Genomic DNA, 72,089 nt, shown 5'->3' on the forward strand with positions numbered 1-72,089 from the left:
CACACACACACACACACACACACACACACACACACACACACACACACACACACACACACACACACACACACACACACACACACACACACACACACACACACACACACACCACGGTTGTTTGACTTAATCACACACATGCAGTCGTTATGTTTTAGCCTGTGTCTCTCTCTTTGTTTCTCTCTTCTAACCTTTAATTTAGCTCTCTGTGTTTCTCGCTCTCTGGTTTTCCCTCTGTCTCCGTGTCTTTGTCTCTCCTCTCTGTCTCGCTCCCACACTCTCGACGCACACAACAAACACACCACCAGCCTCTTAACTTCTGCCCAGCTCGTAATGCCGTGCCTCATAAGAAGTATGCATCAATAACCACAACAGTACTAACTCACTCACACACCACCGCACTCACGCAAACATACACAGGGAGCAACCCGCTGTCGCCTAAACAATATGCTCCCAAATACTCATGAGAAACGCTAAAACGCAAAGCAAGTATGTGCGGTGAACACCAGGCATTACATCTGGGGTCTGGACTCATGGAAGGGATGTCACAACTTTGATTTTCATGGAGCCTCATCCTATCAAGTGACTTTAATTATTTCTCTCTGTCTTGCTTTGTTTTTTACTGTAGTCTCTCATTAAATCCCACTGAATGCATCCAATATCTCTCCACTGAAGCTGATCACCATGCAAGCCTGAGGCTACAGTTGATATTAATGCAGATTTCCAGATTCTTTCACATTCAGCGACAGCTCAGTGCCCTGGCTGCCAACAAAGCCTTTCCTGTGCCTGTGAAACTCCAGCCTCTGTCTATTTCCATCTGCAGGGATAACAAACACGGCGTAAAGTGCCCGATACAAACATAAACATGGGGAATAATCCTGAGTTCGCTGCGTGTTTTCACATGGCACGTCCAAAATATCATGAGGCCCTCAACAAATAACTAAAATAGCACAGTTTGTGCAATCAAAACATCTCCAGAAGAGAAACCTACACTCTTTAAAGGGATGTGACCATTTACAGAACAAATCTGTTTTTCTTGTTAGGACAACACTCACTGATGCTGCCATTTCACACGTCTTTACATCTGTTACGAAATGAAATGTGTTAAATGGAAACATGCTTCTTAAGAGTATTACTACCCATGAGGTTCGGTTTCACCAAAAGTGGCGGCTCATTTCTTCCTGTTGAGACTGTGGTCCTGTTTCCTGTTAGCTATGAACAATTTCCTGGTGACAGAGTGGGCGAGAGGCCGCTGACATTTATTTATTATCAAGTGTTATTGAATCTTATGGTATTGCTGAGAAAGGCATTACAAGTCCAAACAGAGAACACTCAAACAGACAGTTCCTCATGACTAAACGACATATACCCAGTTGGTCACTGAGTATTTTTTAAATCGATATTATATATGCAAAAGGTTTTGATCACTTTAGATAAATGTAACTACTTAATTAGAGAATAAAAAAGGTAATGGATCAGATGAGAGAATGATTGCTTTCCTGGTTAATTGTGCAATGTGTGAATCCTGGCCACATGCTCCAGGCAAAAAGGATATCAGCAGGGCACACATACAGATATTCAATCAAACTGCTGAAACCACATGGTTAAAATAAAACTGGTTTCTTTTAATGTTTATGTGTGGCGTCGGCCACATGTTTACATTATAGCTTGCTTAGCTCAGTTTTAACAAGACCATATTAGCAAGAAAACAACCACATCAAAATCACATATCAATGAAATTCTTAAGGAATGTTTTACAGTACTGTCAGTGTGCGAAAAAGTACACGTCCCACCGTCAGGGACGTGTTATTTACAATATCGGACAAGTAGATCTTTCAATTGACTTGTCCGCCGGACAAGTGACGTTTTTCGCCCTGATTTATTGACAAATTATTGATAAATTCAGTTTACAAAAGGCAGAACTCATTCGCAAATTGTACGTGTCCGCCATTGTTCGTTTAGAAATGTAGTTTCGGTTCTGCTTGTCGATTCCTAAGGAAATGCATCTCGCCGCTTTCTGTACAGTTAACGGGGCGGGCGGAGCGGGAAGTGTAGCACAGTGCCCGAGTTGGGAAGCAAAACTCGGTTCCGAGTAGGAACAAATAACAATTGTCCTGTACCGGGATTCATAAGAGTTGTTAGGACAGGAGGCGAGGCCGAGCCCCGCGGACTGCAGCTCTCTCTATGCTCCGTATCAGCTGATCGCTGCACGGTGCAGCTCAGCGTCTCTCTCTCTCTCTCTCTTTCTACACACAGCGGATCCGCTGCCCGTTTAACAGCCGCATCTTTGTCAAACTTTCTTATGTTCTTTCTCTAACACGTAATGAAGGTTATTAAGCATTTTAGCTCACGTGTTTGTAAAAGTAAATAAATGCGTGCAAGCGTCTTGAGTTGTATAATGTATTATTATTATTATTATTATTATTATTATTATTATTATTATTAGGTTATGTATGTCCTATGTGTTGGAGATGTGTGGTTGGACTCTGTCTCACAGGCAGGTTGCAGTGTAACATCAGAGGACACTGGGCCAATTGTACATTCTCAAACTGCACCACTTAGAGCTAACTAAACAATGCAGAGATTATTTTTATATAATTGTATTCAATAACCGTAAGAAATTCAACAGTATGAAGTGATTTGTAAATAGGAATACAGATTTCACTTAATGTTTTCATAAATATATTTTTCTCCCAGTTTGTCATGGGACTTATTTTGACCCTCTCAAAGAACTGGAACTGAGAACCGAAAATAACCGGAATCGAAAAGCAGAACCGGAATCGTTAAATTCCAAACGATACCCAACCCTTTGTGTGATGCAGTAAAATCTTACCGCTCACTTACGTTAGCGGTATCATAAAAACCGTGGGAAAATGTAAAATACGATGACGAAGAAGAAGATTCCAGTGGCCCCAATTTTTGTCCATTCTGGACAAGTGAAAAATGTATTCGGACAAGTACATTGACAAACTCACTTGTCCATGGACAAGTACTCTCTAAAAACTTTTTCTCACACTGGACTGTTTGTGTTGCCATTAATTACACTAAATACACGTTTAACCCTAACCCTAACCCTAACAGCTGAAATGGTTGTTACCTACCAGTCAAATAGTTGGAAGATCAGCTTGAACCCTCCTCCCTTTACCTGCCAACAGTTGTCTCCAGTGGAAAGTTGCCTTTTTAAAGTACAACATGGTTGATGTTGATGTTTTAAACAAACTTCCAGGTTAGACAGAGTTATCTGAAAGACAAAGGTCAAGCCGACAGTAACATTAATGCAAGAAGTGTTTTCAGACCAATGAAAAACAAGACAAATATAACAAATAATATCAACAGTGCCCATCAAACTCTATGTTGGCAATAAGTTGCCAACATACGTACATTATACAGATTTCGTAGTGTTTCAAGATATCCCACCAATATGAAATAATGACCCAAACCTGAAAATAAATCCTAAAAGTACTTTTTAAAACTTTATTAAAACTTTATAAAACTTTGTTAAAAAAACAACTTTGCATGCTCATTCAGGAGCAGGTGGAGTACAACGTTGACCAGTTTTGTCAGTGCAAGATAATGTGTGTGTACATGTATGCATAACGTTGTACGTGTCGTTGTTGCTGTGTAAGTGTGTCTGTGTGTTTGTGTGTGTGTACGGTCGTGTGGAATCCTTTCCAGTAATTTCCCCTCCTTTTCCTTTCTCTCCGTCACAGGCCTGGGAAGCAGTCGTGGGGGGGATCTCTCACAGCCGCTCAGTGTGTGTGAGTGTGTCCTGCAGACAGCTGTGTGGACGGCCGGGAGCAGCCGTTACTGCAGACACACACACACACACACACCCACCCACAGCCATCCCATCTCCGCACCCGCTCCCCTCCTCCCCAAATACTCTCCTCAGCTAAGGGAGATGTCAGCTGTGTGTGTGTGTGTGTGTGTGTGTGTGTGTGTGTGTGTGTGTGTGTGTGTGTGTGTGTGTGTGTGTGTGTGTGTGTGTGTGTGTGTGTGTGTGTGTGTGTGTGTGTGTGTGTGTGTGTGTGTGTGTGTGTGTAACAGGGTCAGTAGTAGTGTTGGGTGAGGAGACAGCCTTGGTAGTCCAGTGCTGAGGACAGTACAGGTTATTATTATATCATTATATGTGAGTGTGTGTGGTGGGGGTCTGACCACCAGATGGTAAAGCGCCAAGCGGTGACCTCTTTACTGGTGTGTGTGTGTGTGTGTGTGTGTGTGTGTGTGTGTGTGTGTGTGTGTGTGTGTGTGTGTGTGTGTGTGTGTGTGTGTGTGTGTGTGTGTGTGTGTGTGTGTGTGTGTGTGTGTGTGTGTGTGTGTGTGTGTGTGTGTGTGTGTAGGCCAAGACAGGGTCACATTTCATGGTTGACTAAGTGTTCATGTACCATTTACCATCTTGAGCATGTCAGCATGTGTGTGTGTTTATCTTACATCAGTGTGTGCAAGGGCCGACAAGTCGTGTTGAGAGGGGTTCGATGGTCAATGCAACACTTGTAGACTGTAAAAAGAAATAGTTGAAGAACATTTTATTTATTTTCAAACCTGGTTAGTTGTTTTACTGTATAGGCAGTTTTTTGAAAGTGACTTTTTTAATCAACATCTTTTTTGTATCTTATCTTATTTATTTATTATCTTGCAATATTTTATCATCTAACTTATTATTTGAATACAGTCAATTAACATAGAGCTTGTTCCCAGTTTCTTTCTTCGATATAAAAACTGGTTTCAGTGTCAATCATTCACTGCACTTGACTAATATACAGCAATCCATTTATGTTAACCTTCATGTGCACAAATCAAATTGTAGTTGTGAAGGTTTTACACACAATCACCTAAGCAGCTTTACATTTCATCTCTGAAATTATTCAGTTTAAGGTTCTAATTGAAACAGATCTCTCTCAGTATTTTTTGGCTTTAATTAGGAAAATATCTTGTTGTAGTCATATTGATTTACTGTATGTTATTTCGAATCACAGACAGGAAGCTTGGTGTGGGGGTCTCGGGGTGCGGGGGACAGAGGGAAGAGCGGGACCCGAGTGTTAGTGTTGGTCCGGCCACAGGGACCCAATGAAAACAGAGCTGTCAGTAGCTCCTGACTGTTAGGCTCTGTGTCAACCCACAGACCAAATAAACAGCAATCAGCCCTGCGCTAACCACCCTGTGACAAAACACACACACACACACACACACACACACACACACACACACACACACACACACACACACACACACACACACACACACACACACACCACACACACACACACACACACACACACACACACACACACACACACACACACACACACACACACACACACACACACACACACACACACACACACACACACACACACACACACACACACACAAACAGCAAAGCCCAAACTTGGTGAGCGAACCCAAACTGAAATCCTAGCCACCACACACAAAGCACAGAGGAGCATGCACAAATACACACGTGCATGCATGCACACAAATGCTTACACACGTCACTCACAAGTCCAAAAGCAAACAAGCCGGGGAAGTCTGTCTAATTAATGTTTTGAGTTGGCCTCTGAGTGATGTAATGACAACACGTAAGCCCGGTGAGTGTGTGACTTCCCACAAACCTGGATTTGACTTGGTTGTGATGTCATCAGCAAATTAAACACTCTTTTCATCACATTTTTTATTATCATAAACTGTTTTGCATGTTGTGAGAATCATAATCTAGCAAAGCTTTTTTAGGTCAAGATATGTTTTTTTAATGACAGAAAAGTTAGGCTGTATATGATATCAATGAAACATGTATTTATTCATAAGATAATTGAAATGACAATGCTCCCATCAAAAACAACCAATTCTGATTACCTATAACTTTGAGAGATGAATGAACACAGAACATAACCATGGAAAATAACAATCAACGAATGAAATTGTATTTATTTAGCCGAATATCACAAATTACACATTTGTCTCAGGGGGCTATACAGACCGACAGATAGGGGTTGTGTGCACACATTTTAATATAATACATGTCATACTGTATACAGATAAAATGTTTGAAAGGATACTGTGTCTATACAAAAATACAATTAAACAACAATATTATGCTTTCAGTGATATGAAAAGCAGGGTAAAAGAACCATAAAAACTACAATTAAAGTTCATGCAATCTACACAAACGTATGATTATATTGTTGAATATGCTGTAATAAGAATAATATTCGAACAATAATGAATCAATTAAATAATATATATTTTATATTTGTAGCTTGTGATAAGCCCAGGCAGGGCATAACATGTTCAAATAGCACAACACATATAGGACCAGCCATACAAATGTTATGTTGCATTCTGAAATATGGCCATATAATACATTTCACACAATGCTATTTTAAAAAACATGTTTCTGTTAACATTCACCAAACACTCCACTGATGATGGATTAACATTTATATTGTTAATCATACTCGTAGGTGGTATACAGCACATTGCATCATAAAAGGAAAACACATGCCTGAATTTGTACTCTTTTCTCCTCCATTGCATTGTTTCTTTATAAAAGCAATGTGCACATATTTCTCGTTGGTCTGTTTGATGTGACACCTTCCATTACCATCACCACCCATCACTTAACAACACAGGGGACATAAATTCTGAGAGACATCCATGGCATTGCTTCAAAGCTGTGGTAAATTCTTGACACATTTTCTGTCTCTCTTTTTAGCAAACCTCAAGGAATTACTCGACGGGGTGCGCCGCATTTCCACGCCGGCCCCATGTGCAGCGGAGGGATCAGACATCAAAAGTCCCTACTAATAGATGTGATTGTTCCGAAATGTCTGTACAAAGCCTACGGGAGGGAGCAGACAGACAAAAAAAGAGCTCATAAGATCCCTCTGTGATTGAACAAGCACGAGAAGGGATTGGATTTGTAGCTGCCATAACCAGCCTGCAGATATGACTGAAGTGGTTGCATCTAACTATGCAGAGCAGACTGAGCTCTGTAAGAAGAATAGCAGATGCTGAAGATGAAAGAGCAGCCAGGCCTCCTTCACTAGAGGGGTCTGTCTCTGAGATACTGAGACACACACACACACACACACACACACACACACACACACACACACACACACACACACACACACACACACACACACACACACACACACACACACACACACACACACACACACACACACACACACACACACACACACACACACACACACACACACACACACACTCAGCCTTATATTTTCTCCGCCGCAGTTGCGTGGATCTCCACTCACAGTTCGTCCCACACTCACGTTTGTGTGCTCAGGCTGAGTTCAGGCTGAGTTTCGCCGTGTCTCGCTGTCTCACAGACCCCACGCCGCAACCAGGAAACATTAATGCAGCTCAAACTGTCAGCTCCTCGAGTCTCAAAGGGCGGAGCAGAGCAAAACAGTTTGTCATTACTGCTAACAAACGCCATTATAACACATAAACACACATCAGAGTGCAGTGGGCTCATAGGGAGGGGGAGCAGGAGCTCCAACAAGGCGTTTAGGACAGAGAGTGAATACACATACTACAGAGATGAGAAATGAGAAACCAATGTGATTTTGGAACATTGAACTATGTACATCTATTCTAGTAGACCTCAACAATGGAATTATGATCAGTAGAAATGGCCATGACATGGGACCTTTAAATCCCAACATGTCAACCTTCTCCTTGCTGGTTTGTAATTGCCATGTGCTGCCTTTTGTTGCCTTTTGCTATTTTGACAATGAGAAATGGCCATTCTGCGGTTGTATCTGCTTATTTGCCTCTGTCTCAGGAGACAATGAAGCGTGAAGTCGTCCCAACCTTTTCCCTCCCCTGCCTCGCATCGTTCCTGCTGCAGACAGGCATGCAGACAGGGCCGCCTGGTCACGGCAAGACGTTCCAACCACTGGGATCTACCATTTCCGCTGGTTTGTCTCCTGTCGCGGTCGCTCCCCTCCTAGACACACACACACACACACACACACACACACACACACACACACACACACACACACACACACACACACACACACACACACACACACACACACACACACACACACACACACACACACACACACACACACACACACACACACACCACACATACAAATACACACCACTGGTCCCCTCTGGAGAGATCAATTTCACGGGATCACACGGCGAGCTCTGGTTCCCAGGCGCTCCTCACGCGCTCTGCAGACGTAGACGGTTCCTTCACACAACCTGACTCCTGACCCTCCACCATTACCGGGGTCAGAGGAGCAGCAACCCCTCACTGCAGCAGGAGAGGCGTGGGGGGGGGGGGTGCTTTCTCCCAAGACTGCACAGATACTGAACGTGGCTCAATGTCTTTTATTTTTGTGAGGCCAAATGTCAAACGTTAAAACATGTTTTCACTGTTCATGCTCGTTAACGAATTAGTGAGTAAAGATGAGTGATTAGAAATGTGTGGGCTGTTAGAAGTCTGTGTGTGTGTGTGTGTGTGTGTGTGTGTGTGTGTGTGTGTGTGTGTGTGTGTGTGTGTGTGTGTGTGTGTGTGTGTGTGTGTGTGTGTGTGTGTGTGTGTGTGTGTGTGTGTGTGTCTGGCCTAGCATTACTATACTTGTGGGGACCTAAATCTGTTTACACAGTCACGTGTGGGGACTCGCCTCCCTTATGGGGACAAATTGGAGGTCCCCATGAGGGGACCCATTAGTTTTAAGGTGAAGACTTGATTAGGTTTAGGATTAGGGTTAGGGTTAGGGTTAGGCATGTGTTGGTTATGGTTAGGATAAGTCTCCAGGAAATACATGTAAGTCAATGTAATGTCCCCTGAAGTGATGTATACATGGTGTGTGTGTGTGTGTGTGTGTGTGTGTGTGTGTGTGTGTGTGTGTGTGTGTGTGTGTGTGTGTGTGTGTGTGTGTGTGTGTGTGTGTGTGTGTGTGTGTGTGTGTGTGTGTGTGTGTGTGTGTGTGTGTGTGTGTGTGTGTGTGTGGAGATCTGACAACCGAATGAGGCGAATGTTGTTTTCCACAGTTCCGACATACCTTCATGTCAGACTAAGAGATCACGCTGCAGCCATATCAAAGGATCAAATTTGGGGCAATCTGAGTCAGTCTTCAGACACAAACCATGAACATCTTGCTCTACTCGTGACTACGGTGGCATGGCAGCAGGTTATCCTTGTCCTACTCTTCGTATGAAGTGTCAAAACAGGACAAAGTTCCCAGTTCGCCAAGGGCACAAGGCCAGAATGAAAGTGTGATTGGGTCAAACTCGAAGCGAATAATCACCTCAAGCTGAGATGAAAGTTAAATAACTGCCTTTGTTCTCCACGACTTTCTCTCACTCTCTCATCACAGTGACCACCCACCAGGAGTTTCAGCGACTCCAGACATGAGTCACACCCAAACCCCCTCAAAACCCGCCACTTCACTTCCCACTTTAGCTCCAGATTAAAGTCAGACAGCTCTGATTGAGACATCCTGTGAATATTCAGCAGCAGGTTCTTGAGTTTTTTCTATTTGACTGGATCAAACACATGGGAGTCAAAGGTGCTGCCTCCCATCCACCTGTTGAATTTAGATATCAAATGTACCAGACTGAGGATTAGCGGACTATAAAGAAGATCAGAGGAAGCAGATGAAGAGAGGGCAGATGAAGGGGTGTGTTCAGGTCGTCTGTGTTTCCTGTAGCAAAAAAAAAATCACAGACATGATCCGTGCAACATATGTCAAATCTGCTGATGTGCTACACGTGCCTCACATCAACACCCAAGACCAGAGTGGAGTTGTTGCTATTCTAATGCATTGTTTATTCTGTATGTACTGTCCAGAGATATTGTTTTACTTTTTCAAAAAATATGAATGTGTTAAAGGAAATGGCTAGCAACATTTTTCTATGCCCAACAATGAATATAACCTCCTAACAGTCAGCAGGAACCAAAGCCAGATGCCTCGATTTCCTGCATTAGTTTAAAAAAATTATAAACAAAAAAACATAGGTGACATACAGTTTAATCCACAGCTGAAAATAGTTGACTGTTCCCAATACTTAATATCTTTTTTAGAGATTGGTATCTTCAGGAGGAACCAATGGGCTTGGGAGTGAGAGCAGGAAGTCAGAAAATATAGAGGTGAAATGACACGTTGTTAGTTTTGGTATTTGCATGAAATATTTGTACAACAAGGATAGATCTATAACGCCAGCCTTATCCTTTTAATTTAGATTATGCACCATTTCCTTCCTCAAAACAAATTATTCAGATTGCCTTACATTTAGTTTAACGTTGAGTAAAGTTTGGCTTTTAGAAAATAAATTCAGTGCAAAACGCAAAGAGATGTTTCTTTGCATCGTTTTCAAGACTTGAAATGCCAAGTTTTAAAGTATCCAACTTGAGTAAAACTAGATTCTCTAAAATAGTCATCGAGAGCTCAAAGGGAGAGAGAAATAATTTGTCTTGTGTCATCGAGTTGGTTTCTCTCTCTGTTTGTGTTTCTGTGTGTGTGTGACAGAGGGAGGCTCTTGAACACTTCCCATGGGAGAAAGAGACACAGATGAGTGTCAGTGGGTCAACTTTGACACGTCCTCCACTTCCTCAACACACACACACACACACACACACACACACACACACACACACACACACACACACACACACACACACACACACACACACACACACACACACACACACACACACACACACACACACACACACACACACACACACACACACACACACACACACACACAGAAATGTTCATTGTTGAATTAATTTCAAGGCAAGGACCCTGTTAACAAAACTCACAGGGAATGTTCAATGAGAGGCAGGAGCACAATGACATCTTCAAACCCAGCCTCCTGAAGGCCAATACTGAATTGTCACACTAAAGACCTACACACACACATTCTCAAACAATGTCTCTCTCTCCCTCACCCCCTCTCTCTCTAAGGCACAATGGTCGGGTGTCACACACGTCTGGAGCAGAATTAGCCATCGCTTCCTCTCCCTGTCAGGGGAAACAAAGTTAGCCTTCCTCCGTGGTGCACACAGCTCTATTTATAAACAATAACAAGGCTCGCCCTCCGCAGGGTTTCACCAGAGAGGGGATCGCAGTATTGTTTTGGAGCGGACAAACATCTGTCTGTGGCTAACCTGCAGACGCCGAGCTCGCAGTGTCTCACACCTTCAAAAGCTGATTTGTGTTTCCTAAGATATGCATATAACAACAATACTTAAAGTCTCCCTCAACCTAAAATGTGTTTTCTCAGTGTCACTTCCCTTGGGTGTGCAGAGTAATGTATGTGCATAATTTGATACACTTAATATGCTGAGAAAGGAAAGTTATTTGAGTTTAAGAAGTGTATGTATTAGCCTAACATCAAAACTTAAAGTCAACCGTGGTCCAATATACAACTTACAAAAAAACGTGACGTTTAAAAAAAAGTATATTTATCAGTTATGGGTTTTAAAAAGAGGGATAAAATATGGTTTTATTCATGTCTTTAAAATTCTCTGGTGGTAGCTTCATATTTGAAAAAGACAAAGCATAATTCTACAGTCTACTACAATTTACTTGAAATAATATGCGTTGCAATAACATTTTTATAGTTTATCTTTTTACTTATCACAATTAAAGACGAGTACTTTCTTCAAGGCAAGATGTGTTTAGCGACAGTTTTCCAGAAGATGTCAGTTTATTAATTATATCACATGGTGTGTATTAAGTTTTGTACAATAAAACTGAAACTATGACCTTGCCTTCTAGCTAAAGCTATTATTAACTCTTCAAGTGATTTTCATGTCCGGGAAACATGTGATGTACGAGGAAACATATATTTAATCTCCTCCTGAAATGTATTACTTACTTCTTTCCCATGGACTTCTTTCGTATTTGTTGCTGTTTTTTTGGTGCAAATTAAGGTCAGAAGAAAGAAACGTATTTGTATGTTGTAAACATTACAAGTTCTTAATTTTGTGGGGTTTATAATACAAACCTACAATTGTTTTGTTATCGTGTAAAGAAGTCGGAGAGGAGGTAAGAACATTTGGGATGATGTTAATGGGAAACACAAGCTTTATCCTTTAATATCAGTCATCAGCTGAGTCAACCAGGATCCGATTTGTTTGACCAAAGAGGAGGAAGTGGTGAGCAAGTTTAACTGATACTTTAATTTATTATTCAGAGCTGGTTCACATGCTCTGAAATTAATGTTTTCCCTCATTCTGACCCAATGGTTGTATAGCGTACATTGTATAATCAACTTTATTAATGAGTGTTTTTTTGTTTTGTGTCTGATAATATCAATTTTGTATAATGAAATCATGAGGCAGACACCCCTGAGAATACCACAAGCAGTTAACAGTAAGCATGCGATTGTTTGGTTTAGCAGAAACTCAGAGTTCCTGAATGTGATATCAACATCATTCATCATTGTCACTCCGTCAGCACTGCAGCACAGCTTCATTTACACTCACTGAAGTCATGTACATCCACACTAGCCCTTTGCAGGAAATCAAATCCAAACAAACATATACAGCTAAACACCTGATGACATGTGGACCATTGTGAACATATATACAGCATAAGGTATTACAGTTAATGCAGAAAATATGGACTGTGTACAGCAGTGAATTGAAATTATTGGTGGATACGCCTTAAAACTACTTCAAAGCCGGCATGCACACCAACCATTTCCTTTTGGTAAGACAGTCTAGACTCAATTGACATCTGATGACATGTTGTTGCTGAAAGATATGCGCTTGTGGCTTGATAATAAACTGAAAATCAAGTCATTTTTGATTGCAAAGTGCAAGAGGGCAACAGACATGAGCAGTATCATTTTCTGGCAAAAATATCACGATGATCCAACATTCAAAGAAATGTCTCTGTCTCCCCTTTGGACTTTTATTTGGGAGAATTTGCTTAAGACAGGGTTTGGAGAGACACCATTTGGGTTCAATCTCTTAAGCAACGAATGATTGAGAAGATTGGAAGAAAGATCAAGAAAGCAAGACAGAGGAAAATATATGAAAACAGGGAATTAGGAGAAAGTGGAGAGAGAGCAACAGAGGTGAACCGTCACAGCACCACTGATTACTTTGGCCTCCAGTTTTAGTCGGTTTGGTGGCCTGATTTGAAGCGGGAGAAGAGGGGAGGGTGGGAGGCGGAGGAGGGTGGGGATTTGATGATGTCGTGTAGCGGGCCCTCACCTTCAAAGGGCGGCCCCTGAAAGGCCCTACTAATCACAACATGTGATGAGACCGGTAGAACAAAGACAGCCGTGCAGAAAATAACAGCGTGGGAACTCTGGGTGAACTTGAAATACAACAAGAGGGCTCACTCCCACCTCCCCCTATCACTCCCCTTGCCACACACACACACACACACACACACACACACACACACACACACACACACACACACACACACACACACACACACACACACACACACACACACACACACACACACACACACACACACACACACACACACACACACACACACACACACACACACACACACACACACACACACACACAGTCAGAAACTAATAGTGAAGCACACCTGTGTTTATTATGACAAAGGCTTCAGGTTGCATGAACTTGGACGTATGTTAACACAACTCCCACTATCCCACTCCAACGACACACGCACGCACGCACACACACACACACACACACGCACGCACGCACGCACGCACGCACGCACACACACACACACACACACACACACACACACACACACACACACACACACACACACACACACACCAATAATCAGTTCGATGGATGTCTCAGTGCATCTGTGTGTCTGTCCTGTGCAACAACAATAAGATGAAAACAGCCCCTAAGTGCTTCCTCTCATTCAGATAAACCAAACAAGGCAGCCTCCTCTCTCTGTGATGACTATTGCACGCCTTGGGCTGCTTTTGGCTTCCACTGATAAGAATCACCATATCACTGTGTGTGTGTGTGTGTGTGTGTGTGTGTGTGTGTGTGTGTGTGTGTGTGTGTGTGTGTGTGTGTGTGTGTGTGTGTGTGTGTGTGTGTGTGTGTGTGTGTGTGTGTGTGTGTGTGTGTGTGTGTGTGTGTGTGTGTGTGTGTGTGTGTGTGTGTGTGTGTGATCCATAATTTACTGTTGCATTTTACAAGCATATGTTAATAAATCAGAAATTGTCCTGAGTGTGGTATGATCAATTGTGGTGTGTTTAATTAATATTGCAATATTATTTTCATACAGCGGTGCATATGTCGCTACCTCATTCATAGCCTTCGGTTTTGTTGCAAGGGGAGATATTTCACAGGAGATTTTCTTTTTGTGACCTTCACTGACATTTTAAAACAAAATGTTTTGTTTCAGACGGCTGGGCAGTTTGTATTTAATGTCAGTGTGCTCCTGGTATAAACTGGTTTCAATGTGGATTGCAAACAATATTAACAAGCCGATGTTTGTGAAACTGAGAAGGTGTCAGTTTTGGTCTTTTCAAAAGCTTTTAAAATCATGCGTTTCAAATAAAGTTTTAGCATGGAAAATTGCATAAATTAACTTATAATTAGTTTGTAGTTTGTAGTTTCTTTAAAGTCGTAGTTTGTAGTTTCTTTAGTTTCTTTAAAGTTTGTAGTTTCTTTACCCCTTTGGGAATTCATAATATTATTATGATCATTAATATGTCATTTTAATTGATTTTCTTAAATTAAGTTATAGCAGTAGTTCAGAGATGTTTTTGAAGAGCTTTTTGTCTGTCATGTGTAATTACTACATTTTGACTCCAGTCTGGTGGCTTTGAGTAAAGCATAGTAAATATATGTTTTATACTTTAACACATTACACTTATTTACATAAACATATTAAAATGTGCTTTTTAGAAACACTTTTCTTGTTGAGTTCATGTCAAGTGATGTTGGTTATGTAATGTTACATGATGTTATCCGGTTGTACTGAATGACAGTGTGTTATTTAAATATGCCACAACAGGCCCTGCAGGAGACCCTTCACTGAAGAGCTCCAGCTCCATATGCGGTAACATGAGCCCTCCATGTATACAAACACACCAGCAGCTCTGTCAAATTATTTGGGGAGTGTGACCATTATAAGGAGCCACAAGTCTTGTGGTGGTGATGATGTGGAGACTCCAGGGGAAAAGGGTCGAGGAGTGCTTTGAATGCATTACGCTCTTTTGTTGAAGGTCCTTGAAGTCCCCACATCGTCTTTACCGTGCATGAGGTCTCTCTGTGGGGTAAGATTAGACTTGGTGGCTTCCTCTGGTTGCGGCAGTGCTCCCAGTCTCTGCTCCCGGGCTGAGTTAGTATTGGATTACAGGTTCACACGCTCGCTCGCAGACCGCCCGTCGCCCCGACCAATTGCTCCATTCATTCCAGCGCCGGAGACGGCCGCCGGCCTCTGATTGGTTATCAGCGCCGGTTAGGGAACTTTCCCACGGCCAACGCGTGCTGACAGCCGGCCAGCCACTCCTCACCACCACCGGGACACACACGGGGGAGGAGGGGGTGGGTATGGGTGGGGGCAGTCACGGACCGAAAGTCCATTGGACCGCTGTCAAAGTTTCTCCAAAGATCTTCTACGACCAGAAAGATCACTCCAATGTCATATCTGTTGAGGTTTCTCAGAAAAGGGGCAAGGCTAAACTGGCACAATGCAGGAGGAAATGATATCGATTGAGAATGAAGCAAGATATCTCTCAACATGGGAATTAGAATATGTATTTATAATCTTACTAAATTGTAGTGTATATTCTATATATAAACTTTGCATACGTTTTCAAAAAGGTATGGATCATGGCAAGAACAGTTTCTAGGCCCATAGGGCACACGTTTTAAAAACTTCCATATATCCATTGAGTGAGATGTCTCCTTATTATTTTCCTCCTCTCTGACTTGTCAAAGCCTACTTGCATGTGTTTGGGCCAACTGCGCTGTCACTCAAACCCACGGCCGCTTTGTGATTGGCTGATTTGACCCGAGGCCCCGCCTCAATAGGTCGGCTCCAGCATTGAAATGACACCGTGGGAAAGCTGAGTGCTTCAAACAGAGGCTCTCCGGGTAAACGTGAACACTCGCACTACTGGAGGACAGAACAAGCATACACACTGTAGGACTATTGTGGACCGACAAAATGAAGAGGAATCACGATTTTAGTTCCTCGGACAGCGAGCTGGACGAGACTATTGAGGTGGAGAAGGAGAGTGGCGATGAGAATGGGTAAGTTTGCTTATTTTTTTAACGTGGTTCAGACCATTGGACAGACGAAATGGTTAAACAAAATAACAAAAATAAGTAGCTTCAATATGTGTAGTATAATGACAAAAAAGGTAGACTTTACGAGGTATTGACTGTTTCGTCTCTTTTTAGGAACATGAGCTCTCCCCTCGGGTCCATGTCGCCCTCAACTTCTACTCAAGTGCAGGCGAGGAAAAGGCGTCGAGGAGTAAGTACATTTATTTGTTGAGACAGGCCGTTTTTGCAGTTTAAAATATTGAGCATGTTGTCAAAATGCACGTATTCTGCAAAAAACTTATAATTGTATGTTTTGTCTCTCCTCAGATAATTGAGAAACGGCGCCGTGACAGGATCAACAACAGTCTCAGCGAGCTGCGCAGGCTCGTGCCCAGCGCCTTCGAAAAACAGGTAAGCATCAGGCAACACGACTTTACTTATTTTTTAGACCATATGCAAATAAACTTTATATTCCAAAAATATTGAACATAATTTATGCTCACGTAACATTATTAATATTATTTATATTATATCTAATTTGGCTCCTTTTTCTCTCCTGTGAAGGGCTCAGCCAAACTGGAGAAAGCAGAGATTCTGCAGATGACTGTTGACCATCTGAAAATGCTTCATGCTGCTGGAGGCAAAGGTATGTCTGGGATCCATTATTTTTACAGAAAAACACCTTCCACTTTTTGAAAATATTATTCATATGCTTAAGAGGGGAAAATGGACAACAATTACTTTATTCTCTTACTTAAAGAGAAGGAAAAAAGCACAACATGACATGTAGATGAATACAAGAAAATTGATAAGAACTGGTCCATCTTGTTTGGACTTATTATTTACTCTTTCACACTCTCAAAGCCAGAGGCATATTGATTCACGACTGACAAAGATCCCTCAGTTCAGGACAAACTTGTTTTGTCGCAGCTTAGGCGACTCTAAACTAATCTGCTGTGTTCTTCCTCTGTCCTCAGGTTATTTTGACGCTCATGCACTGGCGATGGACTACCGTGGTCTGGGTTTCAGGGAGTGCCTGGCTGAGACGGCCCGCTATCTGAGCATCATCGAGGGCTTGGACGGGGCAGACCCTCTGCGTATCCGCCTGATCTCCCACCTCAACAACTACGCCAGTCAGAGAGAGGCTCACTCCGGCCTGAGTCACCTGGCCTGGGGCTCTGCGTTCGGGTCCCCTCCTGCCCACCTCACGCACCCCCTCCTCCTCCAGCACCAGCAGGGGGCCACATTGGCACCTTTACCCCGCAGCGCCACCAGCAGCCCACAAACTCCTCTGTCATCTACATCTTCCTCCTCCTCCTCTTCTTCATCCTCGTCCAGTGCAGACTCTCACATCCCAGGCAGACGCAGTGGCACCCCTCACTCAGATCAGGGCCAGATCCGGGTCCCCCCTACCACTGGGGCTCCCAGCACCCTCACACACCCTGCCTTGGTCTCCTCATCAGTGTCCAAGCTCTCCAATCCTCTCCTCTCCACCCTCTCAGCGTTCCCCTTCCCCTTCAGTGCCTTCCCCATCATGTCCCCCTCCGCCCTCAGCGCCCCCATCCCAACATCCAGCGTGGGGAAACCCTACAGACCCTGGGGCATGGAGATAGGAGCCTTCTGACTGAGATGAAAAAGCTCCACTCGATCTACACACAGACTACTCACTACCCAGCTGAGCTGGACGTTCAAAGACAAGACTTTATATTTTTCAAATTTTAAGAAAGTAATATTTTTTTCTATGATGTTGACATCCTGCAGAGGATACTCCTAGCTGTAGAATTTTCTTGCTAATGTATTGAGTTTTGTATAGAAGAGAACAACAGTGAGGAGGGAGACCACGACTTAAAAGCATTCAGAGTGATTTATTGTGGTTGATCTCTGTTCCTGCACACCCCTTCAGAGGTTTCACCCACTGTTGTCAGCCTATCAGGAATGGCTTTTCCAGATGGTCAAGCAGTCGCCACCCGTCAAGTTCCAGGGTGAAACTGCCCCTCCCTTTTGTTTTCCCCCTGCGCTGAAAAACCCTGTGTTGGTGCCCTGGTTACATGCGGGGAGGGGAGGGGAGTGGAGGGAGGGCTCGAGGTGGTTGAGAGTCACCGCCTTTCTACAGCATTTTAATGGGGTGGAATAACAGAAACCAGGTGTTTGTTTTACTAAATACGGGAACAGAAGTTAGTTACCAGCTTGGTTCAAATAAACAAGATTTACCCACAACCCCCTGTTCATATGGGGCCTTATTGATTAAGCTGTCTTCCCTAAGTAATGTTTCCTCTCTACAGTAAATCCTGTTCTTAACAACTGAGACTTCACATATGTTCCACGAGTTTCTACCAGCTGTTCTGTTTTTGTAATTTCTCATGATGCTTGGGTGATTTTTATTACCTTGTCTACAAGTTGCTTTCCTGTTCAAAGTAGCAGCATTATCGACGGAGCTCATTTGTATCTGTCACAGTAGTTGCAAGGCAATAGACTTTAGCCTTACACCTGATGTTTTGGTTTCTCCTGTCACTGAGTTTGTTAATTTTATGGTTGTACAAAGCACAAGCAAGCACTGACGAATCAAATATTAGTTTTTGCTGGTGGTAATGACAACTTCCCTGTAATAAAAAAAGTTATGTTAAATCACCTGTGGCTTTATCAGCGTCCTTTTTTTTATCTGTTTGTTCAAGAGTGTGTGTGTGAATGTAGTTGTGTGTGCACGTGTTTATTAATGCCTGCAGTTGTGTGTGTGCCGTATACGTGGTGACGCCTGGTATCAGATACGGCTGCTTGTTTCTCTCAGTAGCCCTCCGTGTGTGCACAGGAAACCATTAACAAGGAGGGGATATCCTGGACAATAGCAGCCCGGCTGGCCCCATGTGCTGCGTGGGAACTAGAGGAGGAGGGAGGGAAGGTTGGAAGAGAATGAAGAAGGAAAGGAAGGAGGGATGGAGAATGGGATCAGGAGGGAAAGGGGGAAGAAAAAACGGGACAGAGGGATCAAAGAAGGGAGAGGACTGAAAAAAAGTGTGAGAAAGGAAGTGTGCAGACAGTTTTGTCCCTTTGCCATAATTTCAGCCAGCACCAGCTGCACCTTCTGTTCTCGGCTCCTTCATGCCGTCACCTCAAAAGTGTACTCACTCGCCAAAATATCCTTCGCTTTTTTCATCTATTCTTCCAAAGTGTACACTCTCTCTTTCCCCTTTCATCCCTCTCGTCATTCTACTTAACCTTTTTATTTAATTACTGAGGATGATGCAGTCAGAGCCAGGTGGTGATGTAAGCTTCACTGCAGCCAAAACCACAAGGTCAAGGAGATTTTAGGGTGAGATAGCTTGCTGTTTGTCTCCCCCTGCTGGTCATTACTGGGACGTTAACTGAAAAGGAAAAGGACACTTTTGGAAGATTAACGGCCAGTCTTTACTAAGTAGCAATAACACAATGTAAGAATATGTTACAGTAAAAAGCCTGGCATTAACCTCAAACGTTTTCAAAGTACTGAAAGTAAAACGATTAATTATTCAGAACAATGCCTTTAAACTAGAGCTGAAAAGATGAATGCATTAGTTGTAAAGTAATAAATTGATCTGCAACTATTGTTGTAATCATCGATTATTTGCTTTGAGTTATTTTAAAACTGACAGTCGAATTAATATCTTGGAGTTTGGACAAAACAAGACATTTGAAGACATCCTTGACTTTGGAAAAATATGATTCAATATTTTCAGATGTATTCACCAAACAACTAACCAATTAATGAAGAACAATTCCTGACAAACTTAGCATTTAAAATAATCAGAAGTTGCTGCACTACTTAAACAGTAGGCTGTTTCATATAATTATGTGTGTTTAATCACCATTCAGGCATTGACTTTGTTAACACACATTTGCCTCTGTAAAATAACCAATAACTACACCGGAAAACATCATGTAGTAAATTAGTGGAATTAACTTATTTGTAATCACTAACTTAATGTTAATATGCTTGAGTTAATTCCACTTCTAGTTTTAATTAGTCAGAATTTATGAATTTAACTGAATATGTAGCAGTCTTTTTCTTTTACTCTTTATTTATGTTTCTTGATACTTGCTTCTATTTCTTTTTTATATTTTCTCTTGCTATTTTCTTTTATGTTTATAAATTATAATGTAATGAAAACCAAGGCACAATCCTTTTAGGGTTAAACCAATACATTATAATTATGATCAATAAACCAAATGACTCTATCTGAATGCTAACCTTGAAACAGTAATTGACAGTAACTGAAAGAAGTCACACCCAAAGCCAGTTTCATTCACTGAACCCCAAATCTTTATTAACCACTGCTTGCTCACAAAGATATACGTGGAGAGGGGGGAAACACACAAATGGACAGAGGAGAGAAAGAGAGAGAGAGAGAGAGGCAGGTAGGATAGTCTCTGTCTGTGATGTTGTTGTTGTTACACACTGTTACGGTGTTGGTTTATACTTCACCGGGCACAAACAATCTGTTATCCACCCGCCCTTTCTGCATTACACACACACTCACACACATCTATGGGCCTACCGTGCGTGTGTGACCGTCATTCCAATACTTAGTAATACACTCATGTACACCTTTACAGATGGCAATACTGTGTTCATTTATCATAGTTGCAGCTGTACCTGTTATGGCTTTTATATCTTTCTTGTGCCGACCTTTCGGTGGCGTGTACAGTGTCTTGGAGTGATATGTAATGATTCCAGTATCGTGGATGATGTTGGCACTACTCTAGCCTCTATGAAAGGGAGAAAGGTGGAATTTATTTGTAATTTCTCCGATTTAAGATTCACAGTCTGGTGAAGGTTTTTTTTGCACTCCGGCTGTCTTTGAGTGCACTTTATCCTCAGTTGTGTTGTATAGTATAGTAACAAGTGATTGAAATGTGAATGCAAGCTTTTTTTCTGAGGAATATAAGAGGCCCGCCATTGGTCAGGGATGTTACGTGAGCTTTCCGGTGCCAGATGGACAGAATTTAGCAAGCTCCTCTTGAGCTCTGTGCTATGATTGGCTAAATGCCTGCCCATGTGGAGAGCGTGTGAGTGAGTGCTTCTACAGTATGTACTGTATGTGGAGAGATGAAGAGGTTGCAGACGGAGGGAAGGAGGATGGGCTCATTAAATGCTATAGTGTTCTCCTGTGGTACATCACCATCTACCTCACAGGAGTGGATGAGCAGCGACGGCTTGCAGTCCCCATAGAGAGCAAACTGTCTCCTTTCCTTCTGCCAACTTTCCCTGCACATGTCCCCTCACTAATTGGGACATTGGCTTAAACTTGATGGAAAATCACTCGGACCAAACAGATCCAATTTTGTTTCCAAATCTGCAGGGTCAAATGAGTAAGTGCCCATTTAGAAGGACGAGGAAACGGAGCCAGTATGCGGGCCTTGTGAGGATGCAACCAGTCACAGCAAACATCAGCTAGCTGGCAAACTCACAACAAACACCTACGCCTGAAATGATTTTCAGGCTGAAATGAAGAAAAAAACCAACATGTCAATGAACAAATGATTACATCCATATATAAGCAGGAAGAGGAAACTTATATAGAAAAAATGGCACACTGCAATCAATACTTTTGCTGCTTGTATCTTACTGTATATAACAAAAAAAGAAGTATTTACAAAAACCGATACCCACTGTCACTTGTCAATTAGATTATTTTTTTTCTCATTTCAAAATGGAGCAAAAACATTCTTTTTGGGAAGAGTGGGTTGGAGACACACATTTTTCTTGTTTTTCCGAAATTCTTTACGCTTTTTTTTTTTTTTTACCCCGGACCCCATTTCAACTTCCCACTGTCTCGGGTTGGCGTCTCAGGCGGTGGTAGTTTCATAATTTGTATGGGGGGGTATGGCAGAGGGGTGGAGTAGGTGGGAATATGTGGGACAAGGTTGGGAGAGGGGTGTTCCTCAGGATTGGGGGTGGTGGTGTTGGGGGCGGGTTTGGAGGTGGGACGTAGAACCTGGGGCTTTTCACGCTGTCACTTCTTCTCTCAACTCCTTGTTCCTGCGCACCTCCTGAGCATGCCTCTCCTAGAAAGAAAAACACAGATTGAAGGTGTCATGTTTTTTTCTGCCTCAGGGCCTTTCCTGACATGTTATTCCTGCACACTTCACCATTTCATTTCTTCAACCAAGGAAAAGAAAGAAGAAAGCAGGACAGGAGGCAGAATAAAGGAATACAATTTGTATTCCTTTATTCTGCCTCCTGTCCTGCTTTCTCCCGCTCATTTACTGTATGTTTTTATCTCCTACCTTCCGAGCATAGGACTCAATCATTGTCCAACCTAAGTCTTCCCTAAAAGATTCTCAATTTACTGAGGTCGTCTTGTCGTGTTGTTTTAATTCTCCTGTCAAGTTTGATAAATGTTCCTCCACTAGATGCTTCTTGCCTAGTTTACCCATTTGAATCCCCTTGGAACTGTCAACTATCTTTGTGCTAAAGTATAGCTTGTGATGCCACAGTGACTTTCGGGTGACTGCTTTTGATTAAACCTTTTTTTTGTTTTAAACTTGCAAGATCATTGTTGCTAGTCAAATATTAGTTGAAATCAGAATGAAGGAACTTATTATTAGCTTATGTTTGCTATTAATACAAGTGAAGTCACTGAAAAAAAGAGTATCATTGGACATTTAAATGAAGTCCAAAAATCCTAAATTCTTTCTTTATTGGTGTCTGGCCAGTTGCTTCTCTGGGGAAGAGGTGACTTGGTTTTATGGCCTCAGTATCTTTAAAATAGTGGCTGGTTAATGCTTCTCACCTTCTCCTGCAGGCGATCCATTATGGCAGCCATGTAAGCCTGCCGGTTCTCCTCGATTTGCTCCATCTTCACCTGGAGCTTCTCTTCGGCCATGCGGCTGAAGTTGCTGTTCTCCTCCATGGCCTTCATCAGCACGTCGCGCTCGTGTTCACGCTTCTCAGCCAAGGCCTGCAGGACCTGCGCCTCCTGGGACTGAAAGGAAAAATAAGCGAAGAGCAGCAAAATAAATTAGTCAGAGAGCAGGGGTTGATAGAAACAGTGATATACTGAAAACCACTTTTGTTAAAAGGTAAGCATGAGTCAGAGCTGCTGAAACTAATCAGACCCACACATTTATGCTAGGCATGAAAATGTCTAGAGGTAAGATAATGTATTTCTTTTTTCCTGTCGTCACTTTAAATAAAATAATATGCTGTTTGACCCACAGTATTGGACATCTGGTCTACATTTTTTCAAATTGTGTCATTGATTGGATGATTGATTTGTTTGTGGGTTGCTGGATTTGTCAGCTGCTTGTATTGACCGTATTGACATTCAAATCAATCAGATGCAGGAATTAGCCGGTGTCAGATTAGAGTTTTCATGTCAGTTTTGCAGCCGCAGTAGTCAATGTGACGCATTATTGACCAAACATCCATGCTGTACGTGACATTTGAAGACGAAGGAAGTCAAGTATTTCTTAATGACTAGCGGTGGTATTGTGGTTCAAAATCTTCCTTTTAATCTTCTTCCAGCTTTCTGTGGCTTTTATTAAAGCAGAGTGAAAGGTGGCAGCTGGGTACAAAAGATAATGATTGGAAACACTCTTACTTTCCTCCGATCCTCAGCTGCCTCCAGTTTCTTCTGGATGTCCTCCAGGGATATGTCCCTCTTTGGGGGTGTGGTGATGCAGTGGGCATTATCAGACACGGGGGAGGTCGGCTTCAAGATGATCTCAAAGGACTGGCCTGAGGCTCGCTTGTTAATGGGCTTGATGTCCAAGTCTGCATGTGTGTAACAAAAAAGAAAGACAGACGATTAAACGATAACACTTTAGAGCCTCTGCATGACTTGTTATTGAAGCATGTTGTATACAAATGAGATCAAATAAATTCACGTACCTTCAAAATCCCCCATGAGGTTTTTGCGAGTCTCGGGGTACAGACAGGAGCAGATGAGTGAGAAGACTGAGATCTCCTTCATCTTCTCTTTGTAAGCTGCGGAGGAACATATTTAAACATCACTGTGTGTATGTAAACTGAGCTCTCTGCAGAAAAACATGATCTAAATATCATTAACCTACTAACATACAAAAAGATGAAACATCATTAAACCACTTCTTCTCCACAGGAGGTTCCTCATGTAAATATCCAGATATTTGGAGGAATAAATATTCATCGAGTTCTCCAAAAAGGGAACCCCATCAAAGGGGGTCTTAAGGAGCTGAGCTGCTCTGGGTTTTGGGGCATTTTGGCCTTTGTTTTCACAGCAGGATGGATGTGTCCTCACTTGGCCTAATTTCCCCAACAGCCAAGATGCTGCTCTCCCCATAGGATTCTCCACACATCATTAGCTATGCATTTCATTTTGGTCTATTATTTATTAACATTGTCAGACCAACGCCCTATTTCCTCTCAGGCGTTCTGTCGCTACCACTAAAACATATTGTGCCTTTTGGGCTATTTACCAAGCAAAGAATCCAGGATTAAGGATAGATGTTAGGGTCGTCTTTTGGTTGTTTCTTGTCTACACTCTCTGTGGCTTTTCTTAGCAGCATACACAGCAATTTGACTCTCTATCCCTGATCCATTTATGGTCCAAAAAGTTAATAACACTGAGGCAAAGCTGGCATCAAATCAAATTGTTGTATTTGGCAACCTGCGCCCTTCTCAGTAGGAGGGGCAAAGTGCTCCGAAGGGCAGACGGTGAAAAAGCAGCGAAGAAAGGAACAACCAACCTTGTCTAACCTTGATTTTATTCCTGTATTTTTGGCATCTACTAATTTGTAATTTGAGCCCAGAGTTCAGCAGCAGTCCCTACAGGGAGAACGGCAAAAATATCTACGTCGCACTGCAGCTTGTGTAACATTCTGCTTTTGCACATGCTGTGTTCTGTAAAGGTACACTGCCTCATGGTGGTGATTTGCATGCAGACTGTCACATTATGGAATGATCCATCACCCAGAGCACGGCCTGCAGGGCTGAAGTGTGCCACAGTGATTTATGATCTTCAGTAGCAAAGACTTAAATGAGATCTACTGTAAAAGATATTCTCCATAGGGGGGGGGGGGGGTGTGGTGTACAGTCTGATTAATCCAAATCTCCTTCCTCACTCGTTCCCTGCTCTCCTCCTCTCCTCTCTGTGTCTCACTTTCTGCCCTGCAGACTGGCAGACGCCACAGTAATGTGATCAACTCTCAGATGTAGCTCTCACTACTCTCTGATGGCCTTGTTAACCCCTTCCCTGAGGAGGAAGTGCGGGAGGATGGGATGGGTTAAAACAAAACTGAGGAATAGTGGAAGGAAGAGAGGGGTTGAGTGGGAATGGAGATAAAAGTGGAGTTTGGTAAAAGAGAAACAGAAAATAGTAAGATTGCTGGCGGATAACGATGGAAACAAAATGTAGCTTTTGGGGTGGGGCTTCACCGTCAGTGAAACACATTTCTAATATAAACCAGAATCCCAGACAGGAGGATTAAAACCAGAAAGGAGGAAACTCCCAGTGGGATTTGCAGCCGCCTTCGAGTGCCCCCAGGACAGCCTGGCAGCCACCTCAGGTGGATGGCACTTAAATGTGTAATTAGTGGACCATACCATTTCTGCTGACAAAATGGGGGAACAGAGCTTTTGGAGGGTTGTCACAGGCTCATTAGTGTCGTGTATATCTCTAGACCCAGCAGCCATTTTCCTGCCACAAACATCCCCACCTGACAGCTGAAGAGTCAAACAGTTAACAATTCAGTGGAGCAGGTCATTTGGGTTGAGTGCTCATGGAGCAGAACAGCAGTGTTCAGCGGTTGCCAAGTTCTAGCAGAGGCTCAATTATGTTTTCATCTAGAATTAGATTTCTAGTCTAATTGATTAATCCGTTAATTCAGTCTTGATTAATTGGTTAATTGTTGAGTCGACAGTATTAGAACAAACAAGATCTCATATGAATGTCTGGTTTTGGAAACAGCAAATCTTCACATTTCAGGAACCAAAACCATTAAATGTTTACTTGACTAAGGATTTATATTTTTTCTAAATAGTTGGCAATTAATTTTCTGACAATCTACTGATCTGATTAATTGACATAGATTGCAACTGTATATATTATGTATATTGCTGGTGATTAAGCTTTTATGACTGTGTGAGAGCTAATTTTACTTCTTGGAAGATAAGCACGCACTGTAAAATAATACAGCTCTCTAACCCAGAGTGTGGAAGATTTCTTTTTATATCCCTAATCAAAAATATATGAGATCCTCTATTGTGCAAAAATATGAAATTGCCTCAGTATTTCTCCTGAGAGAAAAATGTATTTTCCTTCTATAACCGTTGGAGTAATAAGCTCATTCCCAGCGGATCAGGTACAAATTACAAATGATCCTAAATGACAATCCACAGCAGGAAGTGAGCAAACACCGGTGTCTTTTCAAACATACCGACTGATTACGGACATGCTGGGTCAGAAATGTCAATCTGAGATGTGACCAAATAATTCAGACCACCATGACACCGCTTAATGCTTCTCCTCCACTACAGACATGTGCTTTTAACTAGTCAGCTCTGCACATCCTTTCAAAGAGGTCCTCTTGTCCCGACCACAGACACGCAGCCAGCAAACGCACTTCCTCTTCCAATCCATCAGCCAAAGAGCGCAGGTCATCAATATCTAACTCTACCTCCTCCCCCGCAAACATCCCTCTTCCCCAGCACCTTCTGCATCCCCAAGCCTCCCTTTCCTCTGTCGCTGATGTATTCTCCCTCTCAAACCCAATTTCCCCTTTCTTACTCTCTCTTTGCCTCCACTCCGCACATCTCCTGGGAGCTTCAAAACTGCGTAGCAGAAAACCACCACACCTCTATTTGGTATCTTTCTTTCTCTCTTCCTCCCCACCCTCCTCTTCTGCTAAATACCCAACCCCCTCTATAAAATATGTAACAGGCAATAGAGTCACTTTGAGCAAAAAGGCAGAAGTGAAAAACGTAGGAAAGATAATATTGACAAGGCTTTGAGCAGCAAACTGCAGCTCTGTGTTTCACAGCGTTTACTGCCTTCCTGGGTCCTATAAGCTGGCAGCAGTATAGACTTGGTATCTGTGTTCAGCAAATACAGGCTCTTAACAGCTGTGCCACCCGGCAGCTATATAATCACACAATTATGAAGGTATTACCACAGCGAAATTGGCCATAAAATGAAACAATATGGTACCCAGATGATCAGGGGCAGGTTCAGTCATTCGATGCAGGGATGGGCTGGGGCAAATGTTCCCTAAACCCCACCCAGTGTCCTTCCAAGGAGATCATTGTTACATAGGGCCGCAACTACGGATCATTTTCAATGCATCGATTATCTTATTGGTTTATAAAATGTCTGATATTTGCACTTATAGTTTCCTAAAGCCCAGGGTGATGTCTTAGAACATCTTGTTTTGTCTGACTATCAGGCCAAAACTCAACAAATATTCTGTTCATTGGACACAAAACCAAAAAGTAGCACATTTTCATTAAAATGATTTTTTTTCAAAGCACTTCATAGAAAGGTGCCTATAACATTTCTGCTTGTTGAACCAATCCTTTAATCTCCAGCTCAGTTAATTGAAAGTGAGTACAATAGAGCTAGGTGTGTGACACATCCAGAATCTGCTGTTTAAAACACCTGAAGATCTAAATGTGCCAAACTAGGTTGCTAATCCAGATGTCACAAGTGATGAGAACATTACTTGGTATGCCACCGTCACTGGATTGATATCACCTCTTCCTCAGACTCGTTTTAAAGAGCAATGGTCATCTGGACCAGTAATCGGAGTCAGTGCGCTGCATTGATCGATGAGACTCTGCGATAAATCAGCATGAATTATATGCCCAGGAGCCTTTTGAGTTTTATGCACGAGGGGCCATAACGACATTTGTGATGCAGATGATAAGTAGAGAAATGTAGCTGGATTTGGACAAGACTAGTTGCTTGAAATGGATGGTGCAAGAGGCTGAGAAGCTTGTACACAAAGGAATTGATTTTTAGGGACCAGCTGAAGGACCACACCTTATTGGGTGTGACAAGTGTACGTGATAAGGATCAGGAAGTGCTCAGGGGCCTTAATGCACATGGGAGTGGTTCTGACCATGAGTTTGTTTCTGGGATAGTCTATACATGTAGTTACATTCTCAGGAATTAAATGAAATTCCCATAAACAAAAGGTGTACTCGTCCTGCCTTTAGTCCTTAATTTAATTATGTGTATTTCCCCTTAGGTGTTTTTGCTCCTCTGTCACAGAAGTGTGAAAAAGTAGATATAAAATACCAAAGTGATTCTAAAAATATTAAGCACTGCTGTGTTTCTTTATAGCCGACATGAACTCGACGACCTGCCGGTGCTGACTGGCAGGTTGACTGCTCTCCCCCTGAGTGTCTGTGCTCCTGCCCATCCCATTCTGTCTGTCCACGCCTGAAATCATGGAGGAGAGAAGGGGAGACAGAGGAGGCAGAGGAGGAGGAGGAGGAGGAGGAGGAGGAGGAGGAGGAGGAGGAGGAGGAGGAGAGGGGAATAAATATACCAGTCAGGGTTTACTTGCCCCTCAGCGCAGACACCATGCAAGACCCTTTACCGCTGTCTGTCTGCATGCCCCTCCATTCATCACACGCCTAGTCAACCATAAAACAAACAGTCCATCCCCTAGCCTGGCCAGCACATCGCACTTTTCATACACACCCCTTGAAGCAAGCACACTTTCCTTAATGTCAGATGAGATTTTAGACTTCTATTTGATGAAGCCTGCAGGTCCCATCCAGTGTGTATAGGGCCTGTGAAGTGATTTGTTCAAATAATATCCTCCACATAAATAAAAAATACATCAAGCCTTGATGTGGAAAGGAGGGCCTTCCATCTGACATAATATTCAATCACATTTTATTTCTAGCAAATACACTCACATAATACTGAAGCCTCAGTGATAATACAAGAATTGAACATAAAAGGCCATAATGTAACCCTCCTAATAGGATTAGGGTCAGATATTCTTGAGATGACATTCATTTTCATCGCCAGTCGTAAATTCTTCCCTCGACTGCAAAGCAATTCTGGAAAAAGGATGCTCTTTTCTATCATTCATGCTTTGGCGGTCACAAGCGGCTTTATTCTACAGAACATAGCATGGTCCAGTTTTTGTAAAAAGAAGATTTGCCACAGTGAGATATTTCACACCCTGGAGAGAGCTTTGAAGGGACCGGAGATGTTGGGTGGGGTCGCTGCATTATGCTGCTGCGCGGCTCTGAGTCAGGTGCGGCAGGCAGGCATCGACAAAATGCTGCTGTGTGTGGGAAATAAAAATCGCCTTTCTTGTCTTGATATGGATTCATTTACTGTTATTCGCTTGTTTTAGAGTGAATTAGAAAAATGCGTCACTGATACGAAACATTGAATCCAAACTAGCTCATATTGATCGGCACTCATTTTGATAAAGGATAAAGTAATAGGCACAGACGTGACTCTTAATACACAGATTGATAAAAGAGAAAAACGATTATTTCATTTTGCAACTTCATTTAAAAGGAGTGACTTGCAAAGGAGTTTTGGCCGCTCCCTATAATCATGCCTCTGCATCCTTTTGTGCCATGGGTGTCGCCACAGCATCAGCACCCTCAAACCTGCGAATATGCTGTTATTCTAGGAAAAAATGTTAGAAACTCACCGATTGCAGTCTTAGCCATTTCTGTAGGTTGGTGGTGCCTTGGGCGAGTCGACCGGAGGAGAGTGCGTCGGTTGCTGGATGCGGTATCTCGGTGTGAAGGGACTGCTGGTAAGGCACTGAGTCAGCAAAGAGGGGGACTGCCGGTGCGCCTGGTGGTCTGTTAGGAGCTGCGTCAAGTCAGCGGGCAATAACTAAAACAAAACCGGAAATGAGTAGAAGAAGCTTTCAAAATAAAAGACTTAAAACCCACACCATCATTGAATATGGATTGACAGTTTCCTTTCGATAATATGAACATATGATTTCAATATTAGGCAATTAGTCAATTCATAGACCATTATATCTTAATGTGCAGCTATTTCATCATCATTTCCGTTTTTAGGCAAAAATGAAAAACGAGTGTGAGAAATTGATATTTTGTATGTCATCGTAACTGACAAATGGAATCAAATGTTGGTTTCAGATGTAATGTGTTGCAAAGGGGCATGTGGGGAGGAGCAAGTATTTTACTAGCACCTTTTTAAGTATTATATGAGAGCTATTTAAATGTAGGCTAGTTTTATGTTAGCTTTGATATCCTTCAAGATGCATTCCATCCTTGCACATGCGCATTTCCAGCTCGATTGCCAATGAAATAGCAATTTTGTGTTTTTTAGTAAGCCTACAGTATAATAAAGCTGGCCAACAAATTGTCATTCAAACATGAGGTCTACATTAAAATGCGACATACCTTAATATGCTTTATTTTGAAATTATCAACAGGAACTGTCAACATATAATCTGATTGGCTTGACACTGGGTCAGTAATAAGCGTTTATGTGCCACCTAGAGCATATTAGCTACCATACTCCCTTGACGCGCCCCTCCTAGCCAAAGGCCTGACAAATCCAATGTCCCATTGAAATGGAGAGTGCAGGTCCTCAGTAGTGTGGGTGTTTCCCTCTTTGTTTCTGTGGTGATGGGCAGATTAGCTAAAAGCTCTGTCCATGGTGCTAAAAGATAAAAAATAAAAAAAACGACTTTTCACATTAACATTTCATCAGACATTGTTTATTTTAAAACATGTTCATTTATATTTGATGTGAGGCTTTGCAAAGTGGTGCAAATCAAGAGAATCAGGTTTGTACAGAATTACAGTTTTAATATTTAATGACACCTACAGCCTAAATCTTATATAATCCATGCAAACTGCAAAATCATACCAGTTGTTATCTAAATGCAGAAAACACTAACGATCAAATCATAACCTACCAAATAAATGGGTGAAATCATGAAAACACGTCACTAGGTGGCAGCAAATCTCAGGTTATATGAGCCAGAGGAATGCATGGCTCTATGGAAAAAAACTCTTACAAAGCATTGCTTCAATCATTCTATAGGCTATACCCTGCAGAGAAAGCTAAATTCAAACAGACATTCAGCAAGGCAGACTTTAGTTCACATGTATTTTCGTGGTTGTTTCGCCATAGTGTGTTTTATTGAGAACTGAATCTTTGCATGATAGACTGGTTGAGAAAACACAAAGCTCCACCAGAGTGAATACCAACTCCAACGGCATGTTCCTTAGATAACAAAGCAGCTGGTATAGGCAACTGACTTTAAAAACGATACACTAGTGATTAACCAGAAAATAGTTATAGTTGTGGATTTTAGCCTAATAATGCTGTTGATATGGTATGGAAATGTAAATAACATACACCTGACATCAAGTTGAGGAACAAGAAAACAAACACAACTTGCTTAACAAAAGACAACCAAGAACCAGATCAGGCTGTGAGTGTGAACATATAGATACAGAAGAATAAAAATAGTGCAGGTTAACAAACGAAAATAAAATACAGTACAGTAAGAGCAGAAGATAAAAAAAACTCTTAAGAGAATCCTATTTATTTTTGGGGAAATTCAGATATAGATCCTGCCAACTCACAGTGGCACACCTGTGTGACCGCATCACATATCAATGCGCTAACCAGATGCTAGTTATGCGTGTGCCATGGTATCCTCTGTCTCAATGGCTGTCAATGTTTGAAGTAGCTAATTGAATAAACATTCGCGTTTTCTACAGGTTGTTTGATTATAATGAATTATAATATGAATGTCAGAGAGCTGGACAACCCTCGGTCTGTCAGTGGGTGGTGCCTCCATCATTTGGCGGTTGAGGAGGAGCTATCTGCAGATGTTATGGACTAACTAGCAGAAGTTAAAATGCAGAACATGAGTTGATGCTTGCTCGACTGAAGACACGGCGCAACATAGGTAACTAGTTCCTTATATCCATGTTTTTTTGTGTGGTGTGTGGAGGGGTTACTTATTTCCTCGACTATACTGTCTGCAAATGATGTAGGTAAATCACATAGTGAGCTAACATGACATCACAAACTAGCATAAATGTATTGCATCCGTTAGGTATGTCAGCTAGCTCTGTCACACAGCGGATGGATACGGTTTAAAGGGATACCGGTGCTAGCTGATGAAGTGAACGTTACTCTGCACTGCTGAAGGATGTTAACTGTCCCCTCACTATTCGCTGCCTCTTGCCGGTGCTAACAAGGCTAATCATTGACAGTAAGCGAAAATGTGTGTGTCTTGGAGCGGAATAACAGGAGTATGTGTTTTGGTTACTGGAAACTATAGACTTATCTAGATTGATAAGTGTTAAGATAAAAAAAAAGTACGGCACACAAGTGCAGTTTATTTTGAGACAATGTGACCACAAAGTCCGTGGCCACGTTTTACATCCCCATGCTGTCTGACTGTTAGGTTATTAAACTTTGACTTTACTTGTGAAAGGAAGCTGTTTTCTTATTGTGTTTTAGCTTTATCCAAGCGTGATAATAACTTAGTGATAGTTACTCACCCACGAGTTTCTTTGTGGACAGGGGGCAAATACAAAGCAAATGTAGTTGTTAATGTGGACACATTAATCACCTCCTCCACCGAGCTCTGTTTTTACTGTTTGTTTGTAACCAGTGGCACTTTTAACTGCAGCAGCCATATTGCTTCAACCATGCTAAACAGATGCTAGCATAATTTCGTTTAGCAACTAATGGCACACGCTTGTCCATCACAGACCCCTTTACTGCTATGTTTTATCTAGTGTTTGTACAGGAAACGGGGACAGACAGAATGTGTAGTTTTGTAATATACATATTTGGATATTGTTGGTTTAAAAAAAAAAAAAACACATTTAGGATGGTAAACCTCAGCTCCTTTTTAACAAAAAACTTTGGCCAAAATGTAAGGACACTTAGTTGAAAAATAGTTGTACATTGATACCAAGTAGAAAAATGTGTGTAAACATGTGGTTCCTGGGGCATACATCTTGTGTTGAGTTTAGTCAGTGTGATCTGTTTGTCTTTCAAACATGGAAAAAGCACGTGTGGTGGGTGGGAAGTGACGGTGTAGACTAGGGGTGCTCAACCTTTTTTAAACCGCTACTTTTAAAGTTGCCAGTCTGCCGAGATCTACCAGTTCAAATAGAGAGGCGTAGCCATTACTGGCAGCCTACTACAAGATAAATACACACTTCTACTTGTATAAAACTGACCTTTGTAAGATTAATACTTCATAAAATACTGAAGATCCTTTACCTCTTTAATTCTAATCTACACACATACAAGTATTTAACTGAAGTTACACAACAGTGTTGTTGATACAGAGTTGGAGTTTATTCACACGTCACATATTACAGTGGGTAATGTTTTCAAGAAACATTGAACAGTGCTGCCACATATGACACAGGAAAAAAAGAAAAGACTCTGAACCCTTTCTTTGCCATTATATAAAAATAGTGTTGCTACAAAAGTATAAATTAGGCTTACTAAGCCTAAAACAACTCGGATCTGAAGCTACACGGGAATCTGCTGCCAAAGTACAATAAAAAAGACAAAATTAATAGAATCAAACCCTTTTTTTGTTGCATTTTAGTAGAGTATAAAAATAAATGGCTTTAAAATAGGATGCAAGCAACACTAGTTTCTTAACCTGAATTGATAATAGACTATAATCAATTTAAGTTTGCATTCTTATACCATTTTGTACAATAATTATAATGAATACGTTCAAACAAACAAAAACTTACAGCTGATTAATAACGGTATCTAACTTGAGTTTTTATTATATCAAAAACCTGTTGAAATGCTACTGTTATTTTTACTGTCCCCCAAAAAGCGCATGGGCAGCCTCCAGGAATGCTTCTTTCACAACTTCGCCGTCTTAGAAAGACGTCATGTGTTTCGCAAGAACGTGACTGACACGATAAGATGCTATGGTAGCAGCCTTGCTCTTGTTGTTGGGCCTGGTGAAAATGGACTGCTGTGCATTTAGCTGTCCTTTCAGGTCCCTCACCTTTTGGGAGCGTAGGGCAGAATTAGGAGGGAATTCTGTCTCGTAGCGTTTGTGCACTGTTTTGAAATGCCGCTCCTAAATTACCCTTCTTCGATAAAGCCACGCTCGCATTGCAGATGAGACAGATGGACTTTGAATTGGAATAGATACACAAATAATCATCCTCCCACTCGGAGTGAAAATTATATATTTTGGGCTTTCTTGCTTCTGCCATAATTGCGGTCTTGTGTGTGTGCGGACTGGCACTCCTGTTGACACGGACAACGTCAGCGAAATAGTGCCCTCTGCCCACCAGCCATGCCCCGACTCATGGGGTCACGCCGGCCAATCACAAATCTTTGATGCGTTCAAGTGCATTATTCTGGCACGGGGAGATTATGTCATAGGACGTTAACGATAAAACAGAATATTGTTGTTCTATTTTTAGACACATCTCTCGATCGACTGGTTGGGCACCCCTGGTGTAGACTGAGGTTGTTGCAGAATGTAATGTAGTGTATGTGTATTTATCATGTATACATTCTTGCAAGCTCAGCAGACCAAAGCTCTAGGTGGCTTTGCTTGCATACGATTGGATCCTGGCCAGGTGGAAACTCGTCTGTGCAGTTTTTCTTTCTGTACATTCTTTAAAAAAAAAAGTACATGGAAAAAAAAACCTGGAGTGTTGAATACAAACGAATCAAATATCATTATCATTATTCAAATGCAAATCATGTGATCGAACAAGGTGTACATTATGTTGTCAATTTGTATGTACAACCGCTTTAAAACGGCACTAGTATCAATTATGCAATTTGATAGAATCACTGGACTACATATCGCATACAATTATGTCTTGTCAGGCTTCATGTAATGCGGTGGAATTTGTCCAACCAGTGTTTAGATCAATCAGCTTTCTGTGAGAAGCTACTAGCAGTTATGGCGTGGATTAGATGTGTACGAGTCGACTGTTTTTACAAATCAATAATGGTGGCTCCTAAAGAGGTATTAGATGCTGCAATAACATCAGGTAACTGAACCATTACATTAGGTTTTGCTATTCATCTAGATTAAAATAAACATCAATAGCCCCCCCTTTAATCTCGCTTGTTCATAATAAGGGCCTCAATATTTTTGGCATTGCTTATGACACTCAGCTGTTTTTAGAATGGAATCAATTTCAACAACAGTTCAGTCAGGGTAGTTTATGGTTAATGTCTGCTTCATATATGCAAAGCATAAATCTGCATAGGCATTCATTTAATCCATTCACTCACTCATTTATTTACTCGTCTGCAGTTACCTACTGGCCCCAAGTGTCCATTAGGAGTAATATACCAATGATGAGTCAGAATCTGTCTCCATCTCCTCTTGGCACATTTTCTGAGATGAGCAAAGCACTTCTGTGACATTGCGTTTCTTTTTTCTTTCCTCGCAGATTATGCCGATGGAGAATTAATCTGTGGATTCAACAATGGTTCTTTGAAACAGGCAGTCTTAGCTTTCCAGTCACACTCCCACCTCCCTCTTTCTTCTCTTGGTGTACACCCCTCTTTTCATTTTGACCAGTATTTTATTGTTCTACAATTTCAACCGGTCTCAGTTTACACTGCTGGTAGAACGTCTTTGTCACTCCCAGTCACGTCCCTGTTAACTGCTCTGAGTCGAGGCTGAAGGCTGTACATCCTCCACAATGGTTGCTGAGGGGGACTCGGCGTCTCAGGGCAGCGGCATTCGGCTGAAGCAGGAGATTTCCCTCCTCCATGGGGTCTGTCTCATAGTGGGAAATATGATAGGATCCGGTATCTTCGTATCACCTAAGGTAAGAGACTCTGCTTTGTTACTACAATCAGTCTGCATTGATTTAAATATATTTTTGCAAAGACAAAATAGGAATAGTTTTTAACTCATCTTTTTAAAAGGCATTCTATAATTTAAATATTATTGAAGCTGAAATGAGTATTTAGTGAATAACTTTGAGAAAATGGGGTTTTGGGTTATCTTGAAACCAGAATTGAGACAATCTGATGTTTTATTTAAATCTTCATGTTCTCTTTTTTGATAAGTGATAGTTTCTTATGTGCTCACTGTGATTTCCCATCCTGCAGGGGGTGCTTAAATATACAGGCTCATATGGCCTGTCCCTGGTGGTGTGGGCCATTGGAGGGATATTTTCTGTGTTTGGAGCGTTATGCTATGCTGAGCTAGGAACTACTATCCGTAAATCTGGAGCGTCCTACGCCTATATCCTGGAGGCCTTTGGAGGCTTATTGGCTTTTATACGGTATGGAGTTGTTTTAATCTCTCTGTTTGCACACAGTTTACTTGAACTCGTTGCTTTGTTTGAATGTTTTTTGGACATGGACATGGAAGTTAGTCTCAAACTAAAGCAATTCCAAAAAACTAGTGAACTTTACTAAAGCCATGTTGGGTATGTAAGCCTTTTTATGATTAAGACTTATCCATTCTGCTGCAGACTGTGGACGTCGCTGTTGATAGTGGAGCCAGCCTGTCAGGCGGTGATCGCCCTGACCTTCGCCAACTACTTGGTCCAGCCCTTCTACCCTTCCTGCCCCTCCCCATATGTCGCCGTCCGCCTCATCGCTGCTGCCATCATAGGTCAGGCTCTCCATGTACTTCACACAAGTGCATGCCATATGTAACCTCTTGTATGTGTTTTAACATTAGTGGTGAAAGGACACGGGTTACCTGGGTGAGTCTACTGTGGGTTTGACCCCCATATCGTATATTGTTATTTACAGTATCCATAGTGAGAGGAGGGTCACTGTGGAGCTGTTTTTGCAGGAAGGGTTGACTAGAATCTCTCTTGCACTCCAGCATTAACAAAATTCATCTTCAAATGTGATATTTACCCACAGCATCACTTTAAAAGGCTGAGTGCATGTGCAACTGTTAAGCCGTCTCAAGTCCAGTATTGTTGTTTTCATGAAAAACACAGGTTCAGATCAAATGAATCTTAGTTTATCTGTTTAGGTGTTAAGACAGTATTCAACATGTTTTGAAACTGCCTTTTCTTTTGCACCCTGCACTTGAGCATTATTTTGCATTGACGGTTTTGTTGGGTTCAAAATTCCAGAAAAGACAGACAACTTCTAACTTTAACTATTTATTGTAAAGAGAGCAAAATATATATATTACTTGGCCAAGGACTCATCACGTCTTTGGGAATCACAGGCAGCAAAGCTGTAATCTGTAACCACCAAATCCGTCAAGAGCCTCGAACCTCGTGCGACAATACATTTTATTACACAGGGCGTTGCCCGTACATTTATGATTAGTCAAGACTAGCTGAAGAGATACCACGGTTTAGACTTGGTTCTCTTTGGTTGGTGCACAGACTCAGATAGAGTCTCTTGGCAACACGATCCTCCAATCCTTTGCGGGGGAGCGCGGCTCCCATACAGAGTCAAGGCCGGTGTGATGTGCTGTTCTTCTGACTACCTCTTTGTGTTATCTCAGTCTCTGCACTCGACCTTGCTACTTTCAATATTGCAAGCTAAACTTTCTTCTGACTATTCCCCTCGTTGGTATCTAACCCATCAGAACCTCGGATTAGTGATTGTGTCTATTTATTCTATAGTCATAGCAATCTCATGAGCACAATAAGCATATCAAGTAATAATAAGAATCAGTCTTGTAATGTTATATAAAAATAGACTCCACAGTTTCATTTCAATTTGCGTTTTTCCTCTTAGCTGTTGATAGTATATGTTAACCCTTTTATGCAAGTCCCTTTTTAAGTCATTTGCAAACTGCATGTTTTAAGGGTGGGTTTAGGAGAAGCTTTATCAATTGATGCAAATTAAAACACTATTTTTTAAACATAGCAGCTTAATCTATTTGTATTGCATTTATGGGGATATGTCTGTAACTACACTTAATACCTGTCAGTTTCCCCTCTCACTCTGCCTTAAGTCTGCTGTGCTTAGTGAATGGCATCCCTTAAGCTTTGTTCAGCCTTGAGCTTGTTGGGTTTGTTTGGATAGGATCTAAAAGTAATGTGCCAAGTCTGTTGTACTGACTGATCTCTGAGGAAAGGACTGTGTGACGGGGCCTCACACTGCCATCCAGCTTGAAGGAGGAAATCCTGTTACTAGTTCCTGAACGCCCACAACACCTTGTATCGGTGCTCCTCCTTCCACAAATATAGAGTGCAAAACAGAATTTTAAAGTTAATACATTACAAATACATGTAGTGTATAAAAACATGTAGTGGTACTTGTTAGGGAAATAATTGACCTAGACACCTAGATATAACGTACAGGACCAACCCTGACGTCTGTTTATCTCCTTTAAGGACATGGGCTGCTTCAGCCATAATGTTATTGTTCCCATTCTGTGACCGGTCAACACTAGGTCACAGGTGGTCTGTTGTTGTGGGTGCACTGGGACACTTCCTTCTTTGTTGTTTGTGGACTCCAAGGTATGACATCTTCGAAGCCATAAGTGACGGACGCAAGTGACTCAGTGTGCCCAACTGTCTAAAGCTATCTTATCAAAATATGTTGATTACTCTCTGTGAAACCAGTTAAATGGGCTAACAAGAGAGAGGGGCTCCAGGATTGACGTGGCAACCACCCGTGCAGTCAGACCGTGACTGCTGTGACTTGTGATGTGAATTCTCCGGCCGTAACTCCAAATAAACCTCCAGTGTTTGACATCGAAGCTCCTGCTCTACCCTGTCTCCTTCCTGAGTCGGTGACTCCCATTGCATTGCTACACAGAAGTGTCCCTTACAGTACTAGCTTGGTAATTTTCCATTCTTTTTGCAGACTGTTCCATGTTAGTGGAGCTGCACATCTAAAAGCTTTCTTCCCTAAGACAGTCCTAGCACTTGGCACATTTAATAAAATCACAGCATGCGATCTCAGGCAATAAGTACTTTCAATTCGCAGAGAGATCAGGGAGCAGATATAAGATGGTAGTTTATCCAACATGGCTTTGTAAATGAAAAAGTACCAGTGACTGAGCCTCCGTACAGTAAGTGATGGCAGACCTGCCTTGGCATACAGGTTACAGTGATGTGTAAGTGCTTTACAATGTGTCACAAATCTCAGTGCACTGTGATACGCAGCATCTAACTTGACCAGGCAATTGGCAGGTGCATTCATATATAACAAATCACCATAGTCCAGCACAGGTAAAAAGGTCACAGTGACTAGCCTTTTCCTGGCCTCAAGCGAGAAACAGGACTTGTTTCTGAAAAAGAAACCTAGCCTAACCCTCAGCTTTTTAAGCAGCTTATTTACATGAAATTTAAAAGTGAGACCATCATCAAGCCAGATACCAAGGTATTTGTAACAGGTAACCACTTCAAGTTGTATTCCTTGCGTAGTTACAATATCCAAAGCAGTCTCCGGTTTAGCTTTAGCTTTAGAAAAGAGCATTACCTTGGTTTTATCCACATTTAAAAGAAGCTTAAGCTCAGAGAGCTGAGCCTGAATAATGTTAAAAACATCCTGTAATTTAACAACAGCCTCGTTAATCGAGGGACCTGCACAGTACATAACGGTATCGTCCGCATAAAAATGTAAGGTTGCTCCTTCGACATTTTCACCTAAACTATTAATATAGATAGAGAATAATAGCGAACCTAAAACTGAACCTTGTGGTACACCATTAGTGATGTTTAACCATTCAGAAGACAGCCCATCAAACTGAACACATTGGGACCTTTCAGAGAGGTAGTTCACAAACCACCCCACTGCATGGCTGGATATGCCTATACTGAGTAGCCTCTGCTTTAAGATGCGATGATCGACGGTATCAAAAGCTTTGGACAAGTCAACAAATAGAGCTGCACAACTCTGCTTATTATCTAAAATACTCGTAATATCATTTACCACTTTCATTGTGGCAGTGATGGTGCTATGTTGCTTTCTGAAGCCTGACTGATGTTTAGACAGGATGTCATTTGTACATAAAAACTCCTTTACTTGTTCACTCACTAGGCGTTCAAGAACCTTAGCCAGAACTGACCATTTAGAGATGGGTCTATAATTGTTTAATAAGGCCTCCCCTCCTTTTAGTAGTGGCAGGACATAAGCTGACTTCCATACTTTTGGGATTTTGTTCGTGCTGAGAGAGAGGTTAAAAAGAGAAGTAAGAGGTGAAGCAATAAAATCTGCAGCTATCTTTAAAAAGAAAGGTTCTACGTTGTCCGGACCAGCCGGCTTTTTAGGATCTAGCTTGGTTAAGACTTCACGAACAACATCAACAGTAAAAGGAGTAATACTGAAAGGGTTTTCCAGACCACATTGTTCTGTGTCACCGACTGTGGTGTTCACAGAAGCAGAATTAGAAACGGAGAGCCACAGGACACAAAATGCTCATTAAAACAATTTAACATGGTGTGTGACCACCATTCAGTATAAAAACCATGTTGAGTTTATATTTGATAAGTGTTCCTGTCTTCTTTGTCTTTATTAGGTCTGCTGACTTTCGTGAACTGTATGAAAGTGAAATGGGGAGCTATTCTTCAGGTCATCTCCACCGTAGCAAAGGTCCTAGCTCTCATCGTCATCATCATTACTGGCCTGATTAAGCTTGGACAAGGTAGGATGTCCGAGAAAATCTGTTTCATTGAATCCATTTAGGAATGCTGGCGATGGTTTAATAGTACATAACATCAGTTCAAATCTATTTCTTAGAAACGGTAAAAAGGTGAATATTGCTCCAATTTTGATGCGACTTCTGATTTTGACATTGGGCCAGCTCACTCAAAACCCTACCTATATTAGAAGCTGGATTAAATATTCATGAACAATTTAGTCGAGATAAAAGCAAATGATGTTAACTCCTCTTTACATGTTGCTGTAGGTTTCGACCAGAACTTTGAGGACTCCTTCAAAGGCTCCAAACTGGACCCCGGTAACATGGCCTTGGCCCTCTACGCAGCCCTGTACTCCTACTCAGGCTGGGACACGCTCAACTTCATCACAGAGGAGATTAAAAACCCAGAGAGGTATGAGCTCTGGCATCTCAGATTTTTTTTTTTTTATACAACAAGCGTGACTTGATTTTAATTTCTGATCTAATTATTTTTGCTTAGTTTAACTTGAGCTACTGTAAATCTAGCATTTCATAAAACTGATTCAAAACTAAGTCATCTTACTTGGGAATTCCCAGGTCATCATGCGCTCACTTTACACCACAGTAACAGACTCACAGATACAAATATTTGTATAATCTGGATTCTCTAAGCCTTCAGTAATACTGTTTTTTTGTGTGTTCTAGCAATTACCTTCCCCCAGGTATTTGTCAATAAATATAAGCATTGAGGTAATGATATCACTTATTTCATTTTTAGGAATCTGCCTTTGTCCATTGCTATTTCCATGCCCATTGTCACTGTGATCTACATCTTGACCAACATCGCTTACTACGTGGTGATGGATGCAGACCAAGTGCTCACCAGTGAAGCTGTTGCTGTGGTGAGTCAGCAGTAACCAAATCTGACCATGTGAATTCTCATCTCTACCTTTAAACCTAAAGGACCAAAGTGACAGCATCCTCTCAGCCCTGTAGAGGCAGCAGGTTTAGATATCTCCTTCCTCTCCTCTCCTGTCTTCTCTCCAGTCTGGCTGGCAGCCACTGGCTCTCCAGTCTGCTTCAGCTCTCAGTTGGTTATCTGTGCCTGTAGGAGTCGTGATGATGGCAGGAACCTCATTTAGCTAAAGAGGTTAGCGCCCCACACAGGAACATGGGGAAGCTGATGATGTGATTAGTGCCTCGGAGGAGGAAGTATTGTACTGGTATTTGATCAACTAAGTCTGTTCCAACAAGCCATTGGCTCTGTTGAATCAAAGCTGAAAGAACAACACATATTTTTCTTATGTTTCCAAGACCAGATTTTTCTGATTTAGAGAGGGGTGATTTAATTCACTACTCAACACCACACTGGAAGTTAATTATATTTTAATGTAAATCCTGTTTGGCACAAGCTTTTGTTGAGTTTTCAGAGTGTGTTTTAAGTTCAATTACAAGATATCATATTGCTGTTGCACTTTTATTAAGCTCTTACCCAGAAATGAAGCCAGGACTTCTCATCTTGTGTAGAATAGCGCTAGTCAAAGTATGAGATTAAGTAATATTTATTTTTCATTTGAAAAAGCACAGATTCTCGCATGCATCCAACAATCTATTTTACAGCTGGTATAAATAATGGTATTGACTGGGTTGCTGCATTAGGAGTCTTTTTATTACTGTCTTTTGTTATTGTCTTAACTCTGTAGGAAATCAAAAGTAGAGTGCGAGTGTTCTTTTTTAGGAACCACACTGACCTTCAACTACACCCGGTGATGTTAACGTATTAGGATCACTGAGTTAAAGATACAAATACATTTAAATGATTTGCACATTGTAATTAAACCTACAATTTGAGCTGAGTTTCACAGATTCAAATACATATATAACAAAGCCGCACTATTACATCCATGAGGGCAGTGAGAAACTCTTGGATGTCTCCTCAGACGTTTGCCGACGAGGTGCTGGGCTGGGGTCGATGGATGATCCCGCTCTCTGTAGCCATTTCCTGTTACGGAGGCCTCAACTCCTCCATCATCGCTGCCTCCAGGTCGGTACAGACATCTCATTACTGCCTGTAAGGTTTTGAATGTTAAACTCTAGGAAACACAGTATGTGTAACACCTTTTTTGTTTCCCCTGCAGGTTGTTTTTCGTCGGATCCAGAGAAGGTCACCTACCTAATGTGCTGTGCATGATCCACATCAAGCGTTTCACACCAATCCCTGCTCTGCTTTTCAATGTCAGTATCACACATGGTTTCTTATTACATTTTATTCTTGCTTGTTTTGATTCCTTTTGGATGTCCCTGATGCGTTCTTTACCAAATTGTGTGTTTGATCTTCTGTTTTCAGGGTGGCATGTCTCTGTTATACCTGTCCGTGCCTGACGTTTTCCAGTTGATCAACTACTTCAGTTTCAACTACTGGTTGTTCATCGGCCTGTCAATAGCCAGCCAGATCTACCTTCGCATCAAATTTCCCGATATGCACAGACCTATTAAGGTACATAATTAGTTTTACGCCACCTCCCAGCAGACCCGGCGGCAGACATACGTCTCTAGGCGGACATTTGATTTACCAGGGCGGGCCCACACCGAAACTTACATTTCCCGGGAAATCTGAATTGTCAACGTGGGGGTGGGTGGGGCGGGCGGGGAGGGGCTTGTGAATTGTTGTTACGGAAACAGAGGGGTTTTAGGCTGCGGCCACACGAGGACGAAAACGGCTAAACGCATAGGATTAACGCAAACGCAATCGCAAACAAGCTTCCGTCCACACGCAATAGTTATCCGGATAGTGTCTGTCCACACGAGACCGCTCCGTTTAGCTCCAACCGCTGGAGAAGCTGCAGTACATATGCAGGAGCCTGTACGTGGCGCTGTAACTTCCTCCACAAAAGCAGCGAAGAAGCATGGTTGTCATGGTTGCCCTTCTGTTTATTCTCCGCGGTGGGGGCCGAGGGAACCGGGCAGAGTTTTTCGCCAGTCAACGTGTATTAAAGTTGAAATCTTCCGGACAAAATTATAAAAGTGCCGGTTAAAGGTCTTCTTTGTTATTTATTGAGCTTTAAAACAAATGAATAACGACTCTATATAATATAATAATAAAATACACGGAGCCTCTCTTTTTCCTCCCTCTCTTCGGACAGCGTCAGTGTCTGTCTCATGCAGCAGCTCATCCAGTAATCAGTGACCCGGCCGACAGTACAAAATAAACATATTTATAACTAGTTTAGGGAGTTTGAGAGGTAATTAAAATAGCTAAGGGTGATGATCTGACTTGAAGTGTGTGTTTTGCTGCAGCGGGAGGAGCTGCAGGTGAGCAGAGCTGCGTGTCTCTGTCCTGTCAGATTAGACTTCACTCGCGTTTAGGTCCATATCGAGAGAAAGATAAATAATCTGAATTCAGGGTGCAGTTTACTTTGACGCGGGGGTGAGCAGCAGAGGTGGGGAGAGGCGGGGCTATTGCCTCATCATTATTGCTGTAGATGTTGCACAAACAACTGTAGCATGGTCAATAGCGTCCGGAGCACGATAGCAACTCTGCGATCCGCCATTGTTGTTGTTGTTGGTGGCGAAACACTTCAGCACTGGCGCGGGGTAAGCGGAGGTGAGCAGAAGAGGTGGGGAGAGGCGGGGCTATTGCGCAATCACTATCAGTGATCTGAAAATGTTCGGATAGGGCGCACACACGGAGCCGTTTGACCCCCCAGAGAGTTGCGTATGCCTTTCTATCCACCTTGGGACCCGTTATCGTTTCCTCAGTCGTTTAGTGCCGTATTCGGTCGTCCTCGTGTGGCCGAACGGTCTATATGACACTAAACAGTAACGCAAACGACCGAATTCGTCCTCGTGTGGCCGCAGCCTTAGGTTGCCATAAGGCTGTTGACGGTCATATTGCAGGCTACATCCATTGGTTGGTTTTGTGGCACATTTGTAACACTGTGCCAACTTGGGCAAGCACGCAGGGTGGAGTGAGGTTGAGCGATGGAGAGAGCGTGTGCAGCGGTCTGCTTGTTTATACCACATGTTATTGTTGAGTCATATTTCTGTAGTTATTTTTAATATCAATATACTCACATATTTTTCTAGATTAATCAATGAATAAAATACTGAAAAATGTCCATCGCAGTTTCTTAAAGTCCAAGGTGATGTCCTTAAATGTTTTTTTGTTGATCCAAAACCCAAAGATATTTAGTTTGATATGTTAAAAAGAGAAATACAGGACATCGACATCTTGAGAACAGCATTTACCAGCTGAAAAGACTCTGGACACCTTGAGAAATATAACGAGGTCTTTCCCCTTTGCCTTAATCCTGTTAAAGAGATGCATGCTGGGTAAACAGAGCAACCCCTGGCCAAATGTATCATATAATGACATCACTTAAAAATCCTCAGTCTTCTGGTTATTTCTCCATCAAATCATTGACCGTCAACAACCTTCAATAGAACTGAACAGAAAACGATATACACGGCAGAACATAAACAAACATCAGAAGATACATACATGTAGGAAGATACAAAAAGCTGCAATCTGATCGAGTAGGTGCTATCTTTACTTATTCAAGCCTTACAGACCTTTATTTACGTTTGTTTACCCATCAACACTACCCTCAGACGTGGCTTTGAGTTATGACTATCCTAAAAGACAATTATGTTTTGAATTCACTTAAGTTTATTTGGATATCTTAGTAAACATAAAAATGACTGCACTGCATATTGCCTTAGCAGTTAAGGCCACAATCATATCATCAGAGGAATATTGTTTGAACTAATTGTATTTGTCAATGTAATTGTTTTTAATCCTTCTGTTTCTCTCCACCCAACCTTTTTCATACCCTTCATTCCTCCTTTTTCTGCTTCCTCATTCTTTCTTTGCTCTTGTCTCCCTGCCCTGCCTTGCCCTGCCTTGCCCTGCCTTGCCCTGCCTTGCCCTGCCTTGCCCTGCCTTGCCCTGCCTTGCCCTGCCTTGCCCTGCCCTGCCCTGCCCTGCCCTGCCCTGCCCTGCCCTGCAGCTGTCTTTGTTCTTCCCCATCGTGTATTGCTTGTGCAGCGTTTTCCTGGTAGTTGTTCCCCTCTACAGCGACACCATCAACTCTCTGGTGGGGATTTCTGTGGCCTTGTCTGGTGCGCCTGTGTACTACTTCTGCATCTACCTGCCAGCTAGCTCCAGACCAGCCTTCCTCAATACAATGCTTGGTAAGAAGCTTGGTGATTAATTAGGCTCCGACTAACGACACAGTTGGGCCAAATGACCCTATTTGAATTGTAGGAATTATGATTTTATTATTAGTTTGAACTTTTATGAACAAGGATCATGCTTAAAATACATTTGTCTAAAAAAAAAAAAGGATTATTTTGATTATAAGCTCATTTCTATCTGCAGTCCCTGGGCAGGAACACTGAGAGCAATCACAGTCCAATGCATTTCATCACACTAACAATTATAAAGACAAATCAAACACACATCAACATATGAATAACTGCACATTCATCCAGTACAATACAATCAATTTCAGAAACAAAACTATATTGTACTGAATTAATATTGAATTTAAAACAGATAAGATGGATTGCTTTTTCAAAGGTCCGATTACAATGTATGTCGGTCGATGGTAATTTATTTTACCCATAATACACACTCAATCATGATCATTTTTAAAGATGAGAACTCAAGGCTCTCTGGTAGACAAACTGAGTAAGCTGTTAGAGACATTTTCTAAATCACCTCCACCTTTATTTGACATTCTGTACTGCAATGTCTTAATTATCGACCCGAGGAATATACTGGCAAAGAGACATCTGCAGAAAGCCTGTCTGCTTAATAACATTTAAGATGTGAAATGTCTGTGAATGTGGTTTTGTGATATAATTTATGGATAACCTCTTTAAGTAGCTTACTTAACTGACTGAGTTGCATGTAGATCAGCTACTGCTGGGACATGAAAATGAAAACTCCTGGTCTTAGAGTTAATAACTGTGGAGTGATTGAGATTAGTGTCTCAAAGTTCAGTGTTATGTAGCGCCCACATTCTGTAAAAGGCTCTTGAGTGCTAAAAAACCCTACGGTTGAAGAATAACCCCTCCTAATACTATTATTTTAAGCCTACATATTTTAAAGCCATAAGTACTTTGGCTATTGTTGTCTTTTGATGTATTTCAATGAGTGAAACCCTTGATTTTTTTTTTTTTTTTTCTGTCACTGCAGATAGGATCTCTCTGTACACCCAGAAACTGTGCATGTGCTGTGTGGCTTCGCCTGATATCGACCTGGACAATATAGACCCGGAGAAGATTGAATGATGGAGCAACAAAGGCCTTGTGTGGAATGGAATAACAAGAATGAACACAAAGGAAGCTTTGAGCTGTATAACTTGATGAATGAAAGAAGGATGAAGAAGAAACGGGAGAGGTGAGCTGTACACATCTCTTCTCCTCCTCTTCTCTCACATTTGAGCCGTATGGTAAAAGGACCAGGAATGAATAAGTACACCCCCCCCCCCCCCCCCCACACAAACAGCACTGTACAGATTAACTGAAACTTGAGCACATTCACATGCTTTACGCAGTGCAGTGTTGGCCGTGAAGTTCCCTCCACACATGTGCCCATAAACTGCAACTCACACACACACACACACACACACACACACACACACACACACACACACACACACACACACACACACACACACACACACACACACACACACACACACACACACACACACACACACACACACACACACACACACACACACACACACAAGCTGACCGAAGCCTCAGGCTGATGCTGCGACAAATGGAAATGAACAACCTGATCCAGGAGGAATCGACTCAGCATGCCTGTGGTGATTTATTCACAAACAGGAGGCTACTGAGGAAAAAAGACACAGGTGGAACTGAAAAGGACCTTACATGCGTTTCATCTCGTGTTAAGGAAGTGAGTTACCATAGCACATGGGAACGTGCAAAAGATATGGTTCAAATCTTGGTACCTTTTCAAAATAATACTTCACCACCAAAATGACCATTTGTACATTTATTAATAACCCCGTTACCTTTGACTCGTGAAGGAAACGTTGTGTTTCTCACATATCTCCTGATATTTTAAGCCGAAGTGTGGGAAGTAATAAGCTAAGAACTAGAATAATAAAGTCTGTTTGATAGTTCTGCACGAGGTGGTTGAGAGTTTGTAACTGATAACGCAGATCCCATTTACTTATATTCACCATGAATTGTCTCATTTGGGATTCTTTGTTAGACATAGAAATATGCAAGAAAAGCAAGGTTTTCTGAAATAATTGAAAGTAACATTTTGTGAGTAAAATTCTCCTTATTAAATGAACACTTCGCAAATATCACAGGATAGTTCATCCAAAGGTTGAATTCCCCTTCGATCCTTTTAGTTCCCTTAATGTTATAAAATGAAGAATGATCAAGTAAAGGCGAAAACAATGACTATAAGAAGTTGAACAATGATTACATCTACCAACCCAATGATGTAGCTCTCTGGTTTTTCATTGGTTTGCATCAACATCACACGGGTCATCTGCCAGTGTGTGGTACTGCTAAACCTATTCCTGTTGGGAACGTTTTTAGTTTTTTTTGCAAGCTTGTATACATCCCAGACAGATGACGTCCAACAACATTGTGTTTTGTTGACGGACCTCTAAATACTGCAGTGAAATTGCACATCACATTTATGTTTATTGTACAACGTCTTTGGTCATTGGAAAGCTTTACTCTGATCTATTTCCAACCAAATGAAGATAGTTTGTAATAATCAGTTCAGAAAAATTAGATTATTTACAAAAGCTTTTATTTCTTGCAGTTCGAACAAGCTTGTCATAAATCTGTCGCTTTTTGTAATGTATGATGTTTTCTTCTGTGACCTTCATCTTCGAATGCATCTTCAGGGCTATACTTGATTCCTGGTGCCTCCTGGTGGTAGCTGATATAAACTTCCAGGGACCAGCTTTAACGGTGTCATTCAAATGTCCATCTTGCATGTTTTTGTTATTGCTTTGCAGTCATCGTGTTCTCTCTTTTCATACAAACACACTCCGGTGAGAGGAGTGTAACGTTAGTGTTATGGGTATATAAAAAGAAGGTTTCTAAATATTTCACCGGTGATTGTTTCTCGTTCGGTGCCTGCGTCACTCCTCTGGGTAATGTCTTGGTAAACAAACCACTCTGTTGTGCACACGTTGATACTTATGACCTTTCTCTTTTTTCCCACTGGTTTTAAAGAGTTTGTATCACAGATGAGATATTTTACTATTATGCCTTGTGAATCTATCACCAACTTGGACCATTTATTCACCGTGCACAGCCAAAGCTCTTAAACAGGCTGGTCGCTTTCTGCTCAGAGCCAGTAGCAAAATGTCTCTGCTTTGTAGTGAAGGATATATAGATGTAGGTGGTGGAATTAGAGGTAGAAAAACGTGTTCCCTCACTGTACTGTAGTTCTTATAAACGCTCTGTGCCTTCTGTAAGTGCGGTCTCCCAAAGACCCCGTCTATTTTTGATATTTTCTTGTGTCTTAAGCACAATCCTATTTTTACATTTCTGTAGGATTTGCCAAATGTTCTTCAGGTAGTAGAGCAGCTTCAAATGTTGTAGTCAAGGTATGTAAATTCTCAGCTGGGATTAGTAATCAGATTTTAGATTGAACAATGTATTGTGTCTTCACTTCCTCATCACCAGCCAACAGAAGCACACGCACATTATGTTAAATGTTGCTTTCTCCGCTGTCATCATTTAGAGCAAACTACTACTTGTGTATGTTGTTAAGAAGAAAACCACATGTCTGCAGTAAATACAGAATCTTTTCAATGTGATTCAATGCATAGTGTCATGTTGAGAACCGATATACTCGCGTCACAGGACTTGAATGTTGAAATGTATTTTGATGTTTCATCTGGTACCAAATACAGACTGGGTGTTTTCCAGTACTGTTTGACCAAGTTGTTATTTGTCTTAGTAGAAGTATGTCTTAAGTGCTTGCTATGTTGACTGTTTTTATTTATTATATTCAGAACATGGGCAAACCAAATGGCAAGAGATGCTTTTCAGTTGAGGAATCCTTGTTTGCCCAGATTGAGACAGGAAGGAGCTGTTTTATTTGAATAAAGGCAAGTACAGAATGTGTGTTTCAGTCTCTGTTCCTATCCACTGAGCTCTACCTGAGGTGGAAACAAAGGATATCTTAAAGGCAGTGGCTCACAGCCTCTAGAGGTCATGGTCTCGTAAGTTCGTAACACTTCATGAAGTCTCGCCAAACTGTATGGTGTGTGATCTTTAACAGTACTTTTTATGTTTTTGTAAATGGGTTTATGTCAAATGCATTGATGCTTTAATCCAAAGTTATCTTTAAGTTTAACAATGCATTTCTTTATTCCCTTATCTTATTTCATAGCAAACGGCAAATCTTTATGTTATGAACAAATAATTTCAATATTTTACTTCAACAATAATTTGGAGCTTTTCCTGAAATTATAATAAAACATTAAAAAAACTATTATTTTACATATTTGTAGAGAACTTTTCAAATCAAGTTATAAAAGACTTTGCAAAAAACAAGAAATTAAAAAGATAGTCAAACATAGACGTGATGCAAGGTGTACTTTTCTAGAAGGTGTCTTTGGCTGACCGTCCTCAGGTGGCCGGCCAAGCCCCACCTCTCCTCCACCTCCTCTCCCCGGGGCCCGCTGCAGAGGCATCACATTTCAGCAGGGTGTGCACTCTGCGCCTCAGATGCTGCCCGTCGATAGGTGAGTGTTCCTGGGGAGAGTCCTGCGTCTGTCCCTCCCCAACACTGAGGGAGTTGGGTTCCACTGAGTCATGAATAAAAGATGAAATGCAGCCGAGCTCCACAACAGCTACGGTAACAGCTCTCTGCCACAGAGTGCAGCACAAAGTGAGTTTCTGGCTTTAAAAAGTCCAGGCTGCTCAGTTGGTACTCGGCTCCACTAATGCTCTGCAGGGTCTTTGTGGAGGGCAGAAGCACCGGGGGGCTGTTCCCTGATGGGTGAGGGGCCGGCACACTGTGGCACCAGCTTGGCATCATGGAGCTGCCCCGACGCCTAAACTGGATACGAAACCGACCCTGGAGGCCTCATGTCTGCCGCAGGGAGTTCAACCGTAAGTGTGGATTGAATTGGAGGACTTCGTATGTTGGCTTTTTTCTGTCCTCAGTTTGAGTGATTCTTCCAAATTGCCTGGCTTTCCTGGATCTACCTTAATTGTCTCAGGTGTGCTCTGAAACAGAGAAGCTTCCAGGGAACTTTCTAGTGACTCCTGCGGACCGTGTGTTGCTGCTGCTCTGAAATCCTCATGTGATTCATGCTTAGAATACTAGTTACTGTTTTGATAGGTACTTGATTACTACATTTAAATAAACGGCAATATCCTCAGGATTTGCATTTTAAATGAGTAATGTACCTCAGTAATTAGTACTCTCTCTTTTTCCACCAATCAAGCGCCATTAACATCCCCCACTGTGGACTGGGTGTCAGACAAGGAGGACGTTTAGTCTGGCATTGTTTGGGTATTTCTTAGTTTTGGAATAACATTTTAAACCAGGCTCAAGTAACATAAACTACCTCTTATAGCATTAATCAGAAATCGAACATTCCTCGACCAGCGTCTATTTTGCAAACCAAGCATCACACCTGGTGGGTGCTAATTTAATTAGGCAGGGTCGAATAAGATGGAAGTGTCCCTCGTTGTGACACAAGCAGGCAGTGGCTCAGTCAGTAGGGGCTTGAACTGGGAGCTGTAGGGTCGCCGGTTCAAGTCCACGACCAGACCTAAAATATGGAGTGTGGACTGCTACTTGGAGAGGTCCCAGTTCACCTCCTGCCCTGCCGTGGTGCCCTTGAGCAACTCACCACTCCCATTGCTCCCCGGGCAGCTGTGCAATAGCTGCTCACTGCTCCTACTAGTTAGGATGGGTTAAAAGCAGAGAACACATTTCACTGTGTGCTCTGCTGCATGTGTGCCCATTCTAGTATTACTGAAGCACTTTGTATGACTTACATTTTCAGAATAAAATCCTATAAACAACAAGATGTGGTCAGCTGACTGCAGTCTGTCAGCCTTCCTCAGTGAATGTTTAATTGAAATGGCATCTGTGTTGATTGTGTAGGATCAGATTGTAGGCAGAATGGATTACAGCCCTCATGCCATTGCCATTGTTGTTGTTGTTGTTATTATTATCATCATGTGTCGCTTTCCACCTTCTTCTCCAGTAGGACTCAGATGAGGGTGTTGCACTTTTCTTTTCCTTATACATGTGGTGTTTTGTTTCTTTCCGTTAACCGTCAAGTGAGAAATAAGTATTTTTTTGTGTGTGTTTCTCTTAGTATCCTAAGATACTGTTATGTTTGTCTGTGAAAAAAAAGAAAATTATTGTTATGAAGGGCAGACCATCTATTTGTATTTATTTGTTTTTTTTTAGAAAGGGGCAGGTCACATAAGATGTTCTTCTCCCTGCTCCTTTTCGCTCAATGGTGGAGTCATGTTTTATGACAATTGTTGTACATTTGGTTTTGCGTACCATGAGCGGGACAAATAGAAATGAAATGCCTGAGCCCAGTGGGTCTACTGGTGTAATACGTGGATCTGGTGCTGCTAGCAATCTGTCATTTCCTGAAGGAAAAAAAGAAAATCTATGCATTTTTAAAGTTTTCTGCTGACAAACACGAGTGGATGCATACACACAGAAAGGGCATATGTGCAGGGTTAAGTGCACACGCTGCGGTACATTAGGAGTGGATCGATTCAAACTGAGTCGACGCTGGATGCTGTTATGAGAATGTTTTTAAAGCAGACATGATCACAGTGAGAGAAAATGTTATTTCTCTGTGTACAGTATATTTCATTTAATCTCTGGGGATCAACTAAATGTTGTGTCACAAAGCATTAAAGCTTGGTGTTTGGTGTAGGAGTGAATGCATGATGGACTTGATGATTGTGTGCTGGGTTGGTCCAGCCTGTTGGCAGGGGGGGGGGGGGGGTAGTGTGGAGGAGGAATCGTTGATGAACACTGTGTGTGTGTGTGTGTGTGTGTGTGTGTGTGTGTGTGTGTGTGTGTGTGTGTGTGTGTGTGTGTGTGTGTGTGTGTGTGTGTGTGTGTGTGTGTGTGTGTGTGTGTGTGTGTGTGTGTGTGTGTGTGTGTGTGTGTGTGTGTGTGTGTGTGTGTGTGTGTGTGTGTGTGTGTGTGTGTGTGTGTGTGTGTGTGTGTGTGTGTGTGTGTGTGTGTGTGTGTGTGTGTGTGTGTGTGTGTGTGTGTGTGTGTGTGTGTGTGTGTGTGTGTGTGTGTGTGTGACGGGGAGAGGACTGGCTCTGCTGATGCTTTTGAGAAGGCAGGTTGTGTGTTAAACACTATTTGTCTGGATGTCATGGAAAGTCATTACCCGCTAAGAGGTGGGTCAACCGCACACACAGGAAGGAGGAAAGCAATCGTTTATATATGTGAAAATAATTGTAATAGAAAATAATGTACAAAATAGATGAGAATATAAATAATAGAGCCACAAAATAATTTGTGTGCACAATTCAAGGGTTGGTGTAACGTTTTCTTTTACATAAGTGAAATTAAAACATTCAAAATACACATTTAGGTTATTTTACTACCATTATCTATCTGTGCCTGAAGAATTTGCATGTTGAAACATTATTTTATTAAATAACAATTGTCAAAATGTAATTTATCAACTGGGATAGTTCTATAGTGACATCTGGACCCTTTGTCAGAGACGACAACAAGTATAATCAGGATGTGTTCTGTAGTATCTGGTTACTTGAGCCAATGTCTGTTCTTTTATTGAAGTATTTTTGTTGGGCCATCAGGGCCTTTATTTGAGTGACATTGTTGCAAGGGGGAGACGGAGGGAATGTCGTGGCAAATATGTCTGAGGCCGGATTCAAACCTGAGCCCAATCACATGGGCTGCCAGCTCTACTGACTCACGGCCCTTGAAGTTTTCTTTTATGCAACATTTTAAATCCATTAAGATAACAAATGATATACAACGCACGAAGAGGCAGACCCTCTAGGCTTATTTAAGGCATTCCCTTTAATAATGATAAAAGATCACTTTCTATGGCAGCAGATACAAAGAAATATGCACTTTGAATGCTACCAAACTAATCATTAAACACTTTACCCAAACCTGAAACAAAAATATTAAAGGCACTATTAAATATGTAAGAAATCTCTGAGATGCAGATTTCTTCTTACTTTGCCAGACTGTTGTGTGCTAATCTTATTGATTATCTTACAGTTTGTCTGGTAGACATGCTTCCTCCTGCCTTTTTAATCTGACTGTCAGCAGCAGCATTGCTTGGAAGCCAATGCTCAGAAGAGGAAGCACTGAGGTTGAAAGTTATTGATTATTTCCTCAGAAGTCTTTGAGTAGCTTTGTCCACTGCTGATTATCTCAGTGTTTATTTATAAGAGAGTCGAGGTTGAAGGGTTTTCGAAAGTGGCCACAACAAAGTGGAGGCCTTGGATGTATATTGGATTGAATTTAATATTTGTTTAGCACTTCTGCACAAAGAAACACACACTTAATATTTTATAGGAAACGCTAGGACAAACACAAAAGAGATGACGACTTAAATTTGGTTTAAAGTCTTATGCACATGAGACATTTGTATTCTTTTAAAGGCAACAGACAAACAAACACTTCACTACTTGAGACGTACTCTTCTATTGCATGACGGGGATCTGTTTAGGTATTTTGCATACAATCTTTACAGTATGAATTATTTTTTTTCCCTTACAAATGTCCTATCTTAAAATGTAGAACACAAGATCATTGTTGTCGGTCTTTATCCCAAACCCTGTGTTCCCAGTGGCCTCCAGTAGAGGGCGTCCACACTTTGATTAAGTAATAACTGACGCTGAATACTGCCTTCATCTGGCTTCACCGCACAGTACGGTCTGTTCCTCAGCTCAGAGGGAAGTGAAGCAACACAGAAGAATTCACTTGTTCTCCACCCAACAATGCTGTAGTGTGTGCAATGTGATGAATACGGCCCTCTTCCTCCTCTGAAGATTGCACTTTATTCTTCCTGTTTCGGCACCACGCTCGGGGCAAAGTGCTCCTCAAAGGATCATCTGACTGGTTTTATGAATAATGCAGAGGCTGGAACGGTCGCTCTCTCCTCGCGTGATGCACAGATCCACTCGCTGGTTAATTACCTGTCAAGCCATTTTTTTATACTTAAGCTTTAATGGAGGTGTATAAAATGCAACACTTTACCAGATTGTCTCATTCTGTGCCTTTACCCTGCCTGCACATCCATCTTCTCCTTTATTTTGTTGTCGTCTCCCCCTCTCTCCTCCCCTCAACTCTCTGTCCCTCACCTCTGCCCTTGATGCATTTGCTTTATTGCTTTCTTTCTCATCTCTCTCCTCACTTAATGTCCTTGTGCCCTGCGACCTGCCTCTCTTCTCCTGATCTTCATTATCCCCCTGCCTCTCCTCTCAAACCAGATTTGTAATGGTGCTCACTCTGAAAATCTTCCCACTCCATAGCAACGCGCCTCCTCCTCCTCACTCTCCACTGTAGCCTCCGCTGCCACCGATGCAGGAGGTGGCGTTGGGAGCTAAAACTACATCAGAGGAGATTACATATTGCCTCGGCTAATTTTCCAGTTGTCAGCTGGAGCTGCAAATGATTCTCCCCGTCTCTCTTGCTGCACACTAACACTTTCTTCCCCTAATTTCTCGCTCTCTCGCTCCCCACATATTGTCCTCATGTTTCACCATCCCTATATCTGCCTGAAATTAATTACATGTACAAGCTTTCGGGGCGCATGTGAGAGTGGATCAGTGTTTGCCCTTTCTCTGTAATTTCACACAATAAAGTCAACAAGCAGGGCTGCTGCGTGGGCTGCTTGTGAACACCGAGAGAGCAGCTAATGGAAAAAGAGAGACAAGGTGAGAGTGAGACAGAAGAGTACAACATAATATCCCTGAAGAAGGGCACGTGTTGTATGTATTTATATCTGCTTTAGCTTTTGAAACTATTTTCAACTTCTGAGGGAAATGTCTTATGAAGCCTCCTCTGTTTCGCAAGCTAGTTGCTAACTTAGTGTTAGCTTTGCAACGGCATTTTTTTAATGTGCAAATAAACAATCAAAACAGGTTTTAGGAGATTCACTTAATGCTTTTAGAAAGAGTTTAGAAATAGCACAACAAGCACTGAATACAAGCTAGCCTTGGCCTGCACTGCAGCCGAGCCTGACCTCTGACCTCTGTTTAATGGAATGAGCAAATGCAATCAACAGATCTTGTTGATGTTGTTGCCTTTACAGTCCAGAGGTCTTTAAAGAAAAATGTAGGCTGTTGTGTTTCATACACCTTGTTCATGATGATTCACAAGGTGAAAGGTTTGAAAGAAAACACTTTGAAAGTGCTTCATAATGGAACACACGCAGCTCTGTCAATCTTAGGAAAAGGCTGAAAGAATCGCCAGGATGAACTCAGATGAGGAGCTTTTGGTCATTTTTCATGGAGGCGTTTCTTTTAATATCCCACTGCAGCAGGACCATATACTTGGGCCGCTACTAAAAACAAAACATGATGTTGATTTGAAGCGTAGCAGGATAACAAAGTTCCATGTCACATTTTGATCACATAAAAGAACTTGACCTAGTGTCCTCGTTATTTTCTCCATCTGTTGGCGCTTTCCCCTCAATGTGTGTCCACATACTGGTATTTGGATTAATTGTGTACTTGCCAAACCATCACATGTTGCTATCAGACACCAAAACACAAACCAAATCGCCTCCCACCCTCTCACTGTTTCGCTCAATTCATAAGGACACAATTGAGAAGGTCTTGCTGAATGGCATCAGGCTGTCTGATCAAAAGCGTCTCAAGGCCGGAGCTGCAGATTTGGCTTCCTCTGAGAATATGGCAACCCTCGCTCATGAGCTCATGGTTCTCAGTGGGTTTGGACCGGGCTGCCAGTTTCTTCTTTGTGCTTCTCAGTAGAACTCCTGGGTTTTCATGGTGGCCAGGATGTGGCTTTATTGAGTGTCCAGTCCCCTCAGAAGGATGCCAGACGAACATATTCGTGTGTGTTTGTGTGTAAGCTGCTGGCCTTAGTTAAACCCATGCTGGCTTCACCATTGAGAAGAAACATTCACATGCTGATGAACCGGAAAGAAGGACTTGATTCGACTCTCCAATGACGTGGAATGGTGTCAAACCGTAGGATTTTTCAGTATGAACAAACTGTCATTAGCATCGTGTCTCATGGTTTGTCAGATACTGAAAGCTGGCATTGTATTCTTAGGCAGATTACTCTTGTTTACTTATGATTGATTCAAAAATATTTTAATTTCAATCATGTCCATAGTCACTCAAAACAGTATTTTATTTAAGTGCTTTGTGTATGCATTTGAGCAGTTTGGTTTATTTAGTTGTTTACTTGTTGAAAGGAAGTAGGACTCAACCTCCATAAACAGTTACAGTAATGCAGTGGAAAAACTGACAACATAAACCTTAAGATGTCAAAGGGTCACAAATGTAAGCTTGATTTAAAATACTTAAATTGTCTAAAAGAAAGCCTGCATTATAAACAAATGGCATTGTGTTTAAAAGACGTGAGCATTTACCAGACAGGGAGGGTTAAACAAAATGAAGCTATTGCATTATGGGAAAAGTAGGATCAAGAGTTTTTCCTCAGAGCTTGAACCTTACTTTGGGCTGATTGGTCAGGGTCTGCAACATCCTAAAAGTATTGCACGTATGTAATACTACATTATTGACGTTCCCCTTTTCAATAGAATAATGCCTTTTGTAGACAAACAACATGCTTATATCTATCTCGCATATAAGCATGTTTTTGTTTTTTGTTTTAAATCCCTACCAGTTGAACATAAATTATATCAAGCCTTAGTTACAAACCAAGGCACCTTTAACCTATATATGTTTTTATGTGAGTGTGATGCAGCATTATTTAATCAAAGGATTTGCATGTAATTTTAGAAAAACCTGCATTGGCTGGTGTTGTTGACAACATGCAGATGTATGTAGGTCACGTAAGATTGCTGTAACTGGTGCATTCTCATACTACAGTGAGAAGGTCAGATGTGTATTCATGGCAGATGTAATTATTCTGAAATGACTTGATGCAATGCCAGACACTGGGAAAAAACTCACATACACACACATAGTTATGTGTTTTTGTTGGATGATGAGCTGTCACCACAGTTTCCAGCCCAACTCCCAATGCCCCTGCTCCTCTGACCATCGGGGCAGAAAGGGCTCTGTACATGTGTGCAACACTTAGTTTCAGTGACCAGTTCTGTCATCCTCCCTCTCTGAAGAACTCCTCCACCCACTTCCTTTCTGTGACACACTTAATGGCCACTGTGCACTCTCTGAGAAATACAGCTGCAAGAGGCTCCTAATGTTATTTTACACTCTATTACCCAACCTTCTTTCCACGTCCCCGCCCTGCTTCTCAGAAACTCTTGTGATATTCTTCCTTCCTGTTGACTTAGAAGAATTAGTTTGAATGTATAAATGCATCCACCCTCTGTCTGCTCATTCTATCGCTTGAATCCAGATGTTTTATTGTGATTGTGTAACTTACATACCTGTTGACCATATAGTGCGATATGCCACAAGTTTAGCAGCTCCCACAATATCAGTGAAGGTCCTAATGTCTGGGGAAACTGCCCACCCAGAGGACATTGCATTAGGTGCATGTGTTTTGAAAGTTGACTTCCCCTTGTAGCCGGTAGCAGGTGTTGGCTTTAGCATTTTTTGGAGGATGCGGTGATGGGCTGGGAGGCGTGGGAGAGGAAACTGTGGTTTCAGAGTTATTGCCCCACCCTGCTGTACCCCTCCTTCCTCATCTGGCTTCTGGATCTCCTCAACAGGAACATGGTCGAAAATAGTTACAAATTATGAAATATCGTATGAACTAGTTGGGCCTGTGGAGAAATGTTAACAGACAGAAGAACTTTGCTCAGTCATAAAAACATATTTTGATAGCAGGAGTGTTCCTTGATGATCTCTGAGTTGCTGTTACTGTTGCTGTAGTTAAATTGCATGTTTGAAATCACTTTTTGTTGCTGACCTTTAACGACAGCTTTCTTCTTTGAGGTGAGAGTAGGATAAAAGTGGTCGTTAATAAGAACTTGAAGGCTAGCTAGATACATGACATCATACTAAACAACAACAAAAAACTCATTTATGATGATGTGTTTGGCAAACCCCAGGTAGTTTACATTGCATCTAGAGTGAGAAATTACCAAAATCTATTGGAAAGAGTAACTAACATTAAGCTAAACTCTAAAATCATCCAGGACCAGCTTCTTATTACATGTTAGACGCTTTTATCCAAAGTGACTTACATATTCAATACTGTGGGCAATCCCCACAGGAGCAATTTGGGGTGAAGTCTCTTGCCCAGGGACACAACGACATGCTGACTGCAGTGGGGTTTGAACCTGTGCTACCCTGATCCGAACACCAACGCTCTATCCACTGCGCCACACGCCTCTTATGCAACCTTTAAATGAATGATGAGCTCGTCAGTGCTGAAATGTTAAGGTAATTAGCATGAAGGGCTAATGTGTACAACTTACTTAAGAGCACATAAAGCACAATTATCTGAACAGTAGGAGAAATTAAACTCAGTCATTAAATGTCACTTGTAATGCATATACAGTCTATGTCACTGCTGCACAGGCCCATTGCATAGCTTCAGGGTTGGTGTTTAGACAATATCACTTCCTGTATCAACAAATCCATCCCATCAATGCCGGATCTAAAATTAAAATGCACTTAGCGGTAGTCGTTTTCCAGAGATGATCTTCCGGATTGTCTTGTAAATCCATTTTTATTTGATACTGAGGGTCAGACACAGCCGGCTGCTGCATGTGGTCGATTGCTTCAGCTGTCCGTTATCTCTTCCCTCCAGGTGTAGCCCGCAGGCCACAACATGGGCACGGCCGTCTCTGTGGTGCCAGTCTGCACAGCTGGCTGAAGCGGCTGTGTTGCTGCCATTGTCTGATGCCCTCTGTGCACTCTGGGACGGAGACAGAAAGGCAAATGAATGAGCGAGAGAGAAAAGGATCCAATTGTGGAACAGAAAAAGAGAAAGTACAATAGCGTATAACATCTCCTCTGACAGAGAGAGAGGGCACAGAAATAGAAAGTGGTGACAGCTCAAAAGGAGTTGGAGGCTTCACATTGACAGGAAGGCGTCTGCTGGGATTGTTCTTGATCATAATGTACCGCAGAGTCCGGACATACGACCATATAAAGATGAAACGATATCAGTATGCTTACAGTAGGTATAACCACCACTTATTCCTGATTTAATTAACATAACTCTGGCTGTTTTCCTTTCATCTCACCGTGCTTCTTACGGCACACTAACGGGCAGTGTATTCAAACAGGCTGTTTGTGCAGGTGGTGTTTGTCTGAATAATATCAGTGGATACTGCTAAGAAACTTTGAAGCTTAAATCAAAACAGTTTTTAATTCAGGACTCATTAGCAAGTGCATACATTCTGATGCTCTCTTGTTGGCACTGACTTCACACTGATTGTACTTTGTGATTTAAAGCTCTCAGTTGTTTTCATTATACGCATTCTCCGGTCTAAGATTTGATTAATTTATGTTTTACCTGCATCTTTGGTGTGATGATTGCCATGCACTTTGACTTTTGACTTTGTAAGTAGTATCTAAATCCATTGTGTAATTTCCAATTTGTTATTATGTCTTTCAGTCAGATGAGTTTTTATTGACCTAGAGAATATGTGTGTTTGATTATGTGCAAGATGGGCTCCACTATGGTTCATTATGGTCATCCTCCATCAGGCACATGGAACCCCAGCTTGTCGCACGCTAACTCTTACCTCAAATGAGTGCCATGGCAAATTGGATTTACCACACCATGCCCTCATTATTGTAACCAGGGTTACCAGGCGCCCTTTCACAATCATCCCATTTTGTCATAGAGGGAGAGGAAAAAAGGCAAAGGCTGTAGTGAGGGAGCGAAAGAGATGAGAGAAGAGGTCTCTCTTTTTTAACAAGTCAGATTTGTTGTTTCCTTCATCTCCTCTGACTCTAACTCACATGTGTCTGTATGAAGTAGAGGATTTGCAGTATCCTCCAAAAAGGACATTATGTTTCTGGCCTTTTTTAACCGTAGTCTCATACATTTCTTTCATGGTTTGACAGATGAAGTCACAAAGTCCCAGTAGCAGTTTTTCTATCTCCTTAAACTTCCCCACTTCCTCCCCTCTCTTGATGTTTCTGAGTTGTCTGGCAGTTACAACATACTTTTACTCAACTTCCATGTACTTTAAAATCCAGTTTTCACAGGATTTGTGAATTGGCTTTTGTGTTGCAACAATATCCTGTTGTGTGACAGCTGTATTTTCCACTCTTCATTCACACTTGTGATTGTTATAGTTTCATTGTTTCTTGTTATAAAGGCGCCTCAAACCAAGTCTTTAAATTCTACAGGAAAGGCAATTGCTATTTGTAGCTATTTTTTATTCAACCTAAGTTGTGTGGAAGGGCTTTTTTAGGGTGGTTATAGTCTAGTTTGTAATGTTGTGAATTAATGTGTGTTCTTTGTCTGGGGGCCATGTTGAAAATAAGTGTTTTCACTTTGACATTACATTTTTAGTTTCTTTGTCTGATAATCTATAAACAAATGCAAACAAGTAATCAATATTCATATGCTGTTGCTCTGTATAGACAGGTGTGCTTTACACATAGTTTATTTGTTGTTATTGTATCCGCAAGTATTATGCTTTATCTTGAAATGACACTTTGAAAAACTGCAGTGCACTTAAAAAAAATTAAGTCTGTAATTAAAAACAAACAATTTACTCAACTTAACAAGTTTAGTTTAATATTTACACAAAATAAAAACACAGCACATCGACTCAGTGACCTCAAGTGCAACAGATAGCAAACATATGCAAGAGGATGAATGCTTGCAAATGAGCTAGCAACATAAAGTTAGCCTGGATGCTAATGAGTTGCTGCTTCCATGCTTATAACGGATATTTCCGTACACAGTAACAGGCGGCACACTGATGCATATTATCAGGGCCAGAGGAGAGAGTGTGTAGGAGGCTGAAGCCGCCTATTCAGCCTCCTGGGAACATCATCTGCGCGATTCAGATGCCAAAGAGCTCCATTGTTTGACCCCATTCAAACAACACCAATGTACGCAGCGGGTCTGTTGCCCCTTTTACACCAGCGCCTTTTCAGCTCCGGCTCGGAGCTAGAGCCTGAAAAGCGCCGGGTTTTCCAGTTCACACCGGAGCTGCGCCGGCTCTTAGCTCCGGAATCCGCTTCATTTCCAGCTCCAAAAAATTGTCGGTCCAGAGGCAAGAGCTTTGGAGCTAAGAGGTGACGTCGCTTACGTCTCTCTTACGTCGAGGCGTGCAGGAAACTAAACCCACCTCCCATGGGTCGACTGTCATGCCTGCCTACAAGCAGTAGTGCCTATAAACACACTTTATAAAGTCAGGCAACACTAACCAGGCTTCGTGTGATTCTGTTTATTTGTGCCTTACTTTGACCATCCGTTCACAGTTATCGATCATTGTGGAGAGAGGCAGACGTGTTGTTTTGTATTATTGCAGCTATCGGATGCAAGTAGTCAGTTTAGCTTCGGTTGCTATGCTAACATCACCCGTTTTATACCAGAGAAACTTTCATAACAGCGTTGTGATACCAAACAGTGTCAATTCAGACTGACACACATTCACTTAGGCTAAGGGGAACTGGGGATATGCATCAGCTGCTTGTGTGAGTCGGACAGTGAATACTTTAGAGCGGCCGCTGCAGTGTGAGCTAACCGGGAGCTAACGGGAGAATACACTCCGTGGAAGAGCAGCACTGCAGCGGTCGGTAAATGCTGCAGAAACACATTAATAAACAATGAACCACGGCACTCTGGAGAAAAGTATAAGGTTGGAGAAGTCGTTATTCAATTTATTCTGGCTTCGTGTGATTAAAAGCAACACGATCATCGACCCGACGCAGTTGTTGTTGTGAGCGCCGTAATGGCTGCCGTTGGATGGCAAATCAGCGATGTAAACGGTGACGTCATGACGCAGCTCTGGGGCGCCAGTGGGCGGTGTGCACAGAGCGGGAGCTGAAAAGGGAAACCGGAGCTGAAGCAGAAAAGCTCCCGCTCGGAGCTAGAAACTGAAAAGCGCTGGTGTGAAAGCCGCATGAGTGTGCTTCTCTTTGCAATGGCGGAGTTTTTTGTGTGTGTGTGTGTGTGTGGTGTGTGTGTGTGGTGTGTGTGTGGTGTGTGTGTGTGTGTGTGTGTGTGTGTGTGTGTGTGTGTGTGTGTGTGTGTGTGTGTGGTGTGTGTGTGTGTGTGTGTGTGTGTGTGTGTGTGTGTGTGTGTGTGTGTGTGTGTGTGTGTGTGTGTGTGTGTGTGTGTGTGTGTGTGTGTGGCATTCTGGTAGCATTCTGGTAGCATTGTTGATGATTATTATATGGACGTGTGTGTTTGCATCCCAGCAGCATGCGTTTGCGTTTCCCAAAGCAGGGGGTTTTCTCTCCTTTTGACAACAATGTATCCAGTCATTGAAATGCAGCAAGGCAAATTCAGCCCAGACGTTACCCCGTTTTCTGCCACTGCTGCCTGTAAAGTAGTCGGAGATGCTGCTGAGAGAGAGAAAATAAGTTGTTGAAATGTCTCAATGCTCGGATTTTTATAATTGCATGCGCCATTGTTTACTCTGAATAACCCTTGGTTTAATCTTAGAAGTGTTTTGCACATACTGTAAAGCCGGATACAGTCACCAGAACACGTGATGATTATATCAGTGAACAGATGGGAGTGGGACGTATCTGCATGAGACAGTGGGCTCTGCTTTGCATGCGTCAGTGTCAGTATGTGAGGGTGTTTTCTGTTTACTTGCTTGCATGACCGGTGATTCCCCATATTGTATATAGTTATAGTTAATTTCATCATCATTTCTGTAATGTCCAATTCCGCTGTTGGGAATGGCTGCTCCTTCGCTTTGATTAGCAGGATGTTCTGAAACTGCTGTGTCCCACCCAGTCCAAAAGTACGTCTGTGTGTGTTTCAATTCCCTATTTCGATTCATAATTCAAGGCGTTATTGTCATGTGCACAGTAAGTGTAGATATGGCAATGAAAAATGTAAGTCCAAGGCTCCTCCAGCAATGCAACATATAGGAGGACTTAAAACCAATAAAATAGTTCTACAAACCAGAAAAAATGTTTGTTTGCATTATTCTCCCTCTGTAAAACCTAATTGTCATACAATACATACATGTTCAAACAAAAAAAAGAATGGATTTGAAAATCTTTCAAATCATCTGAATAACTTTTGCAAAAGTCTAATTTAGGAAGCTTTTAACAGTGTCTCCTCCCTGGTGACCAAAAGTACTGTCAGCTCAGCAGTGACCGTTAATGTCACTTCCTTATTAAAAACTTAAATGCTGAACAACCAGCAAACACGTGCACACACGGTCTCTGAACACACACTCCTATATAATATTTCTTAAATCCTTTAGTTGGTCAACCTTTTGACAAACTCTATGGATCAACCTGCCATAACAACACATTGAGGCTGGCTGGTGTCTAACCCAAACCATGTCCTGAACAGCAAATATGAATTGTTACAATCAAATCAGAGATACAGGGTCTCAAGGTCTCAATAGTTGTCTTTGCTGATATTGCAAATTAAAATTCAAGATTCATAGGTTTTATTGTCATATGCGCATAAGCTACAGTGTAGAAATGGCAATTCAATTCTTATGATCCGAGCTCCTCCAACATGGAGCTGCTGTGATGGAGGAACAATTTCAGACTTGATCTGACAATGAAGTATTATTGTATTGAATTATAATGCAAAAAGTTACAGAGAGCTACTTTCAGCCACATGCCCCTCATACTGTATGTATTCAGACCTCTCATCCCATCTCCTGCTCGGTGTGATGTTTCTGAACTGTCTGGACTAGCCTTTGTGAAAATTGGGTTTGTCTTCAGGTTCGTTCCCTCGAGCTTCGGCCTTAAAGCGAAGCGGTGGCAGGGGAGAGGAAGTCTGAAGGAAAAGTGATAATGACTTGACTTTAGGCCTAGTTTCTATTTGGGTTGAGAATTGCTTTGTATAATTGGTGTGTGAGTCAGAGAGCAGCTCAGTGAAGGGAGATGGAGGCACGTTGACAAAATTATGTATGGCTGCATTTAAAAAAAAAGTTATTTTCATCTTAAAATAAATCGAAGGTGAAAAAGAGACGAGACTTCATGCTCACAGTAATCTGGGCCTTGACATGAAATTCTTAAGCAGCACTGGTAAGGGGCCTCCTGGGCTCGGTGCACACCTCTTGAAAAGATGGATAAAAGCTATTTAAAAGGCAGAGCGCTCTGCCCATAACAGGCTGGAAAGTTTGTCATTACATGTGACAAGAGTTTGGAGTTAGTTTGGTTCACAAGTTTGCTTTGGCTGCCCAGATGTATCAAACAAAACGATAAGGACATTATGTTATTTCTGGAGACCATCTTTGCTAGAGAAACCGGTTAAAAGCTACTCTATTTGTCATTCCAGTTGGTTTGAAGAGTTTTTAAACAACTTGCAGAGTTGTTCAAACTTGTCAATGCTGAAGTCCAAATGAAAAAACTGAATTTAAGAGAACCTTGCACTGTCTTAATCTGTCTCCTTCAGTGTGTGTGTGTGTGTGTGTGTGTGTGTGTGTGTGTGTGTGTGTGTGTGTGTGTGTGTGTGTGTGTGTGTGTGTGTGTGTGTGTGTATGTGTATGCGCTGCATCCTGAGCGGCACCATGGAGCCTTTCAGCAGCAGCAGACGACAGCAGACGTTATCAGCTCTGCTGCGGCCCCCTGAGGCCCCCTGATGTGGGCCAAGGGAGAAAATAGAGGGAGAAATCAGTGTGGTCCCATGATTCCTAGTGAGCTGTGAAGGAATGACATGTCGAGCTCACACGCCATGTCACATACACACAGAAACACACATGTTCACACCCTTTCTGCATGTCCTCGCTGTGTCTAAATACATCATCTAATTATTCCTGTTTATCACCAGCCACTCAAGCTGACTCACTGTAGAGCACCATACTGTGCATATGGACACACACATGCACACAACACTGACCCTCCCTCATACACACACATGCGCACACTTACTCATACAAGTGCTCTCCAAACCGCACACTCTCACTTCAGCTTTGCACAGGATATTATGAAATCAGCACTGTTGCTGAAACTTAATGAAGGTCGCTGGGAGTCCTCTCTCTCTCACACACACACACACACACACACACACACACACACACACACACACACACACACACACACACACACACACACACACACACACACACACACACACACACACACGCTCTTCACCTTGCACTCACACACACATATCCTCGTGCCGAAAGCTGAATCTCAGCTCAGTCCCACTCCTCTGCTTCTGGAGCGAGGAGCCTGCTGGTGATCGGACTGTCGCCTGAAGCGAAGAGGCCAAGCCGGCGTTGATTCAATTTTACAGCCCAGTCACCCTATCTGAAGCTCCGATTAGTCAACCGAGGGGGAGAAGAACGAGAGGAATAGTGATGGCTATGACCGAGATTGCGGAGGATGACCTGGATGAGATGATGCACGGAGAAGCGGAGGATGTCTTCTTCCAGGAAGGTAAGGCTGGCCAAGGGTCAGTTTGGAAAGTGTTGAAGCAGGCGTGAGTACAGGTGGGGACGCCTGGTGGAGGATCGCAGCAAGGTCAGACTGGTTGGTTTGTGACTTGTGGTAGAGTTGGAGGTTAAGAGGGCAAAGTGATTCTTGAAGTGTGGCCCACAGGGATCTCTTCAGCTGCGTAGGTGGGGCTGTTTGCTGCCTGGTGAAGCAGGCTCTGATACGCTCTGATGCTAAAAGGTTACCAACAAATATTGATTTCTCCAGCATGCCACTAGTTGAAGCCATGTTCAGTAGTTGCAATGATTGTCATAATAAGTCAAGGTAAGATGTCATTTAATAATGATAACGTAATGCTTCCTGTCTCCAGTATCAGGAGCTCTGTGCGCGGGTTTGTTCATCGATTTTTCAACTTTTACCCTTTTTAGAAAGCTGAAAGCAGCCATGCCATCTGTAGTGTGGGCGTTCTTGTATAACAGGCAGATGTTTTAAGCAAGCATTATGCACCACAAGAAAATCTTTTCAAAATGCACTGTGTTTTATTTTTAAACCAGCTGTAATGACAACCTTTCATCCTGTAAGAGTGATGAGTTCCAGCAGGCTGATGATCATTCAGAGGTAAAACAATACTGTCAGGTTATATATTAATTGACTGGTGTTCAATGTTTCTGCAGCCATTAAAAATGATCCCTCGGGATTGTGACGAAAGCATTATGGATAATGATGCTTCCTTAGCCCAGTATTTACAGTATCATGTCACTCTATCATACATTATGTTGCTTGTGTATGAGTCTAACAATTAAGCATTGACCTTTTATAACATAGTTGGACTGATGAGTTGAATAATTTATGCAGCAGAACCAGGGGTCTTTTTTTCACCTTTCCCCTACAGCGATTCAGAGTCATAGATTTTATAGTGTTTTAACAGTGGCTGCAAATGTCCCCTAAATGTAACTTTATCGGGTCTCCTCCACCACGTTGTAACCAAGCAGCAACCATCGTGTCTGAAAGTGAAGCGAAGAGGAGGGGGGGGGGGGACTGCACTGGTTACAAAAAAGAAGTCTGGTTGTATCGGAGTTATAAGAAAATCCCACTCCTCCCACTTCATTTATTAACTTTTTCCTGGTGAGGTTATGATCTTAAAAGCTACTTTCAAGTTTATTTCAATACAGTATGATGTGAATTGTGGTCCCATCTACAGTCAAATAGAGGAAGCAGGGCGACCCTGTGATTGACAGGTCGCGCCAACGTGGTTTCCTGTTCGGGGTGCCCTCTGTATTTTTTTCTGTTTTAACTTGAACTCTTTGACAGCTAGTTTTCAGTTCATGAAAGGTAATTCCTGTACCATTTGTGTGTCAAAAAATGTATTTTCGGTCTTCAAGTGTATTTTGCTCCTTCTCTCGTGCCACTACTAGTTGCAAAAAACAAAATTGCCAAAATGCCAAATTTGAAGCATCAAAATTGTATTCCACCAACCAATGGGCGTCCACTTCTTGAATACACACTGTGTTGGAAAAACACACAGACACACAAACATGCACATCATTCCACAAGTAGTCTGAGCATGTATTGTCTTTTAAACTGCTTATAAAAGTGTTTAATTGCAGACCAACAGCTTGCATTGTGCACATTGTAGGACATATTTAAGCTCTAAGTGCTCTGCAGCCTCAGCCCTGATGAGGAGTGGACAGTGAGTGGAGGATATTCCCACATATTGCATCATTTGGTGTGTAATGTTAATGCCTCCACTGACCCACTTCTGACTGAGACACACCGCTGGTAATGTGACGTTCCCTTTGAACAATACAGCCAAGAGGTACGCAGCCAGATGATTCTCCCCAACAATCCGTCCAATCACAGCGCAGAGATTCGTGTGGAGGTTAGCCAGCAGCAGGATGCAGGCATCAGCGTGTTTGTTCACAGACTCAGCTGAAGGTTGCAGAATATAGATATTATTATATTTTCTTCTCTAATTAGCTCTTTGTGTTAGTGATGTAAATTATACTGTGTGTTTTGTGTTGAATATTCAAGCACTTCATTCCTTTTTGGTGATTAATGCAAATGTACTACTGGCCTATCTTTCTTTGTAAACCATTAGTTTCATCATTAGTAGTGGGCCTAAAATCTTTGAGCTTTTCTACCCATGCAATTTGAATTCAGTGTTGAATGAACTCCGCTTAAAGTGTAGAATATTAGATTTTGCAATGGTGTGCCCAACATAGGGATCTGAATTAAACAATGGGTTACCAAAATGAATCCAAAGGGGTCGCCAGATTAATACTCCGGTTGGAAATTTGATTTATTATTATTTTTGGGCTTTCTAATTGTTGCATATTTTTGTAGGCCATAAAGAATGTTACAGACATCACACTTTGTATGAATATAACTAAAAGTTGCCTCAGAGTTACTTTAATATAAAGAGAGTTTAAGATGTATTTGCTTTCATCTCTGCACTCCCAGAGACAATAGGGTTGTATGAAGCATTGTTAGACTAGCTTGTCTTTCTACAGCTGCTGTTCTGCACACTGAATTATGACTAAAGGAGCACTACTTTTAGCCCGGCAGTGGAGATGTCAGAGCGTTAACAAAGCAGTAACACAGCCACAAGCAAATTTCTCTCTCCCTTTCCCTGCCTCTCCTCTTCACTCACACTCAGTGAGTCCAGTTCATGTCCTATGAATTAGCAAACAGCCTTGGTTAGCTTTGCTCAGTGGGAACAATGTGTTTCAGCTTCAGTCTGGCCTCTGACAGCGCTCCCTCTTTTAGTCAAAGCAAAAAGCAGTTACTTTGCAGAAACATTTGGAGCACATGTTGACCCAGTAGTGCCCTCTGTATTTAGAAATAATGGTTCCCACATACATATACACATTTCACCACTGTGTTTACTAAGGTAGTCAGTAAAGAGGGAGGGTGATTTGAGACTGGATTATAGGGGTAGTTTACCCAGAATACAAATTAAAACTAGAAGGACACTCAAAGTTTCCATAGGTGAAAAAAAACAACCGTGTTGATTCGCACCAAAATGTACTGGGTTCTTCCTCGGCCTGTGCACCACCCTTCAACTGAGTTTCATGAAAATCGAGCCAGTATTAATTCTGTAATCCTGGAGACAAAATGGAAAACAAACGGGACCAAATACATAACCTCCATAGCTGAGATAACAACGATTGGAACAAGCAGCTATAAATAACATCCAACTTGAAATGTTACATGCTGGGATGACGATGGGATGGTACTAAAAAACAAAGTCTCTGCTTGTCATCCCTGAAGAGCCCCTGCAAAATCACCAAACACTCGCCCAAACTGAACGGTTCCGTTCAATCAATCAATCAACCAATCAACCAACCAATCAATCAATCAATCAATCAATCAATCAATCAATCAATCAATCAATCAATCAATCAATGTTTATTTATATAGCCCAATATCACAAATGTTACATTTGTCTCAGTGGACTTCACAGTTTGTACAGAATATCAGTATGACAATACGACACCCTCTGTCCTTAGACCCTCACATCGTACAAGGAAAAACTTCCGGAGAAAACCCAGTTTAAAGGGAAAAATGGGAGAAACCGTGTGTAAATTGAAAAGATAATACATTTACAACATAGGTAGTCCAAATGTTTGGAAATGTGTGTGTCTATAATAAGAAGATGAATCCACGAGGATATCCATCCAGGACTCAGGACCACAGGGCCATTCAGATCATATAGAAACTACAGCCACTGCCTAAAGTGGTTCTACACACACATTAACACAAACACAACGCTGCTTTCTTCCCTTGTTATCACACACATGCCCAGCACATATTTTGCAAGTAAAATGGCTTCACTGAATGACAAAAGGATATCAGTGAAAGTGCACAGCAGCTTCATTGAGACCAAAATAAACACAATGGCCTCTTTAACTCCTTCTTCCTCCTTAGGAGTAATTCAAACGGCTTGATTTTGCGGTGCTACAGTACTCATGTGGTTGTTAGCACAGCAGCAGGCAGGCTGCAAACGTAAGGTACAAGAGAGTAGTGTGTCCCGAAGGAAAACCGCAGTAGAAGTGCTTTAATGGCAGTACAAATATAGTTGAGTATGTGAGTAATGGTGTCCTGGTTGGAATGAAGCCTTACTGTTTGGTGTCTAAATAAACCTGTGTTTGACTCACGGGGTCAGGTTAGAGTCATGAAGGAGCTGCCTTCAGTCAAATGTGAGGAGGAAGGGACACTGAATTGCATTTACACTCAAGTGCCACATAGGAAATAACTCTTCCTTTGAGACGTCTGATTTGACTTTTAAACGTACTGTTTGTTGTCGCTTTGCAGCTGAACTGAATCCCTGTCGTTGAGTTGTGATCCGTTCTGATGCAGGAATGTGTCGTCCTCTTTATTTTGCAATAGGATGCGTTACCACTCCTTCCCTGACTACCAATTACTTGAGAAAACCACTAATCGCTGGGCTCAACAGCTATTGTTTGTTTGTTTTTTTTAAACCTTCCGGCACAATGACATGTCAATCACTCGGATTTAATGGAGGTTCTCCATTCAGCCAAAGTCCCTCCAAAGATTAAGATAATTTCTTAACTACTATAGTAGTTATTAGATAAATCCTGAGGGGAGGGATGCATGTAATGGTTTGAGGGGCCAGGACACCTGAATGATGTTTAAGCTTTGATGTAGAGTTGCTCTTTAAGCCTCCGCTTCTTTGCCAAAGGGCTTTTATTTAATGTTCTCAGCAAAACAACACCTGAGATTTAAAGAGGGAACCAATAAGCAGAGTATGTAAAGACATGACACAACATGCAGGCTTATTGTAATGAAACACTTAATCTGATTTGGGATGCTTTTAAATGTTCCTTTGATGCAGTCAGAGCTTGGTAAAGCTGCATTCTCCCACTATGCTCCCTTTTTATGGAATACGCTGCAAGTAAAACTTTGTCTAGAGGCACTTCCTACTGTAAATGCTTTTAAAGGTATGCTACGATTAGCCCTTCATGAAACATGTAACTGTTTTACCTGATGCTATTGCTGATGTGATTATGCTTCTTGCCACTGCACAAATGGCCTTCTGGATTTATATTTGAATTGTATGTTTTTTTTGTTTAATGCCTTTGTTTTATGTTGAAACTTGTTGTGTGCCGTGTTGGTCAGGACTCCCTGGAAGAAGAGATCTTGTATCTCAATGGGACATTCCTGGATAAATAAAAAATAAATTTCCACAGAACAGCAGCTTGTCTTGAAACGGTTGTAGATTGGTAGCATTTCTCTGGAAATCTAAGAAACAAGAGACAACAATACAAAGAAAAAATGATTATATAAAAGATAATGGTTGCAGTTTTAAACACGTGGTTGTTGACAGTCAACATAAACAGAGCTAAACTAATCTGTTGGCCCTAGCTAATTTTGCCTTGACACAGATTTGGTGCATTTCATTGTATCTAAGGATGAAATGCTTATTCTCAAGAAAACAGATATGATTAAATTGAAGTTAACTCAGAGCATTTTAAATTGCAACCACATAATTATATTTAATTTTAGGGAGAATGTGACATCAAATATGAGCTTTGAGGTGACGCTGATGACATGAAATCTATCTTACTTCTACTGTACAAGCTTTCAACTCTTGCCAAGAGGGTGAAACAGAACACAC

At 41.9% G+C, this 72,089-nt stretch overlaps 4 protein-coding genes across 8 annotated transcripts in view; 3 read left to right on the forward strand and 1 right to left on the reverse strand.

Moving 5' to 3' along the window:
- Positions 1–15,933: 15,933 nt before the first annotated feature.
- On the forward strand, positions 15,934–18,871 carry hey1 (hes-related family bHLH transcription factor with YRPW motif 1). Its single transcript, XM_034094473.2, has 5 exons — positions 15,934–16,228; positions 16,379–16,454; positions 16,571–16,654; positions 16,808–16,889; positions 17,221–18,871. The coding sequence occupies exons 1-5, from the start codon at positions 16,143–16,145 to the stop codon at positions 17,865–17,867; spliced, it is 975 nt and encodes a 324-aa protein (XP_033950364.1). The 5' UTR covers positions 15,934–16,142; the 3' UTR covers positions 17,868–18,871.
- A 1,643-nt stretch (positions 18,872–20,514) lies between these two features.
- stmn2b (stathmin 2b) lies at positions 20,515–30,058 on the reverse strand. Its single transcript, XM_034094083.2, has 5 exons — positions 29,882–30,058; positions 24,111–24,206; positions 23,821–23,993; positions 23,011–23,202; positions 20,515–22,282 (listed from the first exon to the last, which is right to left on the reverse strand). Exons 1-5 carry the CDS (start codon positions 29,898–29,900, stop codon positions 22,223–22,225), a joined length of 540 nt encoding a protein of 179 aa, XP_033949974.1. The 5' UTR covers positions 29,901–30,058; the 3' UTR covers positions 20,515–22,222.
- A 1,810-nt stretch (positions 30,059–31,868) lies between these two features.
- LOC117454848 (Y+L amino acid transporter 2) lies at positions 31,869–49,899 on the forward strand. Of its 2 annotated transcripts, none has more exons than XM_034094080.2 (12): positions 31,869–32,137; positions 35,646–36,029; positions 36,316–36,491; positions 36,684–36,826; positions 40,658–40,783; positions 41,048–41,192; positions 41,538–41,661; positions 42,700–42,803; positions 42,898–42,994; positions 43,107–43,256; positions 45,769–45,952; positions 46,962–49,899. In XM_034094080.2, exons 2-12 carry the CDS (start codon positions 35,901–35,903, stop codon positions 47,054–47,056), a joined length of 1,473 nt encoding a protein of 490 aa, XP_033949971.1. In that variant the 5' UTR covers positions 31,869–32,137; positions 35,646–35,900; the 3' UTR covers positions 47,057–49,899. The 2 variants fall into 2 exon arrangements, with proteins under 2 accessions (XP_033949971.1, XP_033949972.1); XM_034094081.2 differs by lacking the exon at positions 31,869–32,137 and adding an exon at positions 32,303–32,446.
- A 10,044-nt stretch (positions 49,900–59,943) lies between these two features.
- Positions 59,944–72,089, forward strand: part of ripor2 (RHO family interacting cell polarization regulator 2) — a 61,490-nt gene continuing 49,344 nt past the window's right edge. For 2 of the 4 annotated variants that reach the window (XM_034094317.2, XM_034094318.2), the window contains exon 1: positions 65,598–66,454. In XM_034094317.2, the coding sequence (XP_033950208.1) occupies positions 66,376–66,454 (79 nt within the window). In that variant the 5' untranslated portion in view covers positions 65,598–66,375. Of the gene's footprint in view, positions 60,081–65,597; positions 66,455–72,089 lie in introns of those variants that run through there. The other 2 variants (XM_034094319.2, XM_034094321.2) reach the window with 2 other exon arrangements.

The sequence above is a fragment of the Pseudochaenichthys georgianus genome, chromosome 11, assembly GCF_902827115.2.
Source record: "Pseudochaenichthys georgianus chromosome 11, fPseGeo1.2, whole genome shotgun sequence".
Lineage (NCBI taxonomy): Eukaryota > Metazoa > Chordata > Actinopteri > Perciformes > Channichthyidae > Pseudochaenichthys > Pseudochaenichthys georgianus.

Coding starts and splice junctions, on each gene's coding strand:
- hey1 (XM_034094473.2), top strand. CDS start 16,143: ATGAAGAGGAATCACGATTTTAGTTCCTCGGACAGCGAGCTGGACGAG. Junction 16,229..16,378: donor GAGAGTGGCGATGAGAATGG/GTAAGTTTGCTT, acceptor GTCTCTTTTTAG/GAACATGAGCTCTCCCCTCG. Junction 16,655..16,807: donor CCAGCGCCTTCGAAAAACAG/GTAAGCATCAGG, acceptor TCTCCTGTGAAG/GGCTCAGCCAAACTGGAGAA.
- LOC117454848 (XM_034094080.2), top strand. CDS start 35,901: ATGGTTGCTGAGGGGGACTCGGCGTCTCAGGGCAGCGGCATTCGGCTG. Junction 40,784..41,047: donor CCTGATTAAGCTTGGACAAG/GTAGGATGTCCG, acceptor ATGTTGCTGTAG/GTTTCGACCAGAACTTTGAG. Junction 41,662..42,699: donor CCAGTGAAGCTGTTGCTGTG/GTGAGTCAGCAG, acceptor ATGTCTCCTCAG/ACGTTTGCCGACGAGGTGCT.
- stmn2b (XM_034094083.2), bottom strand. Junction 23,203..23,820: donor CAGCTGAGGATCGGAGGAAA/GTAAGAGTGTTT, acceptor TTTTCCTTTCAG/TCCCAGGAGGCGCAGGTCCT. Junction 22,283..23,010: donor TGGATCGCCTGCAGGAGAAG/GTGAGAAGCATT, acceptor TTTTCTTTCTAG/GAGAGGCATGCTCAGGAGGT.